The sequence below is a fragment of the Tauraco erythrolophus genome, chromosome 17, assembly GCF_009769465.1.
Source record: "Tauraco erythrolophus isolate bTauEry1 chromosome 17, bTauEry1.pri, whole genome shotgun sequence".
NCBI classification, from domain to species: Eukaryota; Metazoa; Chordata; class Aves; order Musophagiformes; family Musophagidae; genus Tauraco; species Tauraco erythrolophus.
The window spans coordinates 7,914,804-7,986,892 of NC_141481.1; positions in this window are offsets into that span (position 1 = coordinate 7,914,804).

A 72,089-nucleotide genomic window follows, 5' to 3' on the forward strand; every position below is an offset into this window, starting at 1 on the left:
TGAAACCATATCATTGCTTCAAGAACTGTGTTGTTTTCCTCAGGGAATAACAGTAAATTTGTTACAGGTTCTTTCTGGCTTTTTGGTGACACTCTGAATGTCTTCTGTTGATGTATGGTGAACTGGGGAGATAGACTGGAATAAGTGCTCCTAGTGGCACTGTCTATTTGGGTACTTATTCTTGTCAGTCAGGCAAGGACAGTGGACAGAATTGTCTGTTGTTTGGGATAAACCCCTCACCTTCTGCAGACATTCAGCAGATATGAATTGAGATTTTTTTTATTTTTTTTTTTTTCTCCTTCTAGATTCGCTTACTGGCCATTGAGATAGGAGCTGGCCTCCTTTTGTGTGCGGGAGGCAAGAGTCCTTTTGCACGGTATAAATTCCATACTTTTAAAAAACCTTCTTTTTCTATGGGCTCAATAGAAGAAGATTCATTCTGTATAGAACTGACAGGAAAATTGGCTTTAAAATTGTTCAAATTATTTGAGAATGGTGTTTTCATTGCTGGTACTTGGATACCTGTGTAATAGGTCCCTTAGAAAAACCTGAGACAGTGAGACTTATAGACAGGGTAGTGTTAACACTTCTATTGACATTTTTCAGCATGGGCTGAAAATGCTTATGCTTGAAGGAGTTGTTATCATTTTGCATATTTGCTGGCAAATTTTTACCCAGACCTCTTGTCAAGCTCTGTGCATAGGTATACATACAAAAGAACCCTTTTTATCCTTTCTTTGCTGGAACACAATAGTTGCTTTCCATAGTCTATTGTGCATGTGTGATCTGAACCTGATTTATATCAATGGAACATGTCGGGACCTGTAAGTTCTGACAGGGCAAGGTCTAGTCTTATTTCAAGGAAGAAGTGCTAGTTCTTGCACAGATGATAATACATGCACGCACAGGCCCTTTCAGTGTGCGGGAGAGTGTACATAAACAGCTTTTCATGGTTAAAGGGAAATGCTAGCATTTGAAAGATGAGGTCTGTAAATCACATTTTTTTATTGAACTCTTTTTCTATGTCCCACACATCCCTCAGGCCACTGCCTATGAATTATCCCATGCTGTTGGCCTATTGCTATCCCTGGGCTTTCCTCATCTTCACATTTGTATAATTATATGTGTTACCTAAATATACTGTATACCTCAGGAAGAATGTTAATTTTTTATTTTGACTACTATTTCATTTCCTAGTATGCTGCTTGTTTCCTCAGGAGCCATAGAGTAACAACTGGGGCACAATATGTACTTCCAACAGATTAGTAGGGGTATACGTAGCTTTAGTTCCTAAGAAAGCAAACATATTGCTTACCATTTCCAGGCGTAGCCTTTTTTCCACTAAGAACAAATATAATATGTCAAACTAGGAATATTCCTCTCATGCCTAACTAAACAAAACAAATTCATGTATAGTATTCCTTACTCTAAATGCTTCTGGGAGACGTTTGGACAGCCATTCAGGAGAAGTATTGCCAGTTTTGCCAACTTCATAGGTGACAAGAAAGAGAAAGAAAGAAATACAGGAAATGCTGTTAATGAAAGAAAAACTGGTTTTGGCTGAAATGTGTGAGATCAATGAAGAATTTTAAAGATCCACATCTACATTAGTTATTTGAGTTTTTCACTTTGCTTTGAGCTCCAGGAAGATGTGTTCCCCCTCCCATCCTGCCTCTGCTTTTCCAGCAGCACAGAGTTATTCTGGAAGGGGAATATTTATTATCAAAATTAGGATACAAATGCCAAACTTTTCCATTCTGATGTAGTAATCTGTGGGCCAGACTCACAAGAAAGACATATGGTATTTCCTACTGAACCCTGGGTATGGGTAAGCTCTCTACTCTTCCTTCCCAAGAATTTTGGATTCTTTCTGTGTAAAACAGATTGTGCGGTGATACCGATGGAATGACGAAATCAGCAGATTGATGTGACTTGCCCACAGCCCATGAAGAGGTCTGCTGTAGAGCAGGGAATTGCTTTGGGTATTGTGAGCTCCAATATTTGTTGGCCTTTTCTGGGGATCTTGCTTTTTTTACTCCCCTCTCTCTCTTTTCTTGTTGTTCTTTTTTGGCCAATTTTCTTTGGTGATTTGGCAGCATCCTAGATGCCTTTTGATAGACATCTGAGAAATGAATTAAAAAAAAAAACAACAATGGAAAAAGCAGTCAACTATTTGAGTGACAATAAGAAAAGGTGTGGGGGAAAAAATAAAAACCACAAAAAACCTCAAACCTCTCCTATAATAAAAACATCACTATTCATGAGCCATTACTGAACTCTTCTTTCTAATGTCTGATTTTTTTTTTTTAATAGCTTCTTTGAGGAAGAAAGAAAATAGGATCAGAGCTGCAATGCAAAATGACAAGTGTATAGTTTGTTATTGGTTCCAGCTAATAAATGTGAATATTGCTGTGAGCTTGTCTCAAACTGGTGGGCATCACAACTGAAATTCCATTCAAGCTAAATGAGGGAGCAGTTAAAAACATCTTTGTTTAGTGAGGGCTGAAACAATAGAGGCCACTGCCAAAAGCATAAAATTGTAAAGCACAGCAAAGACGTTAGTCTGGTTGGACTGAGGCATTTTCTGGGAATAACAGAGCAAATTGAGAGATTGGGGTGCTGGAGGTGAGAAGCATGTTTTGAGAGAAGGAAGCAGGACCAGAAAAGCTGAGGAGGTGGACAGAACAAGCATTGCCATGATTGGGAAAATATACCTTGGAGAAATAAGACAGGAGACATTCTTCTTGCAAGAAAATGGGGTGTTATTCCTTCCTTATTTAAAAGGAAAAGAAAAAAAGAACAAACCCCAAAGAAAACAGGATTGCCTGAATAAAGGGTCGTGTCTCCAGCGTCTGTTTCTCTTTGGGATGTGGATGACAGCTGAAATTTGACTCAATGCTCAGGAGAAAAGAAAGATAACGAGGTGTATCTTTTGGACTGGATTCTCAGGTAATACAAGTGAGCACAGCTCTGTGCTCTTGACCCTTTGTAAGGACAAGATGTGCAGAAGCAAGTGGGAAAGGTGAACAAGGTCTCTTCTCTGTTTAGGGCAAATTAGATGTCATTTGAAACAGGATGGTTTCCAATTTTGACATATTTTACTGCCAAAAAAATGATGCTAGGATGAAAATAGAACTACTGGAAAGAACTAACATTCATCCCTCATCTGACCAAACTGCAGAAAACAGGATAATTATAGGTGTGTGGGGGATGAGGAACTTTCTGAACTTTGCCATTTTCCCTCTGAACAGTAAGCCCACTGAGACTCATCCAAACTCTGGAAATAAACAGTGGGAGTCCATTGCTGTGGTGAGGTTAGGGGTGTAAAAGGCATTTCTCTGGCTTGTTTTCAACTTTTAGGTGAGGAGATAATAATTTTGAACAGAGTGTCAGGTCCCCAGCTCACGTCCATATACTGTGTGTATGATGAGGCCCAGTGCTGTGGTTAGGATGTTTAGTTTATCAGAAGACAAGTAGTATTAGGAGTGAGCACCCTGGTGTATGCTTAGAAACTTTTTTTGTGGTTTTGAATATATGTGCAGGGGAAATATTTTGAAATATTTCAACTGAATACGTTCTCTAACTTTCGTGAGGCTGACTAGGAGGAAACCCTGCTGACTTCCTCAGCAGTGCGGGCTGGAAAAGCCTGGTTATTGAGCCTGAACTTCTTACCCTCTCAGCAGCAGGAGATGGGGCTGTGTGGGGACTGTCTATTGTAAATAGTTCCCAGTGTTTCCATTTACCACCGTCCCTCTAGGCTGCAGTCGCTGTTTATTCAAAATATGTGCCAAATACCAAGGAAAACAGCTTTGTTTCAGCTGTGACATCACACCCGTGGTTTTGCACACTACCTGGATGTTTCCTTATACGCATCTGGCATCCACATAGGAAGGGTGATGAGGCACCTGAGCATCTCTTGGATGTATCCCCTTCCTACCGTTAAAGGTTCGAAGAGACTATTCTGATCACTTCCTCTGGCTCAGATCAGTGACATCTTACAGGGTGCGCTTGCAGTGGGAGTGAACGTAGGAGGAAGTATGGAGATACTGCTTTGAAAATTTAAGAAGTCAGCTCCTGCCGGTCCGCCCTGCAATTCTGACTGAGAAGTAGAGGTCAAGCAAGGTCTCATCCTGTTGTTGGACATGTTTATGGGCATTTGGTGGACAAACTCCATTGTCTTCTTGCTCTAAGGCACTCCTGTTCATGTGCTAGTGAAAGCACAGATGTTACAGACACTTTTATATCTGTTCACAAGAAAGGTACTGTAAACATGGTGCCATCAAAAATATCTGTTCTGTAATGTCAGGTTCAGAGCTAATCATATCTCACCTCTAGGAAGAGGTTGATTTTCCTCATCTTTTCTTTTTTTTAGCCTCAAAAGAGCAACTGTTCTGCTTCTGCAAGGCAGAATGTTTGGTGAGGCTTTATGTATAATAAACATGGCACATTGATTATCAATGGATGGTGCCACCACAGTAAATTCCACTCAGACATGGTGAATTAAACAATGGGAAGTTACCTAGTTGGTGACTTGCTAACAGATTCTAGTTAGTCAGTTGCTATTTCACTCTGTTTTAGTGACTGTAATTCCAGACCCACAGAAACTGCACTCTACCATTGTCATCCCACATTCTGTAGTTATTTTGCACATTTTACGGTGTCAACGTTATTTCCTGTTCTACTGCATAACAGCTAATTTGACTTAGATAAATTAGCTGAAATTAAAACAGTGTGACTGTGGCCTTAATTGCTTTATTTTTATTTTAAAAAGGCAAAAATAAAAAAGTTCTAAAACCATGAAGCGTATCTGCAGGATATGAAATTAGCTCCAGACTGCAGAGAGGCCCTTGGAGAAGGTGCTGTGCAAGTTACCCATCGCTTTTGTCACTTCTCACTCAGTCTGCACCATATGGGAACGTTGGGCAGAGATTTGTGTAGAAGTAAACATCATCTTTCTGCAGCAGTTCACCCATGGAGCAACGTTTGACAGGCAACAATACTTAGTTTGCCTGTAGAGTTGTATTTCAATCTGAAAACGTTCCTACCTATTTAGCCTTTACCAATCTCGATTTGCTTTGCTGAATATTTGATTTTTGTGGAAGGGGGAGATGAAGTGAGCTCCACGTGGAGTTGCCTTCACACGCTGGAGTGGGTTATAATGCAGCTACTATGTCAGAATACCTACCTGGTCAACTTTTGTTAGCTTCCAGTCTGCTTACAGCGTGATTTGTGGTACGGCTGAAATACAGCCATGTCGCCAGTTCTTTCAAACATCCTAGATTTCTTGAAAGCTTTGGCACTCCTCAGAGGTATAGTAAAGTCTGGAAGATAGGTATATTTGGTAAATAATTGCTCTGTGTTTGAAGGTTTATCTATAAGAGTAAAATGCATCTTATCGTAAGGGAATGCGCAGTCACAAGTGGTTGCCTCGCCTTAGCATGACAAGTCACTGCTTACAGGCTGACGTGATTGAAGTCCTTGCTGGTTGAAAGTGAGAAGCGTTAGCTGACATCAGCAGGATACCAGATTCGGATAAGTGAGATAGAAGGAGTGACCTTCTGTTCTGGAATCTGGTTTGGTCCAGAGACTTGATGGTTTTTATTTAATTTTTTAAAGGTAGCACAGGTATAATAGAGGTATGACTAAAGGTTTCCTGGAGAATAAAGGTATAAGCATCCTTTTACTGAGAGGAGAAACACTTTTTCCAGAGCATGAGATGTTAACTGCTGTTTGCTATTTAGATATCTGCATTTATTTGTACCTACATCTTCCTACTGCGTGTACAGTTTGAAAGATGCTAAGCTACTCTTCAGCCGCAAATTCTGTTGTAGCATTTCTTTGGTAACTAACCTACTTGCAGTATGTGTTATTCCACTGGTCACAAGGCATGAAGGGTGAGGCTAAAGGATTACAGGAAGGCCCTCCTGATACTAATGTCTGTAAACCACAGGCAGTAGCTTCCACCTTACATGGGAAAAAATTGCTTGCATATAGCATGTGGCTGATGTTGGGATAATAAGGAACTGCTGGGGCAGATACAGTAGTAAAAGTTTGTTAAACCAGTATTTCTGCCAAAAAAATTACATAAAATATTTTACCCTGATTTATGATAAGGTAGCAAACATTCAGGGCATTTGTAACTTAGTAAAACACCCTGATTTATCTTCACTTGCTTTTTGGCCAGTTCTTAGATAGTCCTGCTGAGTCTATAGTGCACAAACTCTTCTAAGAAATGCTCAACACTTTTTTCATGTTATCCACACTTTGTGTCTGAAGTGTTCCCTTCATCCCATTAAATCACCTCCTACGTGCCGACATTCTTCTCGATCTTCTGACCTTTTTGGGCAAATTAAAAACACTCATATGCATCTCTCTAGCCACTTTTTTCTGTTAAGAAATTTGAGCGCTGATCTAACACTTTTCAGCTTTAAAGCTCTTCAGAAGTGAGGGGCCTGATCCAAAGTCCATTGAAATAAATGACTAGTCTTTCTGTTAGCTTCACACGGATTTAAAGCCTAAATCGTGCTCCTATTCTGGTTGGTTTACCCCCATCTGCTCTCTGAAGACCTACCATCTTTTGCACCTATTGGAGTTTTAGACTCTGGGTCATAACTCTCCTGTTGTGCCCCCGTTTGGCAGTGGCATAATGAGACCATTTCTGACAGAAGCTTTCTGAGAGATGCTCAAAATTGGGGTATAAATATAGTCTCACAAACCCTTTGTAACTAACAGATGTCTTTATGTGAGCCTCTGGCCTGTCATTCACAGTAATTTCTTCAGATGAGATGGCAGCGAGGTCTCTATTTTGGTAACAAAACAAGCCCTCCTTTGAGTTTCCAGGCAGTTCCACAGTTCTTCCCCTAAGCCCCTCTCACTGTTAGAGAACTCCTCCTTTTCTCCTGTCAACAAACTGAATGGGTAATTCCTCATCTTTAAGGACTATAAGAGGCTTTATCCTTGTAAAACTATTTCAGTGGTCCTGAGACCCTTTGCTGTTCACAGCTTGGTCAGTGACTCTCTCTGTGCAAGGATGTAGGTAGAGACTGTTCGTTAACGGCTCTGCTTTGGCTTTAGTAGTGCCTCTACTTTGGCATCCTTTTATAGCTCCTGGTTTTCCTGCTTTTGCAACATGGCTTCTTTCTTTCTGGCACATTTTGCTTTCTCTGTGCTAGCAAAATGCTTTTCCCCTGTTCGTGTTTTCTCCTTCTTGTCTGTTGCATGCTTTTTGTTTCTACGTTTTGTCAACTTTCCTGTCTGTTTATTTGTTCATTCATTTATTTATTTATTCATTTCCAGTATTTGTTTTTCTTTTCTCCCTACAGGATACTGTGCTTCTGTGGAGGCAATGGAACATTGTCAGCTGACAACGTGTAGGCAGGTGGTCAGTAGGGATTACTGATACCAAAAATAGTCCTCCTTCAGTCTGTTAACAATGTGCCGTTGCTGTTTTCATTGTTACTTTTTCTGCAAGTCAGCCGGAGCCATTTAAGATCTCTGTGTGACAGTCAGTTTGTGTGACTTGCAGGTCTGAGAGCTCCTTGGGCATGAGGGGTTGTGATTCACCTTGTTACTGCTGGTGTTTCTGAGCACCATGGAGCCCACATTCAGCAGTGCTTTTATGTGCCTGTGTAACCTTCTGTTCCTACCAGTGGTAGGCTCTTCATTACATTCAATTATCTGTCTTTTCATTAGGTTGGAGCTTGCATTAAATTATCTCTCAGTTCTACTTACTCCTGCACTTGACTTTCTGGACCCTATTCAATTCACATTTTCATTTCTTCTTGAATAGCACGACCACTTAGATCTGGTACAATGAATGTTTGTAAACCATCCTCATCTTACCATTGCAATTAGATAATGCTGCAGCTGAATTACCTCTAATTCTCTGGGTTTTATATAAGAAAAATAGATTCTGCCAAGGCAGCCAGATTGCCTCTTGCTTGTTTGCTTTCCTCACGAGTATTTTGGCACTGTCTTCCATTTCCCTTTTTTGAACTGATGTTAAGTCCAGATTTATTATAAACAAGATGCAGGTTTTATTTATCAACCAAAGGGATTAACCATTAGAGCATGCTGCTGTGGCAGGTGATGGGAATCCTCCTCCTAGAAAATAAACATGAATCAGGGGGTTTAATAGTGGCTTCTCTGGGTGAAATCCAGTGGTGTTTGTTTTAGAAAATGTCAGTCCAAGTGGTGTGATTGTTCCTCCTGAATCACTGGTATGCTAGAGGCACTGAGACACATGCTCTTTTTATTCAGTGTCCAGCAGAACAGCTGATGTGAGATCTGGGGCTCATAACTTTCAGAGATGTGTATCGAGAGACTCTGAGCTGTGTGGATTTCCTTAACACACAGTTTAATGATCTCCATCTTCCACATGGTATGTAACAAAATGTTTTAGGGAAAAATACTTCAAGGAAATTACAAAGCTGTGAAAATCATATATTAAAGACTTCTGTGCTTTTCTTTGAACATCATCTCAAATCCTTTCCCAAAGTGCTAGCACTAGAATTATTTATATGTGCTGTATATGCTCAGCATCTATTTAAGCAGACACAACACTATGTTCCAAATCTACATTTCATGACTGAAACCAGCACCACTCCATAAAGATGTGATAACACATCAAAAGAAATAATGAGATACCATGGCACGAGTGCATTTTTCTCAAGCTGTATCAAAAGATCAGTATTTCACTTAAAGGATTTATTTTCAGCAACTTTTACTTGTTTGTTAAACAGTGAATATTCTATGGGTGGTGAAGGTGTTTGGAAATAGTTTAATATGGTACCTTGGTTGTAATTCATGTTTCTTGCAGCTGCCAGCAGTTTAAGACTTGTGAGCAGAGAGCTGGGTATTATACATCAGTCCTTTGGGGGCCAAGGTTGTCAGGGAGAGAATCTACATTAAAACAGTGAAGATGACAGCTACTGATGTAATTATTGCATACTAAGTGATGGTAGGCAATGGAGATCTTTTATAGCCTTTAGCTTTTCATTGTAATGATTAATCTCAAAAACTATACATCTCTCTCTTCAACCACGTCTCTCCTTGATGCTCTAGGAAAGAAATAGGATTTTTCTAAAGGCAATTTTGTCCCAAGAAACAACACAGACCATTTCCTTTTGGACTTCATTGCTGGCGAAAAATTTTCACCCTGGTAATCTCTGCAGCAAATGGAAGATTTTATAACAGAAATGTGAAAGCAATTAGTTTTCTGATTAAATTCACCTTGGCACTGAGGAACAGGTGAGTATTTTCAGTTTCCATGTGCATTCAGATGAAACGGATCCGGTAGAACAATGGAAAAGGCCTTAGTGTAGAAAGTAATAAAAAGGTGATTGTCTTCGAGTACTGTCTCCTTTGGGGAAGCAAGCACATCTGTCCAGCACTTACGTCATTGTAATCACAGGGCTCTGCGTGTGCACACGTGTGTGTGTGTGTGTGCATTACGTGTGATTAATTTGGTTTTGCTTACTCTGAGTTGATAACCAGCACTGCATTTACAGGCGTCTCACAATGGATACCGTTGCCCCGTTAGAGCTGTAAGGCATTGGTCATGTGGCATACAGCTTTCTGCAGACTTGAGCAAGAATCACCTGTGTTATTCTGGAAGTTAAATAGGACTAGAGTGAATACTGTGGGTTAGATCGTACCTTGAATAACAGGACGTGTCACCCGCACCATGAGCGGTAGCTCTGTGTGCTCAAAGATGTCCCTTACGAGCAATTTTTGGCTCTCTTGTCTCCAGGAGAAGGGGCAGGATGATGAATGTCCTGTCACAGACCCAAACGTGAATGTGTCCCTCCATGTCTAGTGCAAGGATATGTATAAGCCAGGCTCTACCTTCCCCCTGCCCCTGTCAACCTCTCCTCCTCAGCTGCTGACCCGTGGAAAGGATACGAAGGAGGAATTTCAAGCTCTTGCCTCCTGTGCAGGTCTGTTATCCATGTTAAAAATCTAGTCTTAACATGTGGTACCTTGAAGATGGAAAACTGTAAGAAGTTCTAAATGGTTTGACCCTATAACAGAGGTAATTGCTGGTAAGATGGTGCTTCATCTTGGCAACATCATCATGTTAGAGTGAATGATGACAGGATATGGCAATGCCTGAGTGAGGAGCACTTAGTTAAACTTCAGCCCTTTTTCCTTCAGTGTTTTATTATATTGAATTTGCTTTTCTCAGACGTTAGATTTGTGCTTGCATTCCCTTGTATGAAAACATAGTTTTGTCCAAATAAGAGTTTCTTGTTTCTACTTGCAGGGAGATAATTAGCTGTTGGTTCACCAAACTAGAAGAGGATATTGCTCTTGTGTACTGAAATGGAGAGAGATTCTAATTTTTAGAACAATAATTTAATTTGCATGGCTTCAGTAGTTCAAACAGCCCAGGTGTTTGTTGTTAGGTCATAGCCTGAAGAAAAGGCAGCCATTTCTTGTTCGGTGTTTTAAATTTAAGGCTTCTGTACGCCTCTGAACTTTACTTGACTCAATCTGAAGTGTACTGTTGAAGAGCGTGATGCTATCAGGCCTAAAGGGAGTGAAAGTTGGATGGTGGTCTGAATCACAGAATAAGGCTTGTATCCTGAAACTTGAATGTTTACAAACCATGTTTGTCTAATGAAAATGGACCAACTTCCTGCAAACTTTGCCCTACTCCTATTGCAGGGTTTGTCTTTGAAAGGGTGTAACCATAGGCTGTTCTTAGATCTACATCTACTGTCTCCAATGGTTTGATAATATTCAGACAAAATTTTCTGTGCTTCAGGCTTGTTTCTACTCTGAGCCAAACTGAGGAAAAAGGACAGGTATTTTCTGTTTTGATGACTCTTCTGATTACTCCTGTTATTTTGTATCATTTTTGACCATTTATCAACATAGTGGCATGCTTGACTGAGGAATGAAAAAGGTATCTCATCCTGTCACATATTTCTTACTTTGGTGAAGACAGCCCTTCGCTTTAATCCTGGCGGTACCTGGAGCATACTGCTTCCTGAGAAGTCATCTTATCTATCATTTGAGATGTGGTTTTGTACGATTATACGTGAAACAACCCCACAAAATGCATCATCTGACCTGTTTTGATGTGATGTGACATAAGTCATAAAAATCGCTGCTTTTTCACTGCTGGTACAGTCGTTTTGAGGGCGCGTTACCTGCGCTGCGCGTGAAGCAGCAGTTTAGCCTGTTTGCTGACAATACACATTACTTTTCGGATTTTAAGTATCTCTAGTTTCCACTCTACTTTAGGAAATCTGAAGGATTCTTGGGGATATATTTGCAGTATGATTTCTAGGCGTTTGTTGCACACTTATTTCTGTCAATGGAAGTTGTGTTGTCAGCACATTCATCTCGTGCAAGATGAGCTGGTATTCACTAGACAATGTTATTTGTTCAAACTCCTTAAAAATCATAAGGCAGGTAAGCAAAAAGGGGGAAAAAAAGAAACTCCAAACCCTCACCACTTCTTTTTCAAATTGAATTCTACTTATATACAGTTTTAACTCTTTTTGCATTCGGCAATCAGAACAAGGTTTAACAAAGCTTTGTAAGGAGAAAAGAGCAAAACATCCCAAGGTATCTGCTTATGCTGTAAGCTTTCCAATGCAAATTAAAACTCCCTAAACACTCTCATTTATGAGACATTGATACAGGTTTACAATGACAATAGCAGTTTCTGACCTAAAGCAGAATTATTGAAATGCCCGCTAATTCAGCATTGCTTATTCTAAAAGTCATCCTGTTCTTTCACAACTTGAACTATAAATTATGTGAGGCAGGGACTCACATTGGTGCTTTTGCAGTGCCTAAAATAATAGGATCCTGACCTGTAACCTCTTATGTGACACTGCAATAAAGATAAAAAAATAATATACTTAAAAGGAAAATACAAATACTCATTGCAAGCACTTCACCCTCATGTTACCAGCAATATCCACCTTTAAGGCCTTACAGCTGTATAAATATATTTGGCACAATGATGTGCAAGTGTATATCAAGTAATTACCATAGTTCAAACCATACATAACTAAGTTTCACCGAAATTTAGACACAAGCTCATCCATCAGCTCAGGGTCCTGCGAAAGTGGATCCAAGTGTTTTCAAATATATTTGGGCTTCAACCAGTCTTGGCTGAGTTATGACTTTGTAGCAAAACTGCAAACACAGATGAGCTTTGGGGAGGCTTTGGTTTCACTGTGAACCTTTTACTCAAGCCTGAAATCTGATGAAATGAAGCTTAGTAGGGAGATTTTTTTTCCTTCTAAAGCTTCTGATGAAAGTTATTTACTTGATCTCTTCACAAAATCCCCATAGGTTCTACACTGTAATGTTCCTTTATTATTGCTCATCTCTCACCTGTAACACAACCACAGAGGCTGCAGATTGCCTGGGGACTCCCGGAGTCAGGCGTGATGCCCCAGGCATTGCTACATGTCCTGTGTGTTAAAGTCAGATGGTGGAGGGCAAAGACAAAAGAAGAAAAGCAAGTGTAGTGTTCTCTGTGGACAGCAATTTTTGCAAGATACTTCAGGGGAATTTGTAAGCGAGAAAGAAGCCCGTGTCTTTATGTTTTAGCGGTTTAATTATGTCTGTGTTAATAAAGAATTTATAAGGGGAACTTGGTATGATTGTTACAGTTTAAATATCTCCTCATGGATTGTGTTAGTGCAGCGCAATGGATGGCTGTAAAACCTGGGCAGAAAATGTCAAGTACAGATCAGAAGCAGCTCACTGGAGCAAGGTTGTTTTGTTGGCAGCAGTCGGTTACGTGACATAAGCAGGGGCTTGGAATTGTGTCGAGGGTGTACGTGTGAATGTGTGGAGACAATATGTCTACTTCAACAGCACTATTTTGATAGATGCTGCAAAGTGTATATTAAAAAAAATGTGCTTTTCACAAATGACATTCTTCTAAGCAGTGAACTCTGTGCAGCTAGGATTTATTCTGGCCTCATCTCCATTTCTGTAGCCAGTCAGGCAGTGAGGTGCTAGGTACTCCGTATCCCAGAACTCACATACCTGTTTCCCTTGATCTGTACAGGCAGCTGCTGGAAAAGATGAAACCCTTCTTCCTTTTAATTGCAAAACTGTACAATGCCGGTTCTTGTTCTGTAGTGCATTGCTGGATATGTTTCTTTTAATAATGTCTTCATCAGAAATAGCATGCGTATCGCATAACGGGATGCTTCTTTTGAACTTGGCTTTGACTGAAGAGCAGTGTCTTACAAAATTCAACATGAATGTCTGGAATTTGTATCAGAAGTGACCCTAGGCAATAGTCTTTGAAATACCCCGGCTTTGAAATTTATAATAATGTGACCTCCTTTTGAGGTCAGTCCATCCCTCCTTAGCTTTGTTGACATCAAGAAGGTGAACAAAGGTGCTGTATGCAGGGAATGAATACAGATTTAATGAACAGGAGAAAAGCAGATGACACTTACACTGTGAGCTGCTTTTGAACAAAGTCCTTGGAAACCATATGCAAATAAAGGAACTATTTTGTTGAATGGACTTCTTTGTGTCAGCTGCAAAAGTGGACAAAGCTGATGTTTTTGTCTTCAAGAGGAAATTCTTCGAAACAGTGATCCTATTCCTAGGGGAGGTTACAGTAATCTGAGGTAGTAGCCTAGGAGGTCACAATAATTTGCAATATGAAAATCAGTAGGGCTTTATTGGTGTAAACACTATTTTACAATAAACTTAGGCCTTAGCAACTGATTGCTATGGTGCTCTCGAGTTGTGCTCTGTGGTTGTCTCCATTAATACTTTGATCTTTGGCTGTGTGCATGAAAAGCATTTTAAGTGACCACCAACCCAAAGCGTTATTGAACAAAACAACCTGTTATATTTTATATCCTTGCCCATGCAGTAGCATTTGGTTTCCTATGAAGTTTCTTTTTATGCAAATTTCCCCACATACTTTTTTTTTTACTAGAGAAACCATATGAAAATAACCATAGTTTGTACTTGATAAATTATTAATCTGGTAGCAGTTGCTTGCTAAACAATTCTCTCTCATATTGAAAGTGCTGTTCTGCAGTATAGTGGAGAGTTGTTTTGAGCTTTGTTTAGAGACAGAGAAGTTGATAACAAATTCAAAGTTAATGCACATGACAATACCTATGTGGTAGCAATTTAAGTGCTACCTCCACCCACTGACTCATTTCTGTTTACCGTTTTTGGTGGCTGTTGAAATTAGGGGGGACATACCATGATTTCTGCATCCTTGATTCCTGTCTGTGATCTTTGACTCTTCAAGCCTTACTAAAGAGTTTGTACTTCTCACAGCTGCTAGGAACAACCAACTGACATTCATTTGTCTTTGGAAGACCTTTATTTTAAAGTGGGTTTTGGAGACCTCTGAAGCTGTAAAGCGAAAGCCAACCCAACTGTTAATACCACTGGACTGAAGTTAGCCCTACAGATAACCAGTAGGAGTTCAGTACGAGGCTATAGTCATCTGTTTTGCATAAGGTCATTTTAATTACTTCAGCAACATTAATCCTAAATTAACAAGGCTTATGTATGGCAAATGATTTATCTGTATTAAAGAGGGCATACATTTTCACCCGGCAAAATTAGGATGTTTGAAAGTGATAGGCTGTCAATAGAAAGGATAGAGAAAGAAAAGATATTATTATACATTTCCTTCCAATGGACATTTGAAAGTCATCCTTCCTACTACAGATATATAATGTGTTACAGTATTTTCTTGTAAGCTGAAGTTTCTTTCTTGGCTCTTAGTGCTTTTTTCATGCCGTTAGTCTCAACAACTTCTGTACCCTAGGCTCAGTTAAATATGGTTATGAGATACATGCAGACCAGAAAGAGAGCATATCCTGAAAGGGGAGATTGTTCTCTCTGCTCCCTTCCTGGCATGGGTGCTGAGTGCTGGCAGGTAAGGACAGCACTGAACAGTGGATTTCAGAAGCAAGTTCCCATTCTTGTATTTTGGGGAGGAGTGTATGGATTCCTGGAGTTGGTTACCCGACCAGTCTGGCTATAGAGAACTGAAAGTGTTTTGACTAATTTAATAGGATCTTAAGTACAGAATTAGGTTATAATGGTTGCATGGGTGAAGGATTAGAGCTCAAAGCAGAGGTTCTAATGGAGACTTAACGCGTCACTCGGAGGAGATTTTGGCCTCTCTCACCTAGTAAAAGGTAGGCCTGCAAGAGTTGTGATTTGTCTCTCTAATACAGCACAGGCATGAACACTAGAGGAGACAACCTTGTTGGCGTAAGAGTGATGGGTGAGAGTTGTCCATGAGTGCATTTGGGTATGTAATTAGAAGAGCTTTTCTCAGACCATTGGAGCAGTAGGCTTCTGCAACAGCCTTCCAGGAGAAATCGTCAGGGTGAAAATCAAAGCTTTTAAGTTCTGTTAAAGCTGACAAAAGTTAAGAGCAGCTTCCTGTAGTAAAGGTGAGCTTACACATATGCTTTAATAAGTTATTAAAACACTTCTTAGCCAGAGTATTAGAAATGCAAGGCATCACCTGTAAATTGTTGTCGTGGTCATTACTTATTCCTATCGTATCCACGTGAGGTCAGCACCTTACTGGCTAGATATGCTGACATTGCAAAGAGCACTTCTGCTTCAGGTTTTGTTAATTAGACAAGACAGACCAAAGCTCACAAGGAAAACAGCAGCAAAGAGAAACAAAGTAGTGAAGTGACTTGCCCAAGGTCACCCGGCATTCCTCATTTCTGTTTCTGTCTCCCAGTGCACACGTGTTCTCTTCCTGGAATAAAATGGGTGAATTCTGCAAGGCATGTCTCGTTTATTATGAGTAGTCCGATGAGAATTCTTATCTTGCAGGTTCAGGAGCTGCTGGTATGCTGCTACTTCAGTGAGAGGAACATTTTCCTTAACACATAACAGAAGCTATAAAATAAAAGGTGAAGTGAAAAATGGTTAAGATACTGTAACTGGTACAATTAAAATCCAGCACTGAATAAGAACACGAAGCAGCGAATTTGCTGAACAATGAGGAACTTCCCCTCTTGTGCATTTGAACTTGCATGCAAAAATAAAGTTTGTCCTATATATCAAATAATTAACACAGACTGTAAAAGGAAAGAGTAGTTAAGGTAATGTCTCTAATTTTTGGTTAGAAAAAACACAGCATACATTGTCCATGCTCCACCATAAAGAAATTGGCTCATCTTTTCTCTTCTTCCCATTGTTAGCTTCCTAAACTGACGAGACATCCTCTTTCTTCTCAGCTCTGGACCCTCCCACGCATGAAGAAAACCCTATAGTCTTTCAAAAAAAAAAGATCTTATTTTTAATTAGCTCTAATGACATAAATCCTCTTAATAGTCAGTTTTGCTCAAAATAGCACCTAAATACAGTTTGAACTCACAGATCTTGAATATCTAGATATTAAGATACTTAACAATTTTTGTTTCTCTGATGTAAATGCAAAAAAAGGACATGCCTTGGCTGTGGAGGACTGATGTGGACTCCATTGCCAATATTACATGTAAAGCACAATTCAGTGGAAGGATAAAATAACACTTAATTTTTCTTGTAAAGAAAGATTTCTGTTTATTTCTTCTAAGTCAATGTTTTGTTCAGATACCACTATCAAGATACTTTTTTTTCATTATTGTTTTTAATTTTTTTTAATAATAGTTTCTTTGCCTGGAGTATTTAATAAACAGATAAGTAGAAATAAAGCATCATGTTCTCTGAGATGTGAAGAGGACTCTTCATCTTAAAAAAATACATTCTCTGTCCTGTTTCAACTGCTATCACTCTTCTGGTCTAGAGATGTTTCCCACATAGGTCAGCAAAAATTCATGACCTCTTTTCCAGTGCTTGGAGCAGCTGCACCGCCTCACAATCTTTTAAGACTTTTTAAAATTAATTTCACTTGTAAAACCTTGGACAAGCTTTGAATGAGGAAACATCAGGAGTATGGCAAGACCCGAACTGATGAAATTCAGTTTATGACAGGGATGCAGTTTCGAACAATCAGGGCTAAAAGAATAAGCCTTTCTTGCTTTGTTACGAGAGCAACCCTTCCAGGTTTTGAAGGGGGTGACTCTCTTTTTCTGCAAATCTGATGTCAGGGGACAACATTCAATGTGGGCTGAGATTGTGGCTTGGGAGGCCTCTGAGATGCACCCAAATGTAACAGTTTACCACTGAGAAAGTGTTCTGCTTCCTGGTCCTTCAACTTTCCAATTTCTCACTGTAACAAATTGTTGGAGTTTAACTCTGGATTTCTCATATTGCCACAGGTGTGTTTTTTTTTTTCTTGGGAAGGTTGTTGATAACTCTTGAAGTAGGACAGTTTGAATTACAGGTTTGATCTAGTAACTTCCTTATTAATCTGTCTTAGAAGAGTAATTAACTTAATGATTTGCAGTGATTTATTGGTGAAATTCTACTAAAAAAGTGATCTATACAAGGTCCTATGAGCTGCAAGGTGAAGTGAGTAGCATGTTGTACTATCTGCTGAAAGGATGGTCTCAGCTGTTTCTTCCGTGAAGTGGGAAAGTAAAGCCAATTTACTCTGTTTATATGCTTTTGGTGATAATTCACTAGTGTATGTTGTTATCTTCAAACATGTTGGTAAAAAGTATTCAAATGCATTCTCTAGATGGGAAATTCTTTACAAGCTGTGCAAGGGGAGGAGAGGAATCTTAAGCTTTACTCCCACACACCAAGAATTTTCTACCTCAGTTGCTGAAATGAGGTGTAGCGTCTGCTGGATACTGCAGGTGTACAAAATGTCTTTGTGTGGTTTTCTGTGCCCACAAACATGCTTCTCTTCTGTGGAGGTGCCGTACCTCTAAGCTCTGCCAAACTCCCAAGCTTGCCCAGGGTAAAATTAAATGTTGATGTTACTTTCCCAAATAACATTACAGCAAATGTTCTTCCGTTTTTCATTCAGTGCCCATTTGTGTTACCAGGGACAGTATTTCAAAAATTCCTTGGCTTGGGTAATGTTTTAATGTTGGCTTGATACTTACTGTGATGCGTAGAAGAATTGATCAGCAAATAGAAAAAAGTACCTGACTTTCTCCTTTCATTGCATCATGAGCATTTGCTCCAGGTTTCACTTGGAGGGAAAAGTAGTGCGTGTGAGCCAAATAGCGGTTAAATTTTTTGGTGGCTATGAGTTTGAGAGAGTACTGTGATCCTTTGGTCTGTGCTTGCTGTGACATTGGGCCTTAAACTAGAAAACCTGTGAGCAAAGCCCTGCTAAATTAAAAAAGAGGCTGTTCTTTTATGAATAAGCCACTGTGTGCCTGGCTGAAGTTAACTGTTATCTTTGTGCAGGGGATGGACTCTCAGCAGTTTGCTTATTGTGCACGAGTTCCTCTTGATTTAACAAGAAGAATCAATTAGAAAGGCAGCCACAAGTATCACTGTATGTCATATTAATTTAAACACTGTTTTCTGCAGTTGAAAACTTTATATTCATCAGTAACTTGTTAGATTTATTCCCCTCCCCCCATCCTTCCACTCTCTGATGCACAAAATTATTAAACTTAATTGGGTTTCTCTGGACACTACTCATTTCTCAAAATTTGTTGCAATTATACAATGCCCATAGCTCATTTATTTTTTGTTTCCTGGTGATTAAAACTTAAGACACTGAAAAATGTTATATGTGTTTTCCTTTTCATCACTAATCCTTTTCTCTCCCCTACATTCAAGACACACATTCCGTAGTCATGAATCATTAAAGTAGCAAAATTCACAGGTAGACTCAATTTGTAGGAAAACTAGAATGCAGGTCAGAAATCTTGAAACATTTTTAATGAGATATTCTGGTTTTGTTTCAGAGTATGTTTTTCTTAACAGTGAAAGCATTCCCGTAGGTCTTATCTCAAATTAAAGTAAAAATTAGGTTACTCAGAGAATGGAACCACCACTGTGTTGTGCAGTGATATCCCAGTGAGTGGCTGCCTCTGCCTGCTGTGATATTAGAGGTCTCCATGGGGTTTACCCCCATGAAAGGAGATCCAAGTGGGACATTTTGCCTAGTTCAGGGTGCAGAGAGGAATTTTTTTTTTTTTTTCAAGCGTCACTAAGCCTCCATGTATTGTGACTAGTCACACAGACTTATTCTAAAATGTATTTAGGCACCTATACGGGACTGAGAAGAGACCAGGTAAGTTAATGAAAGCAAGCATACCCATCAAGGGCGCCTCAGCTCAGCAATTCTGCTGCTGAGCTGCTGCTTTTTCAAGGCTGGGCAGTATTCCATGGAAACACCATCACATGCTTAGCCTGTTTTTGTCTTCTTTCTAAGCTGCCTGCTATTAGTGACTTCTTTTTGAGTTGCAATTATTTAGCAAAAACGTTATGTGAGCAACACTTAGTGATATGGTTACACCCAAGCAAGGTAAAGGGAGGGGAAAGGAGGTGGTAAAAAGGTGGAAAGCCTTTGGGTTTCATGAGCTGGCACTGGTCCTGATCACCTTCAGGTTTTCTGTGGAGAGCTGGTTCTGCTTGTCTCCACCCAGGAGGTGGAGGCTGTGCTTCTCGTTGCTATGTTGCCTGTAGCTGCTGGCTCAGTATCCCAGTGATTGTGTTGCTTTCTAGGACAAGGAGCACTTCTCAGGACTATTCCCACTAAGTGGCGACATGTTGACTTGGAGTCCTTGTCCTGCAGCATGTAAACATCCCAACTCATTCAGCTCTGCCTCCAGCCTTGTCTCTGCTGATCTTCCCAGGCACGATTGATCCCATCTGCTCACTCTGCTGTGAGTGCTTTCCTGACAGGTGGTTGCCCCTGGATGGGCCTTCCCTGAGTGCTGTCTGTCACCTTTCCCCCACACTGACTTGGGGAACTGAGCCAGGTGGGCACTTGGTGTGATCCAGAGTAGCTGTTCTGACATTTTTATGTCAGGAGGTGTTTGGAGGATTGTTGAGGATCCCGTTCTGCATAGGCAATGTGCGTTCCATGCTGAAATGCTGCTTTGTCATGTTGGTAGGTGAGTGATGGAAGTGAAGATGGAATAATTAATACCATTACAACAACTAGGGGTATTTTTAGTATTAGCTAAAGTAGGAGCTAAGTAGAAGGCACAAATATTTCTTCACGCATAAAAACTCCTTAGATAATGCAGCAGAACAAAGCGTGTGACAGGGCAGTGGTATCTTTTCAGGGCAATGCAGAGTATTTTAATTTGATGTACACTCGCGTCATGTAGAGTCTTTCGCAGTTGAAACAGCGGCAAAGCTATTCAAAGCAAATATATGCAGTGGCTGAACTTCCTTTAGCACTTTGTGAATGGAGTTCAAGTACTGAGAGGTTGGCCTACTTCCAGAAAGCAGGGCTTCTGTTTCCACTGCTGGCAGAACAATGTTTGGGAAATAAACTCGCATCTGAAATGTAAACACATCCTCTAGTTCACCAGACTTCTGAAATCAGCTAAAGTGGGTTAAAACAATTAAGTACCGTGAGGTGGAAGTATGGTACTTGAAGATACTGTAGAGAAGTGATTTGAAATGTTCGTCTCGCTGGAGCTGAGAAGCTTCTTTGTAGACAGAGATGGGCCCATGGTGTGTTGTCTTTCTGATTCGACTTGAGGAGCCCACAAAATTCAGTCCACAAAATTACCAGTTTTTCTTGCTCTCGGTGTTAACAGAGTGAAGTAAGTTAGTATGCAGACATTTATCTCTGGACAAATTCACTACCTTCTTTCTCTTCTTGTCTCCATGGTAAAAGATGGGTGAAAGCCGAGGCAAATAGCAGCCATCTATTTGTAAGTTGCTTTAGGGACCTTGTTTATAAGGAATTGTTATGGGCCTTTTAGTCCAAATCTTGCTCACATGGCAACCAGTGGAAAACACTCCTTTTGACCTGAATGGAAAATGAGTCAGGTTTCTCATATTTTTATAAGTTCTATAAAATGTTGGCTTTCCTCTCAGATACTTCTTTGAGTGAGTGACAAAAATAATAAAAAAGTGTTTCATTTCGGTCATGCCTTCCAGCTGAAGTCCTCTAAGTGCTTTAGAACCTGTGTGGATTTAGCTTCGCAGCATCCCTTTAATTCTGGTAAGACTCAATTTCAGCATTATAGATGGGGAGGTGAGAGAAGCTACTTGACATTCTCAGACCAATCTGTATGAGCACCAGTTTCCTCTTCCGGCACTGTTCCCGCAGTGCTATTTCTCTCCTTAGCTATAATGGGCCTCTACTGGCAAACTGGATTTTCTCCTCTAGTATGAGCTCTTGAAACAGCTGAATAAAGCATCTCAAAATCGTAATGAGGCCTGAGCTGCCCAGACTTCAGCACTCTATGACCTTTAGGTGCTGTCATGGAGTTCTGCAAAGAAAGGTGGTCTGTTCACCAGTTTGCAGCAGAAAATAAAACAGGTGGATTTTGGCAATTATTGGACATGCTACACTCTCCCCAGATTCTAGGTAGCACCCCACTGCACAGACTTGTTCCATTTCTCATCTGTCTGGAAACTTCCTGCTAATATTAAAGATCACTGCTGTTTAAAACATGAAACAATATCCTTTCCTAAATGAAAATCAGGCCTCCCATATCTAACACCTCTTCGATTTATAGGCTTAAACTCCCCACTTTTCTCTTTTATTTGCCTGACAGGTGTCTGTCAGCTCAGATTTTGATTATCACAGCCTGCTGACAGCCAAGGAGAAATCCAGCTGCATTTTCTATTAGAGTTGGCTGAAAAACTTCAGTTGAAGTCGTCCACACCTGGGACTCCATTCGCTCAGAGATGGAGTTTCCAAACACTGGGTTTTCATCCAGTGTCAAAATACCAAATATGCTTTGCAAAGTGACATCGTCTTTTCCCGATGTGTAGCTGAAGCAAGCTAAAAATGAGGTGGCCAGTTTGAGAGCAGAGGAGCTGAGATGACAGGGCAGAAAACAATAACCATCCAAGAGGACCAGTTTAATTAAAAGGTGGATGACATATGGAATGCACGATTATGGGCACTGTAGCATTTAGTTTCGTGAAAGTAACTAGAATCAAATAACACATAATTAATTACAGCTTCTAAAACACCTCTGGAATTTACACTGACCTTTTGTTTTGCTTTCTAAAGCTGATGTGTAACTTGTTCATCAGTTATTTATTGTAATTTAGCCTGTGTACTCCATAATCACAGGATTCTTGTAAAAAAGCATTTTGGATGCACTTCATCAAGGCATTCTACCTGTGCTCAGGTCATGCAGAAATCAATGACCTTTATGCACCTGCTCAGCATTAAACATACAGGAGAGGGTGGTGTTTCAGAGAGGATGGGAAACCATTTTCATGTTCTGAGAAAAATGTTGGCATCCTGAAGTAAATTTTGTCTGTACACAAGAGAAAAAAAAACAACCCTGGAGGTTTTGGTTTTGTTGTTCTGAAACTGGAAAAAGTAATGAAGCAATTGCTTCTGGTCAACTGAATGTTTTGTTTCCATTCCAAGATCTTATTGTGAAGTCTTGAGTTGTTCTTTTTTTGCTACAATTAACAATTTTCTAAATAAAAGTTCTTTTTGAAGTAAAGAAACACCAGCTTTCAAGTATGTCAGAATTACTGCTGTCACATATGGAGCCTCTGGCAGCATGAGCAGTTTTGAGCTGCAGTTTCTTCAGCTGGAAATTGGCACATCTGTATGCAGCAAACGCTAAGGGTTAAGTAGAAGGGAATTTTGGCTTGGCTCATGCTTCTGGAGTAAAAAAAATCTGTAAAAAGTTTAAGTCTTCCAGCACAGGTCTGTAAAGTCTTAAAATCAAATTGATTTCCATGCAGGGAGAACTGTCTTTTGCATTGAGGAAATGACCACATGCATCATAGCACAGGAGGGAGTGGGAGGATAACAGGAAAATTTAATTTCCCTGTGAACCTGATCCCGCTGTGACACGGTAAGGGTGCCCTGTCCCTTGTTCTGCTGAACAATGAGAACTCACGCAGATTACAGGAGCAAAACATCTGGTAAAGTGAATGGTGTAATTATCTGTGCAAACGTGAGACAAAATTTTAAAAAAGAAAAGGAGGAGATATTGATTCCGTGCTGTGTATCTATGGTTTGCAGTGGTGTTGGTCTGTGAGAGTAAACACAACGGTGATGGCCTGTGGCTGCTCTGTTTTGTTGTCACTGTTGAGGCAAAGTGGGAAGGCAGAGAGGTGGAGTTATATTTATTTTCTTTCTGTTGAAAAGAGCTTCCTCCTTCAGAAAAGACCCCAAAACTAGATTAAAAGAACATCCTGGAAGTGATTCAGTGAAGCAACTTGTGAGATCATCTTCCACATGCTCTCTCACGGGTGTGTTGCCATTACAGTTAAATTCAATCCCGGAGGAAGTTGTCTCCTTGCAGCAGTGTGTGTTAACAACAGATTGCTCTGGGTTAGTAATGAAAACGCTTCCAGCACAACTGTGTTTGGGAAAAGCTGTTTCAACAGTGCTGCAGAAAACCTCCATCAAGTCTCAAGAGTCTCCTATGGCTGATGTACGCAGGTGCTATACATGGAATGTAATTGTAAGTTCGGTCTTTGGTGTGTCCTCAAGGAAATGAGATTACAGTCGTGTTTGGCGTGTGTATGTGGGAGACTAACTAACGCCTTGCCTTGTAACTTTGGAACCTAGGGATTGATTTCAGCCACATTTGATGGAGCGGTGGACATCTCCAAGGTATTTAAGTTTGTATATGCTTCATGAAAATAGATGCCAATGGAAGGGTGAAAACTTAGAAGTATCTTCTGTATGCTTTGCAGGTTATTAAACATGCATAAAAATCCCCAGGCGAAAGCGTGGCCTATACAAACTCCAGCCACATGTGTCTTTGCACTTGATTTGTTAGAAGAAAGAAAAAGAGCAGCTGTCATGCAAGTATCGTATTCTGTAGAGCTGGATGAAAAATAGAGAGAATGTTGGAAAACATAAAAAAAAATATTTGGCATTTTTTCCTTGAAATTCAAAATAGTGATGGGAAATTGCAAACTTCAGCCAGTTGTAGTTATTTAAGCAATTAATGCAACTTGCTCAGCCAAATTAAATCAAATCCTTTTTCCCTTATGAGTCCATTTTTTGACTCTTTACATTCATTGTTGAAGTTGATCTCATGCCATGATATGAATAAGATGGACATATCACCTATTCAGGGCTGACCCCTACCTGACTCTTTGCTCCGACTGTTGATTTCTCCTGGTATTTTATTTCTGTATCAGGTGATGAGATAGCAATCTGATTAGGAGGTGATGAGAAACTGAAATACATTGATGTACAATAAGTTCAAAAAAAGCTAATTGAGAAATAAAAGCAAAACACAGAAGCCAGCTCTTCTCAACATTGACATGTATCTTCTAAAATACAGAAAATCTTTCAAATCCCTCCAAATCTTGTTAGCTAACAGAGGTCAGATTAGTCACTTTAGATGTAAGGTGAACCCATGTAAGTTTTTTTCTGTTGTACTTTGAGATTGTTAAAGGACGTGTTCGTTAGTGAAATGCAGGTGATTTATTGTTCTTGTACTTTTATAGCTAGATGAATTCTTTCTAAATACAGTGTGTTTTTCTGAAGGAATTATCTTTAAAAATAGCAATACTTATTTAGTCTACCTCTAAATAGCTTTTAGAAAGATACAGAACTTCAACCAGCCCGATATCTGTTGGAGGGAAAACACAGCAGGGCACAAGCAATCCCAGAGGTTCCTGGGGTGCATTGGTGATAACTTCCTTCTCCATGTGATATAGAGGAGCCAACAAGGAGAGGTGCGATGCTGGACATTGTTCTCACCGAAAGGAAGGGCTGGTGGGGAATGTAAAGCTCAAGGGCAGCCTTGGCTGCAGTGACCATGAGATGGCAGAGTTCAAGATAATTAGGGCAGTGAGGAGGGAGCACAGTCAGGAGAGCAGACTTTGGCCTCTTCAGGGATCAGCTTGGTAGAGTGCCATGGGATAAAGGCCTGGAGGGAAGAGAGGCCCAACAAAGCTGGTTAATATTCAAGGATCACCTTCTGCAAGCTCAGGAGTGATGCATCCCAACAAAGAAAAAGTCAGGCAAAAATAGCAGGAGGCCTGCATGGATGAACAAGGAGTTCCTCGACAAACTCAAACACAAAAAGGAAGCCTACAGAGGGTGGAAACCAGGACTGGTAGCCTGAGAGGAATACAGGGAAGTTTACCGAGCAACCAGTGATCAGGTTATGAAAGCTAAAGCCCTTATAGAATTAAGTCTGGCTGGAGATGTCAAGGGCAACAAGAAAAGCTTCTATAGATACATTGGTGATAAAAGGAAGACTAGGGAAAATGTGGGCCAGGAAAATGGGAGACCTGGTTATCTGAGATATGAAAAAGGCTGAGGTACTCAATTACTTGTTTGCCTCAGGCGTCACTGGCAAGTGCTCTAGCAACATCACCCAAGTCACAGAAGGCAAAAGCAGGGACTGGGAGAATGAAGAACCACACACTGTAGGAGAAGATCAAGTTTGAAACCATCTAAGGAACCTGAAGGTGCACAAGTCCATGAGACCTGGTGAAATGCATGTGCAGGTTCTGAGGGAACTGGCAGAGCAAGTTGCTAAGACACTACCCATCATATTTGAGAATATATTTCAGAAGTTGTGGCAGTCTGGTGAAGGTCCCACTGACTGGAAAAGGGGAAACATAACTCACATTTTTAAAAAGAGAAAAGAGAAAGACCCAGGGTATCACAGGTCGGTCTCACCTCTGTACCCTGATAATGGAGCAGATACTCCTGGAGACTATGCTAAGGCACATGGAAAATAAGGGGGTGATTGGTGGCAGCCTACAAGAAAGCTGGAGAGGGACTTTTTACAAGGGCGTGTGGTGATAGAACAGGGAGCAATGGCTTTAAACTGAAAGAGGGGAGATTTAGATTGGATATAAGGAAGAAATTATTCCCTGTGAGGGTGGTGAGGCACAGGAACAGGTTGCCCAGAGAAGTTGTAGATGCCCCATCCCTGGAAGTGTTCAAGGCCAGGTTGGATGAGGCTTTGAGAAAGCTGGTGTAGTGGAAGGTGTCCCTGCCCATGGCAGGGGGGTTGGAACTAGATGATCGGTAAGGTCCTTTCCAACCCAAACCGTTCTATGAAATAGCTGAATTTGAACGTAACTTCTTCTGGTTTGATGGTCAGTTCTAGTTTAAAAAAATATCAAACTGAAACATTTTCTCTTTTGTCAACTGCTTGGGTTTTTTTTGGATGTGCAGTGCTATTGCCAAGAAATAAAGCACAAAACCTAACCCTGAAACTTTGGGAAATGCTTAGAAAAACAAATCAGTTGTACTCCCTGCCACACTAGCAAATGAATTGCTGAGAAATTTGTGAGAAAGCAGAGGCCCCACTGAAGAAAGTCATGACACTGGAAAGCAAATGCCTGCCAGTGCTATATGAGGATGTGTCTGAAGGAATATGACAGTGTCCATGAACTGAGGGCAGTGCCCCATGTCAGTGAGAACCTGCTTAGCTTTTTTTTTAGCAGTGAGGTACACAGTGAATCTTCTAAGTAGCGAGATGATCCTGGTTAGCTTTGCAGGAGTAGTATATTTTCCTGTCCTTAATTGTTTAAAGGAAGCTCTGTAATGGGTCTTTGGAATTGTGTGACCCACTAATCAATCCATCCACTTCTGCATAATGCGTGTGGCATCGATGTTATTCCATTTCAAGATCACTTAGGAAAACCTTGCCAGTCTGCTCATTGCTCTTCTGCAGGGCAAACACAAACACACAGCTTGCGATGCCATTTGCCTTCTGCGCTTATTTAGAGCCAGCTGTAAATGTTCCCAACAATTAGCATTTAAAGAAGAATAAAGTCTGTAGATTCCTACCTTTGAGGGAGATCGCTCAAGTTGCCTGACTTTTGGGCCTGTGAGAAGTTCCCTTCACGCTGCCAAGGAACATGAGACCCTCACTGTGAGATCCTAAAGATGAGTACTCAGTGAGCCGGCACTGCTGTCCTCCTGGAGTTCTTCACCTGAAACCTTTTCTTCATCATATGTCTGAAGAACAAACCTTTCAGACAACTGAGCAGGACTTACACTTGCCTTTTAAATCCCATTTGCTGCCACACTGTAAGCTTAAGGCAAGGGCTACCTATACTTACTGCCCATAACAGCCTAGCAGAGCTCAACCCTCTTCTTTTATACTTATGGAAGCTCCTTCAAACGAGACTGTTCCTGCTGAGGTAGAAAAGGGTGTTCTTCATCTTCTAGATGAAGAAGAGTAGCAGGAAAGGAAGAAGCACAAAGGAGAATGTGCTTCTGTAGCTTCATAATTAGAAAGCATTTGGGGGGGCAAAAGAAATCCTATGGTGTAGTCTCCAAACTGTTCATCTGATGATTGCCCGGTGGGATCTGCATGACGGGTGCCCAGGTGCTCTGTTCTGCTTACATGGAGGCTGACCTCCATCTGGGCAGCCCTGAAGTAAGAACAGCTGTAGGCTTTCAGGAGCAGCTTGGCTGAGTTTTACACTACAGATTTGGATAAGAGTACCTATAGTCTAGATAAATTCATATACATGTCTCATCTTTTCTTAGCTGTGGCTGAGTAACTGCTGACCAGTGCCTTGGGCTCTTGTGCACTCTGATGAAATCCTTGCCTCAAACACTCGTGTGAGCCTTTTTCAGTTGTGGCAATTTTGTCTGACATTTTTGGAGGATAACATCCCTTTTGATGCCATATAGACTTAAAAGCCACCAACATAGCATGACCCTTGCATTTTATTTGCATTTCCATAGGCATTTGTTCTGTCTCCTGTGAATTGGGCCTTTTCCTGCAAGGTTTTGGTTGAAGCTGTGCAGAAACAAGCACGGTGGGCCAAACCAGTTTCCTGGGGTTCAGTCTTGCATAGCGCTGATCTTTCTGGCCTGGCTGCACTAGACATACATAAGAATTTGTTAACGAGTTAGGATCGAGAATGTGCTGAACAGGTTTTGCTAGTCTGAGGTCAGTGTGTAGCACTTTGCAGGATCGCACCTTTAATTAAGAAAAAAAATATAACCATCAGGCCATGCAGTAAGCTCGTTAAATATAATGCACTCGCATTTCATCTCTATTTACATAGAAATGCTTTTGAAATACCTTTAAGCCTCTGCCGAACTCCCATTATTTTAGGAATTGCTATAGGATTTTCCGTTTTACATTCACGGTATTTTTATGGACAATAATGCAATTTGTGGTTATGCAAGCTAAAAAAGGTCTATCACATGTCGTATTTGAGAATATAAGCTGCTTACCCCAGAGGACAGGAAATAATTTTTCCTCTTTACGCATCTATCATTACGCTATTCCATAGGTGCTTTATGAGGATCGTTTGGGTATGTTTTCCCCTTTACTGGAGCACTGTGAGCTGGTTAATGCCAGAGGCGGGACAGCACAATTGACAGTCTCATGATCTAGTCCAGAGTCTTTTCTTTTCTTTTAAATACTGTTTGCGGTTTTGACCTCATACTGGAGACTTTGACATAAACTAGATCTTGCAATATGTACCTCCTTAGAATATGTGCTACTGATTTTTTATTTTTATTTTTTTTAAAAAGACCTCACAGTAGTACATGAAAGCACCACGAGGCTGAGTTAGAAATTTGGCTACTGGGTGCTTACAGGATATAATTGTTTTTAAAGTGGTTTTTGAAGTGACTACGTGGTTCCTGCAGGCCCCTGAGAACAGCAGAGAATATCTTCTTTGTAAAATGTGCAGGAAAACTTGTGAAGGGAGAATCAACTTTGACAGAGTATTGTGACCCTCTTGTCAATGAACTGTTTCAAACACAGTACTAGAGAGCCGTAGATGTGGGGAATTAAGGAAAACTCACTACCTGGCAATTTTCTCTGCCGTTTTTTTAAAGATATTTTCCCCCTGCTTCTGTTTTCAAGGGAAGAGCACTTGGAGATTTTCTTCCAGAATATTATACCTTTTATTTTTTTTTTCTTCACCTGTTTTGATAGTGAGGATACATTGCCCTATACCTCTGAGCCCTGTTGCCTGATTAAATGATCAATGTTCACCACAACAGGGTTAGCAAAAGCAAAGGGGAAGGAAGGAGGGAGGCTTCAGGAGCAGAAGAAAACCTGCGTGTGATACTAGGTTTGGTAATGCTTCCTTTAGTTGTTTACTGGTGGTCTGAGATGCATGTTCTTTGTGTTGGAACCATTGCTGTATACATGTAGGAAAATGTGAAAAGTGTGTAAATGCTTGCACATACATATGTCGTTAGGGATTGATAGGCTTTGAGTTTCACAGGGGGAAGGAGAACACACAGTTTGTTGTTACAAAAACTGCTTCTCCCTGGCTTTTGCTTCATCATTTTTGCTGAGTTTATTTTCTTTCTGTGTTTCAGTTGGCTTCATCATCTTCTTGCTGGGCTCTGGTCTGTGGGAACAGACTGTTTCCTTTTCACTTTCACCTTGTCCTTGGACTTGGTATTTTTTATTTTTTAAAAAGTATTGTCAGGAGTGGCAGTGTTGTCAGCAACCAGTGTACTTTATAGATCCCATTCATGAGAAAATGAACATTTCCATCATCTTGGATAAGGATGTGTGGCGGCTGAATATGTGTTTCTAAAATATGTGTCAGCACATGTGTGGGCTTGGTAGCAGTTTGGTGGCTAATAGGAGGGAGAATTACCTTCAAAAGCCGTTTATTTGCAATGTCTGTGGGGAACGGGTAGCTGTCTTCCTCTTCTGGTGTCCAATGAGTTGCTTAGGGTAAGCACGGTATTATTCCAATCTTGTGCTCATCATCTGACCTGTGAACACCATGCTTCCAGAGCTCTGCAGCTAATTGTACCTCTAGAATGAGGAGGAAGCTTTGCTTTGAAAACGGTTTGCTTTGGAAGATGTGCACAGAATCTTGGACATGATGTGGTCTGGACATTCTTTACAGGTGGAGAAGTAAGGACAAAATGAGAAACAGATGTAACTCTAAAACTGGAGTCTCCAGTCTCCAAAATGGATATGAACTGAAACTTTCTGAAGCTAAAAAGAAATTTGGAATTACCTGCTCACTTTTGCTTCTAGCTAGACTTGTCCTTATGAATACAGGGAAGGAATTTTTAAAGCAATACTCATCTGACTCAAATTAATTTTACAGGGATTTCCAATGTTGTTTGCTGTTTAAAGAGGTTTGGATCAAGTCTTTATTGTTTTGATTTCTTACCTCAATTACAATGAACTAGACCGAGGCTTTATGTTTTGCTATTTTGCTTTCTTCCCCCTTCTTTCCTTCCGCAAGTGTTATGCTTATGTTCTGGTTCTTCAGTCAACCGCAGCCTCTTGGCTGTTTCCATAGTACACACTTTTTAGAAATACTTAGCAATTGTGTACCAAACACAGATGAAAGGAGAATAAAGGTACTGTACTGATGGGCCCAATGTTAAAACTAAAATGCCATTTAGAATCAGGATTTTTAAATTTATTTTCATTTCTCATTTTTTAACATATGTAATGATCATGAAAACCTCAAATTAATAGAAATGGGTATCTGGCAGGGTAGGCTAAGTCCATTCCACATTGACTTATTCCCTGCCCTGTACCTTTCTTGTGCCTTATGTAGACTGCCTTGAAATATCTCAGGTACTGGGCCTTTCATCTCATCCTCTGAGAGGACAAAAAGCAGTGCAAGGGATCACACTACATAAAGGTTTTCTTGCACTTAGTGAAATATTTCCTTATCTTCTCCTTTTGCCTTCTTTATTGGTTGTTGTGACATTGTACACTGACAGTGGTATCTAGCAGACTTCCCTGTTGAAGATTTGAACAAACGCTGAAACAAGCAAGATAGTCCTTGTCCCAAAAACTTGGAGTCTAAAGACACTTTACTCTGTGCCTCAGAAGTATTCCCTTTTGGCTTTGTACTGATGCTTTTTCATGCCGTGATCAACGTACTACCCATAATGATACCCTTAGAGTGCCTGGTTACAGGTATTTGCTCCTGAGAGGGGGCTAGTAAAGGACAACTGTAGCAGGAGTTTATTTAGGAAACTGAATCATCAGGTAAGTCCTCATGATATCAGAGTCTGTCACTATTTGCAGTGGAAAGTCATAGTGGTAATAATAGTATTTTTTCAGCTTTAAGTGAGGGTTCCCTCTGTAGGAAAAGATGATGCAACTTTTCTACTTTAAGAAGTCCCAGTATAACTTGGTTTTTAAATAATTAGGTAATAATGACCTTAATTACTAATATTTCAAGATGGAACATTTTCTAACCTCTGTTACTTTCCAAAAGCTCCAGGAAATTTTGTAGGTACTGAGAGGACGATATGGAAAACATTAATTACAGTAGTATCTTAATTAGATGTCTTCTACCTTTAGTCTATTTCTGTTTCTGTTTACTTATTTTTGTACTGTGTAAAGGAAGGAGAAGATTGCTTCTGTCCATGACAGTCCTGCCAGAGACTGGGCTGTAAATAGTCACTTCTAGGAGTATATGATTATTCAACATCATGTGGCCCAGCAGAAAGGGAGGTATTTTAATGTGTACTTTTAATTTAATATTATCTAGACTGGGGAGTTTTCTTAGGTGAAATCCTGGTCCTCACTAAAGAAAGAGTGGAGTTTTGTCATTGACTTTGTAAGGACTGAGTCTTAACCCATCATATCTAGTGGTAACGATAGATAAGTGAGTGGTAACGACAGATAAGTGAACATTAGCTTTTTAAGAAAAATGCCCTGCAGTGCTGCTTCTGCAATGCACAACACACGCAAATATATTGTAGATTTAATGATTTGTTCAATGAATGTAAAAGGTGGTTGCATAAAGGAGATTTATTTTTAAGTGATTATTACCAGCTGTCACTAGGTTTCACTGTGCTGCAGTAAAAGTGTGCTTCAGATTCTCAGCAGTTCAGTCATAGGAAAAAAAAAAAAAAGGACTAGTTTCTTATGATGGCATTGCCTGGCTCTACCCTTAGAATTGCCTCTCCAGATGGTGGGTATGTGATGTTGGGAAGACACAAAGCATGGATGAAGCTCAGCTAAAAGCTTTCTAAGTGCAGACTGCAAAACTATTCAGGGAGAAAGAGTTGACCTGGATTTTAGAAAGTGGGTATATTCCATATCTAACTTCTACAGTCCCCAAATCATCTTCCGTCTTGCAAAAATATGGAGATGTGTATTTGCCCATGGCTGTTGCTACTTTCCTCTTTGTGCTCTTTCCTAAAGACTATTGGAGAGAAAAAAAGATGACATTGAAGGATTAAACAGGTGGAAGAGTTTTTCTTCTTCTATTCACTCCTTTAGTCTTTGAGGGGAATCCCATCATATTGAAAAATGGATGTCTGCCAAATGTGGACAGTTATAGAGACAAGCAAAACGGCTTGGGATTTGTTGATGATGTGATTTTGGTCATCCCAAGGCTACACACTAGTCAGCACTGTAATCAGGGAGTAAATATATTATGTTGTAACCAAATTTGCAGCAGTTTGTCAGAGAAGGTAATGGAGCCCCTTTCTAGCTAAGAGGTCATAGCACTTACTTATCCAGGCCTTAGATTTTAACCTGTTTCTTTTGTCTGTCAGCCTTGAATGTATGTCTCTGCTCTCCTGGCTGCAAAGGCTATCCACCAATCTTGGAGAGATAGTTTGTGCTCTCCCTGATTGAATGTTTCTGTATTCCGTACGATGTTGGGTCATCTCTGGCAGGAGGAACAGACAGTTTCCTCCCAGAATACCCTAAACTTAAAGCTCACTGCTTACCATGTGGAAGAGTTCGAAGATTCATTGAGTCACTCTGATTCGATGTAGTTCAGGTATGTTCAGGCTCTGGGAGAGTACTCATTACCAAACCTATTTCCTTGCTGATGTAATTAATTTATGTATATGTGCAAGAGGAGAGCACAGAAAGTAAATTGACTGTAAATATGTATCTTCCTAAATCCAGAGAAAGTCTGGGTCAAGAGTGGATCTCTGTCTAAAGTCTTATATATGTCCAGATGCCTCTGCATGCTCGTCTTTCATGTATGATGGGCTTGTTGGCAAAACATGGATTTTCAGTGTCTTAAAACTGCCCTACCCTAGGCTGTGAGAGCTTTGGGATATAGAAACCATACGTAAAATTCAACTGTAGCCTCTTACAAGAAAAACAAAATGACTTCCGTGCCTTTGAGTGCAGAATCAATGAGTAACAAGCTAATTATTGACACAGGTTCCTGCTCTCAGGAGTTCCTTTTCTCTTAACGTGTCCTGAATGAATTTGTGGCTTTGCTGGCCTCCGTTAGCCTATGGCATCATTATGCTCCATGAGTGACAGGTGCTACAACTCTTCTGTGCCTGTTTTCCCTGTCAACTCTTAAAGCATTTTACAACTCAGAAACATTGTGATTTTCAGCTGAGGGGCTTCTACAGCATTTGGAAGGAAATCTGTACAATTCCCTGGAGGGTGTTTTTGCCTGGAAGGACCTGCCTGAATACTTCTGTGCAAAGCTAGGTAGCTGATAGCCTGATGAACACGGGATTATCCTTCAGCCTTTGCAGTTGGTATGGGCTTTTTGGCAGAAGCCTTGTTATCCATTGACACACAAGGGAATTCTTTCCTCAGCCTTGTTGTTGGTTTTAACGATAACTAGCTAACTTGCAAGTGTAAGGTGTTTAGAAGGTTTGAAAGACCATCTTGCTTTGGATGTCTATGTTTCTCATTTTAGTATGAGAAAGAACAAGATGCACCTCTCTTTCTTCTTTTTGTTTTGTTGCATCACTTAAATTTTTAATATTTTTTTTTTCCTTCCTCGTTTTGCTGAGTCTTTTCTCACAGAGATAAACAGTTTTGGGTAGAAGCTAACAACAGGGACCTCAGCTTCTGTTTCAGTCTGAACTACTCCATTAGTCCCCTTCAGACCTGCCTTCCTCCTGTTTTCCATGAAAATGTAAAACAAAAAGGAGAAGGAAAGGAAGAAGAGCACCATCAGAAGTGACACAGTGGTGCACTCTTTCTTCAAATCTCCTTTCTTCCTTCCTCTGATATGGAATCTGAAATATCTTTAATATGACAAGAAGAAAAATGAAAAGAAAAAGTTAATAATTTGGGGTTTTTCCATCTCAGTATTGACCATCCTTGTAGCTATGACTAATCTCAGCCTGTTCTCACCATACTCTTGCAGCCTATGATATTAGAGCATTGGTGACAGCCTCTGAGACTTCCATTCCTGTGAATGCCTAGTCGTGTAGTGAGTTTTTAAATTTTATCTCAGATATTTGTAGGTAGACAGGACTGACTTTTTTGTTTGTATGAGCCTTTGTGAGCACAGAGTGGTTCTGTTTGGAAGTTCCTTAATTTTTATTGCCTAGAAAGTGAAAGAAGAAGAGGAAGATGAAGGACTGTATTGTGTTACTCCTAGTCATAGAAACCTTTTTGGTCTAAGTTACAGTACAAGTATAGTATTGGTAGTGTTGTTATTCTCCTATGGTCTATTTAGACTTCAGCTGTCTGAAGTATGTAGTAATTAAGCATAACAAATTTTTAACAGATGTTAAAAGCTTGTTACTATCAAAAGATGCTGTAGTGGTCCTATCCTACAAAACAGCTCCATTTATGAGACTTCATTATTTTTTAAATGCTTTAACAAAGCTGTACTCAAGAATGGAAGGAAAAGGTAAAGAGACATGAAAATCAGGATGGTTCATTTGTATGGAATCCTGATTTTCCTTCTTCAGATATCTCTCATCGCGTTTGTGTGCATATTTTGTTTTCTGTGGTGAGCTTCGAGGAACACAGTTCCAAACATTGTGCCTTTCATGTGGAAAATCACGGCTACGCTACAAAGAGGGGTCATTAAAAAGTTCAGAAAAGTTGGAAGAGAATCTTGATCCCCCACAATATGCCTCTGCATATATTTGGTCAAATTCTCAGTCAGACTAGCACTATTCCATTCAACATAAGCCCTTTTTCACCGGCTGAAAGATGGATGTCCTGCTTAACATGGCACATACAGACTTATGCTAACATCTGATTGAAAAAGGGCGTGAGAAAAAGTTACAGGAGAAGGGAAGAGATGCAGTAAGAAGAGAGACATGTTAAATCAGTATCTATCATCTCTTTAACGAAGAGTCCTGGTCAGTGTGGAATTGAAGATATTTTTATCTTAGCAAGAATGACAGTAGGTCAAGGGAAGTGTTAACCTTGAAGTCTGTTGTCTAGGTCGGCTGGACAATGATCAATGCTTCAAGAGTGTCTTAAAGAAGTATTTCCAAATAGACTTTGGGAGAATGTTTTTATGTTCCTTCTTATCTATTTGTATTCTGTCCAGGAACACAAATGTTTGGATAGTTCCCAAATAGGCCACTGGAACTCTTGGATACTCTCTGAGAGGCAAAAAGGATCAGATCCTCAGCTGGGGTAGATCACTGCAACTTCACTGTAGCAAGAGTCTCAATCCTGTCGGTTGAAATACTTTGAAGCTGATGATGTAACAAGTATTAGATTAGGTAGGAGGTTATGCCAGTCAGCAATGCTAACTGCTTACAATTTCTGCTGGAGAATGTTGTATGTATGTCTGCTGTGGTGGTTTCCTGCTGTCAAAGTCTGAGTTTCCTCAGACTTCGCCATCATGAAATTACTTTTGAAAGTAGTCAGCATTACCTGCCATGGTGTAATATATAATCCTGAAAATTACAGAGAGAGACACCAGCAAAATTGAGTCATATCTTGTTTTCTTTGTTGCATTGCATAGCTCCAGAACAGTGGTAGTCAGGAAGTACCAGTGAATTAAGCTGTGGAGTAAGATGGGCGATTGTGAATTAGCCAAGTGTCTGGTCACTTGAACGTTCTTTCTAATTCTCCCTTGTCTCTGTTTAGACTTTCTCTTTGTAATCAGCATCACATGTTCGTCAAGGTTAAGTAAATATTTTTGAATGAAGCTGGCTGAATAACGAGGAATATAGGAAAAAGACATGAAAATTCCACATCAGCTCAGGAAAACAAGAAGTCTACTATCTTGTCTCTGATAGTGCCAGGGACCAGATGCTACCGAGAAGATGGACGATACTATGATAACCTGTACAGGGAGGTTTTCTAGCCCATGTCAGTTAATATTTGGCACTGAAGCTTGAATGCTTATGCTCTTGTAATTTTTTGGATGATACTTACTGTCATTTTTTGTTGTCACGCAGAAAGCTATAGGCTTAATACTAACTTGTATTCTCTTTGCTTTTAGACTTCCTGTTGATATTCCTTCTTTCTCTGTCTCTCTCTCAGACACTACACTCTTCTTGGTTGATGGAATTACTATTTTGATATTTTCTTCCCAATCACCAGCTGCATGTCAAATAAGATGTTTCTATTCTATACACTAATGCACTGCCGTCATTTAACCAGTGATATTCCTGGGTTGGAAAGTGCACAGAAGTTAGTGACCGTGCAGATAAAAAGTGAAGAGAAAGGCTATGAATTGGATGGATTTGTCTGCATTCTTACTTAATAATTATAATGAAGAAAAGAAAAGGCAAGCCTTTCCTACATGATACAAAGATACTCATTTTAGAAAAGTGATGAATTAAATAGTTGTGTTGAACATACTTCTAGTTTTCTACAGTCGCAGTTGCACCAAAGTATTGTCTTTAAAATAGAGCTAGTAAGGCATCCCTTCTTAGAAGCAATGCATTTGTGCAGTGTAGGAACTGAAGAAAACAAATTAATAACAAATAAAGGCTAAGTGTAAATATCATGTTTTTATGTGATGTCTGAGAAAAATTTGTGTAGCAGACAGTGATTCCTCACAATTCTGCCAAATGGGCCTCCGATGGCTTTTGTAAAAAGCCATTTTTGTTTGCAAACAAAGCCATTTGTCCAGCAGGTCAGTGTACAGATGTGGGGACTTCACATTGGAACTTGTATGGTAGAAAATCTGTTGATCAGGTAATGGGCTTGACCGAGCAGTGTTCTAGCAGAGGCACAGCTGGGCTTGGTGGAGCTAGAAGTAAGCGTAAAGATATTCTGCTTCAAATTTTATAGACTTGACTGCAAGGGCCAAATAAACCCGCCATCAGGCAAAAAAAACCCCCAACCCAGAAGAATTACTGTTACCCTATTGATATTCCAATACTGCGTTATATTTTTTATACCTTTATTCAAGAAGTAGTTAGGCAGCTGTCTCAATATACACAGCAGGGGAAAATGCTGAGCTGCAGTTTTTACTATTTGTCACAATATTTGGGTTGTAGCTCAAAAGCTTTTCTATTGTACTGGAAAATTCCCTCTTTTGTAAGAGAGCACAAATTGCAAAAGCAACTTGTTAGGAATATACTTTGCTTATCTTCTACATGAACAGTGTTATTCTTCCAGATATAAGCTGGAAAAGGTCTCTCATTTTGAGACATACATTTAGGATTGGGACAGAGACAGTTTTCTGACAGCTCTATGAAATTAATCCTTTTTTATGACAAAGTGTTTTGCTGCTTGCTGTATGTAACAGTCAGTTTCTTTCATTGCCACTTACGTCCTTTGCAGCGAAAGAAATTTGCCTCTATATGACAGTACACTTAGAGTGTCACTGGCTTTCATATCGTCTATTAAAAAAGATAATTGTGAGGAGCAGATCAGACCTCAAGGAGGCTTTCTGAACCGAACCCATTTCAAGGGAGGAAGCCAGAGCTGTCAAAACTTTGACTTTCTAATTCCTAAAGAGACGTTAATTCGCTTGGCTGCATGATCTACTGGGAGCAGAAATGAAACTCCACTTGCACGACCTCTGGTGTCAATCATTATGGGAGGCATCTGCATTTATATTGTCAATGCACAAACTTTCTTTACTTCCTGAAGCATGAAATCACCTTTCAGATGAAGAAAGAAATATAACCCTCCGTTCTCGAGAGATGTAGCAGATCTGTCTAAGGCTTCAGTTACACAGAGAAATGTTTAAACATTTTATTCTGACTTCAGTATCAAGCAATCTCTTGGAAGTTGTCTGCTTTGCAAGTGAAAGTTACACTATTGTTTTTAGAGAGATCTATTGCTACTTCACATTATTTTAGGGCTTCTAATTCTCCATCCCCAAGCCAAAGGGAGATTTATCACAGGCTTTGGCACTGTCAGCAGAACTCGACCCATAGTGTCCCACATTAAGTTCTCTTTCAGGCCTGCGTTCCTGTGGCGTAGGAAAAAATGAGGAAGTACATGTTTTAATGAAATTTTACAAACCAGAAGAGAAGGGTTAGTTGGTAAGGTGCAGCAGCAGGATGCCTGCTAATGCGTTTGATATACAGTCCTTTAACATCACTGAATTCCTGTGTTTCTTTGGGCTATTTTTGGGTGTTTTGTGCTAGAACTTTATGATCCGTGCTGACATCCATTTTGTTGGTGGAATCACACAGACAGTTCTGTGGAATCCCATTGAATTAATTCACAATGAAGTCAGCAAAATGAGACATACTCATACATTTAATAACAATGTTTGGGCCAGAGATCATCAATTGCTTACTAGCAAACAATGGCTTGTTTCTTGCAGGTTTTGCTAATGCTAATGACAAAGTTCTTGTCTGTCACCTGAGTGAGTCAGAGACTTCCTATTTATCTTCAGTTTATGTGCAGCTCAGAAGTTCTGACCCTAAAGAAAACAATATGCTTTTGATAAACTTCTGAAAAGGTTAGCTTTTTTTTCAAAGTTAATGAGATCACAAAACAGACATGTTAACTTACTCATTTTTTGAAGTACAGCATACTTTTCTTCATTCTAAGTATGACAAATTGAAGCACAAAGTTTGTCTGTTTTGGTACAGCCTATACTAACTACTTCTATGTGATTGTGACTGCCACAGCCTTTTTTTTTATAAAAAATAAACAACCTGGGATGTGTTTCAGTATTCTTTTATTACCTGAGTCACATGGTAAAAAGACTTAGTATCAAATGAGGTAAAATAACCCTCAGGGTTCTGTGGAATGGAGCCAGCAAATTTGCTCCAGTGCACGCAGTTCATGCTCTAGCTTCAGTAAAAGGAATGATAACAGAAAACTTAGGAAGACCTACACTGAGCAAACTATTTCTGAGCTTTCCTCCTAGAAGGGCAGCTATGCCAAAGAACAAGATGGGGCTGAGCTGTTTTGAATCACACAGCTCTCCTGAGTCCATTCAATATAGCTGCCACCTGTATCTGTGACAGAGCTTTCAGAGCCTGCATTGAATATGAAGAAATAGATAAGCTTTAAAAACAGAACTTGTGATTTCAAAACGTGGAAATTTCTGTCAGACCTCATAGTTAAGCCTGCTGTGCCTGCTGTTAAATGTGGTTATGGTAGGAGAAATTAGAGTTAAAACTTGCTAGAACCTAGAAGAGGGACATGGATATAATTAGATGTTGAAGCCTTAAAGAAAATTTGTTCTTTATTCTTCAAACCAAAACTTCTTGTCTTGATCTGCCTTCCTTTTTCTGATATTCAGTAGAATAAGAATATAGGTAAGCATAATCCTTTGTTTGCAAAGATAGCATGACAAAATACAAGACAAAAAAGAGTCTAGACTGCAGGATTAACTCCTCCCCCCCCGAATATGATGCCTTTGCATGCTGGTTTTGTAAAGGGGTTTTTCACCATGTTGCATTGCGGTTACTCTGTTCAAGGATCCGTTTCCTGCCAGATGTAAGATATCCTGCATCTCACATGGCACATGTTTTGGCAGCTCTTGCCATATTTCTGTATTGTTAGCACAACTTCTGTTGTCTTCTTGGCATAATGAAGATTCTAGCACTCTACTCAACTGTCCTTAGATGTTTCTGGGTGTATATTAGCCTAATATCTGTCAAGTTAAGCATGACTCCATGTTCTACATCTTTTTACAACAGACCTGTTGTTCCTAGTCAGATAGTCTTGGTTATGTGCTTATTAGCACATTAAATAACCTGCTTAAAATATCACCTGAAGCGGTGCAGAAAAATCATCAATACCAACTGTGAATTTAGCCCAGATGCTTTGAACTTGTATCTGATACACCTCATGTCTAATATGTCCCACAGAAAAATTCAGCAAAACATCAAAGTAGCACTTTCCCATGAGCCTTCACATCCTGAAGAGCCGAGGCAATGGAAAGCAGCCAAGGAAGTTCACACTGCAAAGTCGTAACTCACTTTTCATTGAGTGATGAGTCTGTCATCTCTTGCTACTCACAGTTTTAAGAACGAGGAATCTTTCAAGCAGACCCCAGGAGTACAAGCTAGTGACCCTGTTAATCTCTTCTGTACTTCAGTGTCATCTGTCCTTTTTTTTTTTTTTTTTTTTCCCCTCTTTTATGGCTGCTTTTTTTTTTTCTCCCCCAAAAAACCATCTGTACCTCCCGGCCAGCAGGAAATCAAAAGAGCAAAAAGTAACTTGTCTTCTCAGTAAGTAGGGCACCTTTCATCGTGTGAAACAAAGTAGCCTTCTTTTAAGCTAGAGCCCAAACTGGAAACTTGAACACATCATGAAGAACCTTTATCCCCAGAAAAGTCTGTGAACAGCCTTATTGCACCTCATGTTTACCACGCCTAACTGTTTGTGCTGAGTCTTGTTCTAGTGGAGACGGCTGCTATATTAGACAGGAGGAATGAAGATGCACCTTCTGGGTTAGAAAACCCTATAAATATGCATGGGTAAATTAATACGGGACCATAGCATACAGTTATAAGCCTCCTCTTCTCTGTGCACACTGGGAAATGTGGATCTGGCCTTTAAAAATTCCTCTGCTGATCACTGCTGAGATCTCTTGGTAGAAGTGGTGAAAAACTGTGCAAGCCATTTTTAAGTGGCTTTGAGCAGTCCCAGATCCATCTCCGCTGCAATTATCTGTTTTATCATGCAATCTGTTTCATCTAGAAGAGGGAACAAGGGTACCTCTGGATCCACACCATGTTCAGCTCTCTGTGCTTTGTTCTTTTTAAGGCTGGACTATGTCTTGGGAGAGCAACACTGCTCTGTAGTGGTTCCAGCGTACTTACTGCACCGAAGATCAATGCCCTGTGAATACAAGCTCTGTGTATGTGTGATGCACATGCATGCCTCTATCAGCATGTTTATATAAACAGAGTCCAAGCAGTAACAAAGTCTCAAATGTCTTCAGTAACACTATGATTTTCTGATGTAGAACAAGTATATAGTCTAATTTTCTAGACTATATTCAAAAGAGAAAGCAAACAAGAGCCAGCTTTTAAAATTAGTAATTTCTAAAAGCTGTATTTTCTGTAATAATCTCCCATATCGGTATAGGATACAGATTGGTGATCTTCCAGTGCAGTCAATGTCAACTTGACCACTTGTGCCTATATTATCTTTTCAGGCTGGAGAACCTGCTGATTAAAGACTCAGACTAAGTACAAATTTCTCACTCAGACCTTTTGAGTTCAGGTCTTGGTTTAGCCAGTGACTGCTTTGTGACATGACTAAATGGTTATTCTAGCACAGGCTGATTTAAAAATGCTGCAGCTGAAGTAGAGAACTTTGAGACTCTTGGAGGTACGTATATCTGTAAAGGAGAGTAGGAAACTGAATGGAAAGCAGATGTTAATATGAAGTTTTTTGTGAATAAAGAAAATGTTTGCCTAGGTAAGTAATGAAAAGAAACTTGTCTGGAAGAGCATGGTGGGTGCTCATGAGCTTAGTATCAGTCAGAAGAGCAAGGACGCTAGCCTGATTCTTTGCATCCATTTTTATGAAGACATTTGCTTATACAGAAAGCTCTAAATGCAATGCAAAAGGTGTGTATTATGCAGGATTATGTAGTTCTTGAAACTATATTCATGACCAGAAGTTAAAACAAAACTTCGACATCATCAGTAAAAGCAGAAGCAAAATTTCTCACTCAGGTAAAAAAAGTGTGCAATTTTCCTTCCTTTCTAAATGAAAATGGAAAATAATTTGATAGTTTTGGGGTTTTTTGTTTGATTGGTTGTTTTTTTACCCTTCAGTACCTTTATCTCTTGCTATCCTTTATGTAGATATCAACAAGGTCCTTTACTTTTGCTGTTGCATTACTTAGAAATCATAGGGATTGAGAACATCAGAAAAACACATGCGTGATTGAGGAACCTGCAATCGTGCTTCTTGTCAGAATTTCATGTTGATTTTCTGTGTTTGATAGTTTTCATAATGCTATGTAGAAGGTTCTTGAAATTAGAAGGAAAACCAGAACTGGGCAAGGACTGAAGACACACTTCTTAGTGTTTATTATTCGGACTTGTTCTAGATACTGGATGTGAATAAGGGAAATCAAAGACCCTGTAGACAGTCTCCTGTAGCCCCAGAGGCTTAAAGATCTTTTTATGAAGATCACAATTCTGAATGTTAAAGCACGTATGGAAAAAAAATCCCCAGAGAGAGAGAGAATGCTTAGTTGTAGCTTTTTTAATTAGCAGCCTATATTGTGTGTTTATAATAAAGTCTTACTGACAAAGCTGGAAACATTTCTTAAGTTCCAGATGGCTGCTTTTTTTTATGACTTGCTGTAGGGTACAGTCTTTGGTTTTATATATTTCGATAATCCATCCTGATTATTCAACTAATACTCATTGTTCTCCCTATGCCGCAACAATACCCTTTGAGAGACTGCAACATATGGCTTGGCGAGGAAAATTTCAAGGTTAAGAAAATCTTCTTTAGCTATGTCTCTCATTTCTTTCTTTCCTTTTATCTTAAGGCTAGAACCTGTAAATTTGATAATATCACTTTAAATGTTTCCTACTGACAAGATTCTCATTCTAAGCAGCGTATTTCAATGGATGGGAAAAGGTCTTAAAATATTCCTTCATCTTCAGAAGGCTCTTTTAAAGGCACCCAGTTATGTGCGATCAAGTTCTAATCTGAAACAAGCTAATAACAATAACAACAACAAAACACATGAAAGAATTCGATGGAAAGAAAGTGCAAAGGTCAAAGGTGCACTTATTTTTTGTGGATGACAGAGGAGATGGGAGCAGAGAATCCAAAGCCTCTTTACTGCTGAGTGAAATTGCCACGTCAGGAGGTGAATTGGCAGGATGCAGTACACTGTAGTTGCAACACCTTCAGAATCAGAATATCATTATCACTAAATAAATATCCATTTAGAATGAGGAAATAAGGAGCTTTAAAGAAAGGAGAACATTGACTTGTCTGGGCAGTTGGCATTTTGATTTTATTCCTTCTCTCTTTCTCCAGGTGAAAATGTATCTAAATACCTGGAGCTCAGTTTTTGTCCACAGATGTGCTTTAAGAATACTGCATCGTCTTACAGTTACAAAGCAAGCAACGCTGGGCTGCACTCTCCGTGGAAACATGCTGTGCCTTACAGTGTCTCTTAAAAGTTATCTTGAAACAAACTGTGGTTTGAAAAGAAAAAATTCCTCTGGCTACCTGTGAACCTCCATCATGTCTTTCTCTTTTCTGGGTATGCCCTGCTGTAAATAAAACTCCAGTAAAATTATTTCATATTAACTGCAAGTTGCTTCAGGGTTTTCTTGGAGAAAGGGAAATGTATGAATCATGGCGTCAGAAAGCACCCACAGCACCCTCTGTCTTCCCAGAAAATAACCAAGATGAAGTGGGCCAAAGCTGTGTCTTAGAAAGCAGGAATGTATTTCAATGATAGCTCTTAATGCAATCTTCAATTTTATATTCTTAAAACAGTGTCTTGTATTGAGTCAACATGAGACCTCTGGGCTGTGCAGTAGCATCTGCTGGTCTGCTATTCTGGGCAGTAAGGTTGGTTCTGGCGTTCTCTGACAGCTTCAAGGGGCTACTTTTTTTGTTTGTTTGAAATAAATGGTATTTTGTGAAATGTTTGAAAATTATCATTGTTGCAAAGAATTCCTCAGCCTAAACCAGCTTTTTTTTTTTGGTCCAAATTCTGAACCAGGACCTAGGTGCAGGTATCCTGTGTCCCATGGGAATTCCCTGATTACTAGACTAGGATTAGTCCAGTGGGCTGAATCAGTTAATATTTTAAAAGTCAGATAATACCAAAAGGGAATCTTTCTGTCCTGGAGAGCAGAATGGCACAGACTTAAGCCTCTGATCTAAGTCAGAATGAACCAAGACAAACATTTTAACTGCAGGTCTTCCTCAGTTCCAGAGAGCATGTCGGCCTGTTAGCTACGTGTAGGGTCCCTCTGTTTATGATAAGTGAAGTTCTGTGTTATTTCTCAAAAGTGTTTGAAAAACAAGCTCTACAATGGAAAAACAACAACAAAAACCTGAAACTCAAAATTCTGAGTTAAAAGGATTTTTTTGTTGGCCCATGCAACTTCTTAAAATCATTTGAGGTGTCAAAAGAGGGTAGTTAAATTTGTCCTAATGTAGAGGTTGAGCTGTGTTCGTAGTTGCATAGATTTTTCTTTAAGTTACATTTAAATAGGTGCCATTATAACAGCAAAATTAATTTTAGGGTATTTACATCTCTTCAGAAATGTCTTAGTACTTTGCTGTATTTAACTAGATTCATAGTAAAACTAGAAAATAATCAATCTACTAATTCTGGTTTACAAAAAATCATACTTGCTTGAGCTTTGTTTGTGTGTCCCAAACTAAGAAGCAGTTTTCCTAACTGCTTCAAAATACAACTGCTTCCTAATACAACTTTCTCTTTCTTCAGTGTCTTATGATGTTAAAACTGTCCCCTAATTAAAAGCAGCGATCACATTCTTAACAAATCGGGAGAAACTGGTGTCACGTGGACAGAGATTTCATTTGTTTGTTTTTTGAAAAATGAGCCAACAAAGAATGTGCAAAATATTTCTTTTTCTTAAGCTCCGCAGTGCTGTTGTCAAATTTGTTGTCAAAACAATCTAAAAATAACGATTATGATTAGCTGATGAAATGGGCCTGTGAGTTATGGGCCATATAAATATTTTGGCATTAAGTTCTGTATTCATACTATGGAATAAACTTGCTGAACTTCTGTACTGGAATGCAAGTAAAAGGGAACATAAGGGATGTTTTATATGGATATTGTTTTTCTTAGGGCAAGTACTTCATTTATATCTTTATTTTTCAGATTTTTTACATGGTTCCTAGATAAATGCAGATCCCACTCCCTCCCAGTGTAAAATACAGCATAAAGAAAAATAGACAACTGTTTAATAAAAATATTTTACTTAACTAGACTCAAGGGGTTGTCTCGACCATGAGAAATCAATAGAGGAATTTACTAGGGAGAGATATAGTCTTTGTTGTATGGGGCTTCACAAAGTTGTTCTGCACTGCTCAGCCACCATTTAATTACATAAACTTTTGCCAGCTGTCTGCACACAAGAGAATTCAGTTACGGAAGACATGAATGACACTGATCATGTTACTGATGTGACTACACTTTGGCCCCAAGAAGCCTGCAAGGTTGAAAATTTGGAAAGCAATTTCCTCCAAGAACAGAGTGATAAGAAATGACAAGGCAAGACAACTTCAATGGTGTAGGCACCATGTATTTATTAAAATAATTTGTGTTGCTCACAAGTGAGCCAACATAAAATGTAAGACTCCTTGAATGTTCAGCACCTGGGAAGATGTTAAATTTTAGTTCCTCATCTCTATTCTTTAGCTAGCTTTGCCCTCAAAGGGCTTGACACTGTAATCGTACCTTTAGATGAGACGGAAAACTCTCCGCCATCCATAATTTTTGATGAGGGAACAAAAGAGTGAATTTGGTCAATCAAGTACTGCTTGGCTCCTGAGATTTTCTTTTCCCCTGCAGTAGCACCAGCTATCAGAAAGCTGAACCCAAATATTCAGACTATGACTAAAATTCTCTTTTCACAGCGACCTTGCTGGTTTTACTCTGCATTTACTTTCCTGTGGGTGAAAGAAGAAATTGTGTGTGTGATTCATAGATGGGGTAGACGGAGAGTGGACTTATCCCAAATGGGTTATTCAGAGACATCTGTGTAGTTCTGACTTCAGGGAAAAACTTTTAAAGGAAGTGTAAATGAGCGTGCAGTTTACTTGATTGATCTATGTGTACAGTTTAATGCTGAGGTTTTTCACTTAGTATTCACTTCACAAATGGGAGATGTAAAATGTTTAAATTAAATGAAGCAGAAATAAAAAAAAATATTGATTCTCCCCTTTCCTTCCATCCTTCTTACTAAAAGTTTTTGGCTCTTTTACATTAGTGGCTGTGCTATTTATTGGCATTTACGCTAATGAAGAGCCCACGATGTTTCCTAAATGTTCCACTACAAGGACCTTGTTAATAGCTTCTATTTATCCAGCAAAAGAAAAGCTCCTACAGTTTCCAAGCCATTGTGCAATAAGCCAAGGACATAGAAGGGGCATGAAACTGGAGTCTCTCTTTAATTGTGCCATTCTTTATTTCAGTGCCACGAAATTCTTGGTTCAGGGAGATAAAACCTGGAACCGTAGGTTAAAATAATCTTGCCCAAGGCTCTGTATTTGTTCCACCCCAGTGATGGAAATAGTGTGGCCCTGTGGTTTGTATCCCAGTGGTTACTCGTAACCTGATTCACGTGGAACTGATATTATAGTTAATATAAAGGCAGGGCACTGATGTTGACAATTACTTTCTTAACTTGCCACTCGTCTTCATTTAAGAAAGTGTAAACCACAAAATTTGTGGCTCATCTTGGAGGTTTTGCTCTAGTTGATCTTAAGCAAGTCCAGTGAGGCTACAGCAGCGATGCCAAGGACATTTTTCATGTATGGTTCATCTGCCAGCTTGTGCTCTAGTAGCTGTTAAACTGAAGAGTAAAGATTCCTTTCCTACTCTAATGTGATACGTAGTCAAAAAGAATAAGATTAATTATTTTACCAATTTTTTAACAATTAATTTTTCTTGACACATTGGATTCTGTAGTCTTCATCTAATCAGCAATTTTAAAATTGTAGTTTAAAGACTGAGAGCCATAGAGATTAAAAAATACAAATACTAATAACTTCCTATGATTAAAAAAATAAATTGAATAGGAAATTAGTTTTATCTCAGTGAAATTGCATAGTACATGAGAAGTTGTAAAAACATACAAATGTAGAGTAGTCAGTGCCAAAGTTTAAAATGTCTTTAGGGGACATTAATATTATTTGCATATATTTTCACTCATTATTATACTGCAGAATGCAGTCTTCTAAACTCCTCCAAATAATTTAAGGGGTTTCGTTGCAATGGCTGTTTTATAAATATTTGTATTTTCTCTTTGGAAACAGAAGTATTTAGAAATTTGAGCACTGCTTGGCTACTGCGTTAATCTCTACTTTCCTAAGAACAGGAACAAATTAATTAAAAGCTCTCTAGATTGATTTTTTTGTTTTCTCTTCTGAACAAAAAAGGTTAAGTACAGAATCTTTTTCGGAGAGTGTGTGGTTCTTGTTGGTGTTTATTTCTGTCAACATTATTAAAGTAACAGGAGAAACCTCTGTGTTTTCAGATTAGTCCTTCATAGAGAGTGAAAAACTCAGATATGCCACTGTGACTTCCACATTCTGCTTTTGGTGAAAACGGGACGTCACTGTAAGGGATGCAAATACAGTAAGAACTCAGAACTTCATTGTTTTAAACTGATCTGAGACAACCTCTGGCTCGTCTATATTAATCTGCAGAAAATTCCAATTCCCTGTGTTTTGAAATTAGATCCGAGCCACAGAGTTCTGTGTAGACAAGCGATGAGTTGGTTTTCCTGCGCTCAGAAAGCACACAACTTTGGGATTGAGGAAAGAGATAACTGTTGCAATTTATTGAAAAAGTTTATTCATAATGTAGAGGTAATTGGAATATCAATCTTTTGCAATGTGTCAGTAATTCTAATAAATCCTACAGTGCACTCAATACAGGAGAAAGGTAGAAAACTGCTACATCATATTGGCACTGCCAGATATCCCCAAAGATTTCAACTACCTTTGCTACATGCTAGAGGCACTAATTTGAAAGTGGAACTGATGCTTCGTGCATTCTGACTCTCACTTTTGCAAAACTATATAAAAAGTTACTGTTTTGCTATGTATCAAACATAACACAGCTCTTCTGAGGCTGTGACGTTTTCTCAAATCTACAGTCAGTAGTTCAAATCATTTAAAATAATATAAGCTGACTATATGAACAGAGAATTCTCTGAAAGTCAGCAGAACCCAAACGAAATGAGATATGTCATGTCCTTGGATGTTTTCCAGTGACTAATAATCTGCTTTTCTTGGGTCAAAAGTCTTGAAGAGCAGAAATACAATGACTTGCAGGGGCGGCCTCTTCATTTTCTTTCTGCAGGAGCTCTTCAACATCAGCTTTGCTGAATTAGTGGTTCTTGAACGTTGCTGAAAGCCTGCTGTTGTAACAAATGGTTAGATCTCAAAAAAAAAAAAAAGCAAAAAAAAAGAGAAGAAATATTAGGACTGACTCAGTTGAATGCTTTTACAGGCTCCTTCAGTATCAGCTTGGTCTCTTATTGGAAGCAAAACTCCATATCCAATGTCGTGTATGAACACATTCCAGACTTGAGCTGTGTTAGGGAATTCACTCTAGAATATTGGCATTTTTTTTCAAAGACTTGATTGCCACCAGTTGTCCAAAATTGGCCTTGTGATCCAAAAAGTGTCTTCCAATCGTATTTCTGTACAAGGGTAATGGAACATTGCCTCTGTAGAGATATTTCCGCACTTGAGCTTTGTTTCAAATGCTGTGTAGAAGCCTCAGTTATGTGCAGTGTAATATTTATAAAATTCCTTGTTAAGACCCAGTGAGACTGTAAGTGTGTTGGAATTAGGATATTTTCCTGATTTGTTTTTCTAAAGTGTTTTCTTTGCGCTTTTGCTCTTTCTCTCTCTTCCACTCCCTCTCTTCAGTTTTGTGTTCACTGTTATTGGCAGCAGTTTGATTACAAAAATAGGTCACAGGGAAATAGTTTTACAACAGCAGTCCCTTAAATTCACTAATTGTACTTGCATAAAGAGTTACTTCCCTGCTTTCTGTGTTTCCAAACATACCTGCTGTGAACTGGAAGGAGCAGCTACACTTCCAAAAGAGGTGTTCTGCAAGAAGACGTGCTGACCAGCCAGGTATGAACAACAGGCTTGAAATAGTGGTGGCTGGTAGTCAGCACTAGGCTAGAAAGGACCTAGCAAAGTGCATCTCTTTCCTTCCTCAGGATGACCTTGAGATTTTTGCTGTTCCAAATGTAGGGAAAGCACAGCAAAAATGCCAGACGTAGTACTAAAGCCAAACAATGGTATGTGGGGAGGTGCAGGTTGTGCTGGGGCTTTATCTTTTGTACAGGCAATATTCTACTGCTTTAAGGAAAATACTTTATTTGCACATCCTGCTAGCAGACTGTAAATGTATTAACTCAAAATGAGCTGAAAGTAAATTTCAGCTGGAAGTAAATGAGCTGACTCCATTTTTGACCAAGTTAAATCTAAATCAATCCAAGATAAGCACTAATTAGGTCAGATCCTGTTCATCTCTTGAAGCCAAATCCCACGTATCTTTTTTATATGCTGACTTTAGAGTAGCTGTTCCTGTTAATTTGGTGAACGGGATTTCATACTCCAGCCATGACGTTTGTTAGCAACTGCAAAACCCCGTGTGAGCAAGGGACCTATTTTCACTAACGAACACCGTGATTGTCTCAAATGATTTCATCAGTAAGCTGATGGACAAGGCTTTGTTAGCAATTCAGTTCGCTTTCCTGTAATCTTACACTGCTTTTCAGATAGCCCTGAACCACAGCTCTCTGAAAGTGACAGATGATTTATTTTTGCTGCAAGCAGCTGCTGAAGTTGCTCATTAACAGTTATTGATACCATAACACTTTTTGCTATAACAGACTTTCTTTTGATTATTAGAACTTTTAGCTTGGGTTCTCAAGAGCTTACTCATAGCAGCTTAGTCAATATTTTGGTGTCTCTAATGTTGGGGTTTTTTTAAAAATAATTTTTCCCATTTTTCTGTATTTACTAAAATGTCTATTGGAATCAAAAGAGTGATTTCCTCATTTTATTCTCCTGGAGAAGAATTTTTCAGAAGTTTCAGTAATTCTTTGCAATACCTAGGAATATGAACTTCTGTGTATGGTGTGTTTCTAGGATACCTGTTTGAAATTCTCGAAGTGCTCTGAAGTTATATATAGTGTCATCAAGCAAACCAGGTGCAAATAACATATGGGGATGAATCCAACATATTGTCATAGCTATAACTGACTTTGAAAACTGGGCTTTATTCTGAATCCTCAGACCTAAACCAAACCAAATTAAGCTAAAACTAAAACATGATATTCAGCACAGCAGGTTTTTCCCACCAAGCACTAAGCTCATCAGTAATAATTTTTGTGTTATTTTTATTTGTGTTTGATCTGCCTTTTGATTAAAAAAAAAGTTGTTAGCATTTTCCTATTCATTTAAATGGGAATAGGATTGGACTAATAGCTAGAGTTTTTTATAATAAGTTTGCATACAACTAATCCAGAGGAGCCATTAGTACTACAAGTTATTCCAATTGTTTGCTTTGCCTTGTTTTTGCAATATTTATGATTAAATATTTTCAACTTTGTGTTAAAGGGTTGTTCTTTATAATTCTTAAAATGCATTTTTATAGCAAGGCATTCCTCTTAGGTTTAAGTCATTGTAAAAAGTTATCTCAGGCAAATTATTATTTCCTCAAGTTTTCTGTAATTTGTGCTACTTCCTGCTATCATATGCACAGCGTATCAGGTGGAATCTTTTCTGTGGCTTTGTGTTTCTTTGAGAGGGAGTAAGTTTTTTGTTTTCTGTTATTTAAAGAAGGGAAAAATAGAGTTATTTGACTCTTTTCTTTACAGTCATAAAACTGCCCGAAGTTTACTTGGCAAAAAAAGGAGCTAAGAAGTGACATGCCAGAAAGGAGCATTTCTTCTGAGATTCACCTAGATTTACCTCCTGACTTAAGAATCAGTCTTTCCCTTTCAAATTTGTCAGTTCAGATTAAAAGCAGGCATCTAAATTTGTATCAGTAAAAAAGAAATATGATTAAATAAATTAGATTCAGCACTTTTATGGTTGGTCAGTTTAGATTCAAAGCACACTCTGTGACTAAAGCAAAATTCAACAAAATACTCCAGCACTAGCTTCAGCAGGTTAGTTAGTGTTCATGTAGTCATCAGCGATTTGAGCAGACAATGTTGCTGTCTTAAAGCTCTTTACTATATTTCCTACTTTTATATTTAATTGTGGATAGATATCTGTGAAAGTTATTCCAAGTTTCTTGCTTCATAGCACATGAGATGATACGAATATGTTTTTTGAGAACGAACATCCATACTACAGTTTGGGAGACTTCTTGACACTGAAGTTTCCAAGGCTACAAAACAGAGATTCATATTCCAAGTTGCAATATGGTGATGATCATATGTCTAGTTATACACACACACACATAATGTGCATCTCTTCCTTGTTGTGAGATTAATGGTCCCATATTTTCATTAACTCTTTGACAGTGAACTCTGTTCTCCTTTGTTTTGTACCTAGTGAGCTACAACTGACTTAATCCAGAAAAGAGCTAATGTGCAAATGTGTTCATGGTAGAGTCTGAAAGTGTGGATGAAGATCGGTAAAGGACTGCCAAAGTTCCCTAATCTTTAGGTTTTTGTTTGAGTGATCTTCATACAATGCGTAATGGATGCAAGGAGGAACATGGAGCAGTATTTTGTTTTCATCACATTGCAGATATCAGAGTTAGGTTTCCGTATGAAGCCTTTCAATGGATTGAACCAGAATTGTTTTAAGGCATATTTCCAACTATTCCAACTGTATCCTAGAGAAAAAAGCTTGGTTTTCAGCCCGCCTAATGATGAGAAGACACAAAGATGGCTTAGAAATACCTTTGTTCATCAGAATTGCAGATTTACTGTGTACTCTGTGACTGGAACTGAAAACTCCGACCTTTAAATTCTATCAGACAACAAACCTCCTTTTATTAAACAGGCATTGGTTCTCCATCAGAGGCTGATGATGGTCTGGGATAAGTAGTTGAAATCCTAATAAGACTGAACGAATTGCTCATTATTGTTCAATATTTGAACAAAAAAAACATGGTTTTTTTTCCACTGAAACATTGAAAGGGTCATTAAGGAACTCAGTGAAACATTGCTACTCTAAGGTCCTACTGGACAATGTTTCCCATTGCTATCCTGCTTTGTTATGGATTATTTTCTTCTCCCCTGAAAGAAAGATTATGTTTCTTTTGAGGAAGGTTTTCTAAATGGAATTAGTCCATTACAAGAGCAGAGGGAAATGTTTTGGTGGTGTTTTTTTTTTTTGTTTTCCTTTTTTTTAAATAGTCTTAGAGAATTCAGTCTAATCCTTAAATCTCTAAAGTTGATAACATGATGTTTTTCCCAATCCACAGCGCTGTCTGCTTAAGTGTTTCTAGAGAATTATACAAATAGGGTTTGAAACAGGCGAATGTTCTCTTCAAGCTTCACGTTATCTAAACGTACATCTTCTTTAGGATTTATCTGGTTTTTAGCAGCAGTAATGCAGAGAGGAAGTCAAACCCCTGTGCATTTCAAGGACTGATGCATCTGTCTGGACTCTGAAAATCACACCTTAAGTAATGGCAGGACAAGGCATGTCAAATGCAACTTTTTAGACAAGACTGGTTGCTTGTTTCATGAAGAACCCCTTTTTCATATTTCCATGCATTCCTGCCACCAGGGAAACCTGCTGATCCTAAGCTATTCTGCAGATGGTTTTACTTACCAGGGACTTGATTTATTTTGTGTGGCAAGCTTGTGACATACGTCTCTGAAATTTTTAGTGTGAATAACTTGCTGGGTGACAAGAAGTAGGTCTATTGCAGAGAGAAGATCAGAACAGAATTGTTCTGCCTCATGGCAGAACTTTTAACTACCTGAGAAAGGTAGTTCTCAGGCTTTTAACTACCTGAGAAAGCAACAATCTTCTCCATTCTGTAAAGCTGTTATAAAAATTCTTGATATCTTTTTGGTTTTTTTTTGTTGTTTTTTTCTACAGCTGTCAAAATGGTACTTAGTAGGCTTATCCAACAGACTGTGAACTGGAGGTGTAGTCACTAAGCTGATCCTGTTTTAATCATTGACCTTAAGTGGAAAGAAGGGAAAAATCAAACAAACATTTTTTTCTGATCTTTGAAAAGCTGCCAAAACTAACGAAGTTGAATTCATTTGGGACAAAGGAGATGCTTTTGTTTTTCTGCTTCTTTCAGCTTAGTCGCATTTTGGATAGCACTCAGCTGTTGCAAGTGGAATACAAAACAACTTGGCATCAAATACCTCTGAAAGCTAGGTCTGTCTCATGTAAGCACAATGCCACCCAGAAAATACTTGCTTGTGTATCTTACATGTGTATGCTTCTTATCTTCTTAGTAAATAGCCCCAATTCACACAGTTGGGTTTTTTTTGGGTTAGAGGAAAAAGTTGGGGAGATAATTCGCCTTTCCTGCGCTTCTTTAGCTTGACCACAAGAGATCAAGCTAAATCAAAGGTTGATCCAAATGCACTTGATTTTTAAAATGACAGAAGTGAGTTCTTAAATATGAATCTCTATTTTTTGGTATCAGACAGACTGCTTACATGAAAACCCCTGGAACCAATCCTTATGCTCAGTGCTCTAAGGGACATACACCTGTTTGCAGTTCAGCAGCCTCAGATACCTGCACATGGCACAGTCTGTCCAATATTCATGTATTCTTCAGGTTCAGAACGCTGGGGATAAACACTAAAGCAAAGCCATTTTTCTTAAAAGGCCATTAAAGCTTTCCAAAGGCCAGAACTGCTCAGTAAGGTTCATGTAGTGAGTGAAGTGGTGCCACGTTGGTGATTAACGTCAATTAAATAGTGTGGGCTGATCTTGTATGATCTAAAGCAGTCTCATCCCATATTGTCTGCCATGGGACTTTGCTGTAACTTTGGTTCTGGCTGTGGGCAGTTGGCCTCCCTAGAGCTAAGATGATAGATTATGAAGGTCATTTCAAAGACTGGGAGGTGAATTGTTCATTATTGGAGAGGTTGTTAACATATTGTTTGTGCATTAGTCAGTGTGGCCCAGAATGGTTTATTCACTGAATTATAACTGAAACAAAACCACAAAATGAGCTGAGCTGGGCCAGCTTTGTTTCGTAGGTGTGTTACTCTGGGTTCTGGCTCTGTGATAGGATAATTTTCCTTCACAGGGCTGTAAGCATTTGCAGAATTAAATAAATAAAACCAATATTAACACTGATAAGTGGAAAGCAAATAAGTCCCTGAAAGTTTGATGGCTGCTAAAATATAGCGAGATGTGCCCTGCAAGTCATCCTGCAGAGAACTTGCACTTTGGCCAGTTATTTATATTATGGAAAGTTCAGAGCAGGAGTGAATAGCCTTTTTAGGGATTCTTAGCAGAGTATAAAACAGAGCTTTGCCACTGCTGTTGTGGATGCTGGGCTGGCTCCAGAAATAGGACAGTCCAGCTCAGGAGAGTCAGCTTTTTTCTGAAGGTGGAGGAAGAGCTCTGGAGACTGCTGCTAGGGGAAGGGTGGTGACAGCTCTTCCCCAGCAGCAGCCGCCTTCAGAATTCTTAAAGGCAGGTCTTCTGTCATTCCCTTAGCAGCCTGTTTCCTAAAGCATTTGCCTGCTCTGTCTTCTCCAAGCATGATCTGCTGAGACCTCTTCCTGCAGCCAGATGGATGCTGTCATCTGGTCAGATACCATATTGTCTAAGAAAGTGTGTTGAAAGTGTTGGTTACCTGGATCAAGCTTCGACTAAAATATCACAGAAGCAATTTCCTTATCTATTCAGAAGTGACTGAATATACTTCCCTCCACCTCAAATGGATTTGGATTTAAATATTAGCTGGAATCTTGTCTCTCCTCTGCCTCCCTTGGGTGATGGATGGCTCTGAATCATACTGGGAGACTATAGGGACTCATAAGTAAGTCAGGACTTTTCTTTTGTTAAACCACGTACTCAGTACTGTGTTAAAGGACAAGATGAATACAGTTTTGAAGTCAGTCACATTCACCCTGAAATGTGAGGGGGTGAGCCAGTATTTGATGCAGGAAACAGTTTTCACTCGTCAAGGACAGAACTCATACACATAAAAGAACAATTTGAAAACATGGTACTTCAGAAATCTGATAAAATGCATATTTTTCAACTGGAATTTGTTATATTATTAAACAAGTGCTTGTAAATTTATTCTGCTATGTAAGTGTTGTAAACAGATGGGGTCATTTTTTTTCTTTCTTCTGACCCCTTTCATTTTTGTTTTTATGTCTTTGTATTGCACATGAAGTCCAGACAGACTATTGTCTGTAAAAGTTTTTTCGAGAATTCACCAAGAGCAAAGATCTTGCAGTTGTATTGAAGCCAACATACTTGGTTTACAGGTATATTTGTTCCTTTCCCTCATATTTTATCATTTATTCATCAAAAACTGCAGCTTGGGGGAAAACAAAAATTATTTCAAAGTGGTTTTGGCTGAGTTGTATGGGGGAAAACAGTTTTAAAAGCTTTAAGACTTTTCTTTAAAAGTAGCACTTCAGTTTTGTGAAACTATGAACACCTTATTGAAACATGGTGAAAAATTCCAGTATTCGTTGAAACGAAGGTCTAAGGCATAATTTTTTCACACAGGTCTGTAGTTGGATTGCGTGCCTCCAATTGCTGATACTGATTATTCTGAATCTTCCTTCTTGACACTCCTCTTTAATTTTCAGCCCAAATATTATACTAGTTTGTTCTTATGCCTATGTTGTCCTCTACTTTAAATAGTTCTTCTGCCACCATAATGCTTACTTCCCTGGGAATATTTGTAGAAGGCAATTACATTATCTCTCAGCCTTCGTTCTGCTAAACTAAACAAGCTAAGTTCATAGCTGTCTCTGGTAAGTTGAGATCTGTGTTCCCATGATCTTTATAGACCATTCCTTCACCAGCTGCAGTTTGTCCTCAGCTATCTCAAAGAAGAATGAACACAACTGTATCTCAGTGTTACCAACAATGCTGCAAAAAATATCTTGTAAATCCTGTTAATATGTCTCTAATTTCTAGAAATTACTTTATTGATTCATACTAGGCCTTAGTTTGACTTTTCTTTGAGGCAGGGATGCCACAACTTAGTGGCTTGTAGCCATTTTGATACCCTTGAGGGCCTTCTCTTCCTCTGTCATGTGGAAAATGTTTTATGGAGCTCCTTCTGTTCTGATGAAAGCAAACATCAATTATTTTCTGACCAGCCCATAAAGTTTTTGGTTAGCAGACTTATTGATTTCTTGAGTTTACTCACTGTTGGGTTCTACTTATAGAATCACAGAATGGTTTGGGTTGGAAGGGACCTCAAAGATCATCTAGTTCCAACCCCCCTGCCATGGGCAGGGAAACCCTCCACTATACCAGGTTGCCCAAAGCCTCATCCAACCTGGCCTTGAACACTTCCAGGGATGGGGCATCCACAACTTCTCTGGGCAACCTGTGCCAGTTCCTCACCACCCTCAGAGTGAAAAATTTCTTCCTTATAATTAATCTAAATCTCCCCTCTTTCAGTTTAAAGCCATTGCCCCTTGTCCTATCACTACATGCCCTTGTAAAAGGTCCCTCTCCAGCTTTCCTGTAGTCCTCCTTTAGGTACTGGAAGACTGCTATGAGATCACCCCAGAGCCTTCTCTTCTCCAGGCTGAACAGCCCCAACTCTCTCAGCCTGTCTTCATAGCATAGGTGCTCCAGCCCTCTGATCATCTTCGTGGCCTCCTCTGGACTAGCTCCAACAGCTCCATGTCCTTCTTGTGTTGGGGACTCCAGAGCTGAACACAGTATTCCAGGTGGGGTCTCATGAGAACAGAGTAGAGGGGCAGAATCACCTCCCTTGACCTGGTGGCCTCACTTCTTTGGATGCAGCCCAGGACACGGTTGGCTTTCTGGGCTGCCAGTGCACATTGCCGGCTCATGGTGAGCTTCTCATCCACTAGCACTCCCAAGTCCTTTTCCTCAGGGCTGCTCTCAATCCATTCTCCGCCCAGCCTGTACTTGTGCTTGGGATTGCCTCAACTTGTGTGCAGGACCTTGCACTTGTCCTTGTTGAACTTCATGAGGTTCTCACAGGCCCACCTCTCCAGCCTGTCAAGGTCCTTCTGGACAGCATCCCTTCCCTCCAGCGTGTCCACAACACCACACAGCTTGGTGTTGCTGGCAAACTTGCTGAGGGTGCACTCAATCCCACTGTCCATGTCACCAACAATGATGTTAAATAGCACTGACCCCAGTACTGACCCCTGAGGAACACCACTCGTCACTGGCCTCCACTTGGACGTGAAGCCGTTGACCGCAACTCTTTGAGTGTGACCATCCAGCCAATTCCTTATCCATCAAGTGGTCCATCTGTCAAATTCATGTCTCTCCAGTTTAGAGACAGGATGTCATGTGGGACAGTGTCAAATGCTTTGGACAAGTCCAGGTAGGACTTCTGGGGAAACTTTGCCAGGCAGAGTCCAATCAGGTATATAAGACTTTCCATCATGAATAATTAATTCAGAAGACCAAGTCTCAAGCAAATAATCACCAGATCCAGGGATTCTAGTCCTCACCTACCTTGGTCTGAGGTAAACCCCCAAACTGTAGCTTAGCTATCCCAGGGCTGTTGGCTCCTATTTGCTAGAATTCTCTGAAGTCCAGTGTTCTAATGAAATAAAACTGCCTATTTCCAAATTACTTTTGAATTTCTCTTGAATAATTATTTCTTTTTTTATTTTTCATTTTCAAATGTTCCCCAGAACAGAATTCTTTCTATAGCAATAGTAAATATTGTTGTGCTTCTGGAGGAGTATGTTGAAAGAGAAAGCCTATCTATATTTATCTTTCAGATTGGATTAAGAACTAGCAATGAATAACAGCCATTTATATGTTTCTTCATGTCTCTGCTATTCTTAGCTGTCAGCATTTTCTTGAAGGATATCTCCATTGTACATTGTAACCTTCAGTTTTTTCTTAGGTAACCACACTTTTAATCTGAAAAACAACAAGTATCTCAGAAGAAAGAACTTTACTCCTTCAACCCTTAACCTTGATAGTCGTACTGGTAGCCGTATCACACTAATTCATCACATACAGCTTTTTATTGTTAGAATTCTTCAGTGAAGGACAATTTGTCAATTATTGTGTTATTGTATGCCAAATACAGTGGCTCAAAGCTGCCTTTTTCAAGCAATGCCTTGTCTTATGTCCAGTAATCCTAAAATATTGGACTTCATTCTCTGGTAGATTGATCCTAATTTTTGTGGTACTACTGGTTTCGCAAACTGGAGTTTCTTCCTAGAAAGACCACAAACAGTTGTCTGTGGTGATTCTCTACTGCTTGCTCTTTCTCTCTCACTATCGTTTTCAATGATTCCCTCAAAAACTGGTTAGATAAGGAAAATCACACTGCATGACGGTTCTCTCCTACAATTTAAAGTTGATATATAGTGAAGTGAAGCCTATTTTAATATTAAATGTATTTATTTCCTATAGTGCATTACTGTCAACTTTCCAGAAATGTTCAAGAGTAAGAGTAAGTGAATTCACTTATAGGAACAGATAGATTTTCATTTTATTGTTTATATTCATGCATTGTTGAATTATTAGCTACCAGTTAAATGTCAGGATACCCTCCACTGCCTCCTTCAAGGAATGATTGGGCATGAATGGTAAACCATAGTGCATGTGACTATAGATTAGAGCATCAATGGAAATGTGATTGACATTCTTCACTGCCTCACTGAGTTGCCTCTTTCTTGGTTTCTTTTCTCCACTTCCCTTCCTCTCTTCTTCCCTCCCTCTACACATCATTGATTACTTTTTTTTTTTCAGTTAGAACCCACAAAATCAAATACACAGCTTTCTCTAGAGCTTTATCTCTGTACTTCATGGCTCATTTATGTTCATGACGAAATAAGTAGAGCTGTCTGCTTTTATGAAGGCTTGAGACTCTTTTTATGGCAAAAAGAGATAAATTGACTGAGTATAATTGAGAGAAGGACGTGATAAATTCAGCTGCTCTGTGTGAGCAGAGAACTTTATTCTCTACTAATATAGACAGTATTTCAATGATTGTGATGTCAATTTGGAAAAGACCTCTGTTTTTTTTTTCAAAGAGTGCTTGCTTTGCATATTCTAAAGTTGGGTTACTTTAAAGATATATAGAACAGAGCCCACAAAGTATCTACACACTTCTGGGAAGTCGGTTGTTCCAACAGGTTTACCAGGGCCAGAGAGACAAAAAAGAGAACAAAAATGTGAAATAAGTTAAAGCTTTTTGAATGCTATCAGTGCTGTACTGACAAGCTTTGAAGAGGGGAGAAACAGAAATCTGTGCAGGATTTTAGGTTGAAATTCATTATATTTTTATTCCATTTGATGGTTAATGACTTTTATGTGTTTTCCAGGAGGTTTTCTATAAACTATTTTAGTGTACATGATGAAGGAGGTGGACAAAACCTTTGCTATACGAAGGCGATGCAATGTGGACTATTTCTCAAATCAGCTATCCTTTTGCTATACCTGTAATCTTACACTTGCTGGGCTCTGCAGCAATAAAATGATTCCATATCTCCCAGTTAAACTTCATGCCAGGTAAGTAAGTGCTTTAGTGTTTCAAATTGACAAACAAGGGGTTATTTTTTCCAAATCAAGGTAGAAAATAGATAGTAGGAAAGGGATGCAATGTTCATAAAGTGCCTCGAAAGCACTGCTTGGCTCTTAATGAGAGCTGTGAAATGTTTACCTCATTGCTATTGCTCTATTACTGTTGAGAGTTCATTGAATACTACAAGAAAATAAGGCACCATCTGTTAGGAATAGACTCTATCAGTCCAGGCTTCCCTACAGTATGTGCTCTTTTCTCTGACACCACACATAGCACTTGCCTGCGCTATAAAAAATAATACAGTGTATGAATTCAACCTGACCTGCTGAGGTCATGGTTTGGGGCTCTTCTGTTCCTTCCTCAGTACATGCACCCACGGACTTTATAGTATACGTGTGCTGGGTCTACCCAGTGGGCTACATTAACTGGACCAAAAACCACACATGGCAGAGAAAGCGGTGTCTTTTATGGAAGTGGTTGATCTTACCTCTCTTTTCTACCAATGGGAAGGCCAAGTATATTAGCATTTACAGCTGTGCCAATCTTTGCATTTGTTCGTTCTGGAAAAAGCAATGGTAAACTCTGTAAGTGAATGATTGAAAACTGTATTAAACATTCAGCAAAAAGTAGAAAAAAAGCTGCTGGGCTACCTGGGACTTCACAGTTCCCAGTGCTCTGAAACACTACATAGATGTAACTCCTGTATGCATCCATGGTGCAATGTTGAGAGGCAGGATATATCAGTTGGACAAGGACAAAGGTCTGTGCTACTATCATGACATCCTGCCGAGCTCTGTATAGCTCTGCCCTTTGCTGTATAATCTTACCATCAGGCTGTAGCTTCTTTGTATATTCCTACTGAGTTTTCCCCTGAAAGAGCCAAGTTCATGCTTTAAATCTGGGATTCTGTGAAGTTATCCTTCTCTTTGGGATTAGCAAAGCTTTGGAAAGGGATATGTTGTGAAGTGCTAAAATGAAACTAGTTTCTTCAGTCTGTGGGAAGCCCAATACAGGAATTCATTTCACTTCCTACCCTTGTGTGTGCTGTGTAAACATGGAATGCTCTCTTATTACATTTCTGCCTCTTTAATTGAAAAGTTCATACTGAATTTACACATGGGAATTATTATTGGAAAGTGATTTCTTTTTTCTTGTGCTCAATAACTACAATTCCCAAGCAATTAACTTTATTTCTACTACACAACCATAGAATCTCTGCTAAAAATTTCACAGGAACATGTTGCAGTTGCAGAAGAAATAAAACCTTTGAAAACCAGGATATTTTCCAATAAGGCTAACCAAACATGTAAACATTAAAAATTGCGTCTTGAATTTGGACAACAGAAAATGTTGGGAAATATTTCATGCGGTGCTTGATCTTTTTCTGAATGCATAGAATTTGATACTTACAAGCAGTGGCCTTGTTTAGAGGAAAGGAAGTACAAGGCTGTGATTGTGTGTGAGTTTTGGAATAAACCTATATATCTGTAGGTTTTGCTCTTTCCTGAAAGTTTGTACAAAATTAATTTATTTTATACATGTTGTCAGTTTATTTTTGTTTGTTTGTTTTCAACTTGAAAAACAGGAGAAATTTTGTTAAATTCTTCTATCCTGTAGAACCTCTTCTGACATTCAGTATGGTCATGCAGCTTAGAGGTTTTCGGAATACCTATTGCCCTCATTCTTATGGCCTGCGACGTTGTTTTATTTATAAACTTGCGCTCAACTGTTTATATTTCAACTTATTTAAATTGCAGCTTTAAAATAAAAGAATTAATATTCTTTTTTTTTTCTTTTTCTATTCCAGTGGCACAAAGGAGACTTTAAACGTGTCTTACTGAGAATTAGATTCTAACTCAGAATAAAATATTCAAATTGTTTTTCAAATTAAGTATATATCAGTTTCACCAAACTCATTGTGACTTAGTGTGCCTCAGCCTAAGAGTATGTCTATATGTTTTACTGGATCATACATTTAGTGCTGATCATAGAAAAATATTTTTGTAGGAGCTGTTTGATGTTGGATGGAATTCATGCTACATACCTCAAGAATTTTCCAAGTCCATGAGACCTGTTGCTTTTCACAGAAAGTTAAAACTCCTGTGTTTCCTTTGTCTTGGAGAAGGAAGTTTATAGTTCCATTTGTTTCAGATTCTTTATGAAAATCCTGTAGGATATCAGTTGTAAGAGAACAGCTGAGTCTCAGCCATGCTTTGGAAAAAGGTAAATGAATCACAGTGGGATTTGGTGAATGTCAGCACAGAGGTAATTGTCAGTGACTGAACCAGGGAAATTTTATGTGAGGAGGGCCAAACTTGTTAAAATTGTGTATAATTTTAATAAGTATACCTCTTTCCAGTAAAATCAGGGCATTTTGCATTTCAGCTGCTAAAAGTGTCATTATTTGGAGCCTAGGAGCCAGGCCTTCAGTGAAAAGAAACCAGTCCAGCACTATGTCATTATTGCAGTTATATCAATATATCAGCAAGGCTTCAGATCCTACAAAACCCAAGGTGCTGTCAGAGGAAGACAGGATCTTCTGTACCCAAATCGCCAGGCTCATTATGTAGTGACCAAAGAAATGCTCCCAACCTGCTATATTATGACCTACCAATATGGACTTCTCTTTTCATCTTCTAATAAATGAACACCTTCCTTACAACCTAATGGGTCGTGCTTGCTGGCAGCAATAGCAAAGGCAGCAAGGAAGAAATGGTAATTCATGGAATTATTTGGAGCAAACTAAAACAGCTTATCTGAATTGCTGCTTTTCTGTTATTGCTGGGAACTTCAGTCTCCAACGCTTGAAATCCTTTAAATCTTTTAACTGTGATGAGTTACCAGCCCATGCATTGAACCTGGGAAAGGCATAAAATCAGACAAGTTGAGTGTCTTCTACTTTGGAAATAACATCTTGCTCTTTGGACCTCCAATGGATTATACCTTTGTAGTCAGGGAACAGAGACACACACAGAGACAGAGGTTTGAAACACTGTTCAGGTCTCTGTGAGCAGAGAGAAAAACATCTTTTATGTTGGAACAGAACTACTGTTCCCAGTAGAAAACATTTAAAGCTTAATTCAGAGTTCACTAAGGTTAATGAAAGGTTTCCATTGATTTTCTGCTCTATTCCTATACAGGATATTGTATTGCAGGATCAAATGCCTTCCAATAGTACACTTAGACAATGCTACTGTCGTCTGCCACGTGTTTTCTTTTTTCATCCTCTCTTTAGGAAGCAAATTATAACTGCATTATGTCATGTTCTCAGAGCAGCATTTTGCATATGTGTTGCTTTGTGTTCCTATTAGCAGGTTGAAGGCGTGTTTTGCAGTTGGAGAAATTTATAAAGATTCTTAGCTTCTGAGAAAGTTCCATTAGAAATCTTTTCCCCAGGAAAGTTCTGCTGGCCTACAGACATTGTAGGGGGATTAGCTGTGCCAGATAAGTTCTGCCCAGACTATTTTCCTAGGAAAGTATCTTTGGATCTTACGGGTTGGGCCACAGAGAGTTTTAAATTAAGGACTCTGGCTGACTTTAGATCACAAGAATCTAAAATTCTGCAAGTGCTGGAAAATAGACTGAAAGCCAAGAGCAGTAAAATAGTATCATAGTTTGAAAATGTGCTTTTTATGGTAGATTTCTGAGGAATGCAGGAAAACTTGCAGTTTTTCTAGATGTTAAATTTGGAAAAAAATATTGAAAATAGTAGACACTGTGCTTTTTCCCTTTATTTTCCCTTTAAAATGTTAGAATTCCAAGTACAGTTCTGTGTGGTTTTTTTCCCCCCCTTGCTCTTTTCTGCAACTAGTTAATATGCAGGATATCTGCACAGTATTTTCTTGGGCTTTTTTACAGAATGTTGTGTGCCTCCTCCTCAGGAATATCAATTTACTTCACCTCAGTCTTGCTATTAAGTGCCAGAGATGGATGGAAAAGTGCCTTGAGAGAAGAACTGAGATGCTGAAATCAGAGTTATGCCTGAATAATCTCCCACTTCTACTTTTGTGTCCACCCTGATTACCTTCCCTCCTGTTTCCTACCTGGTACTTGCATCACCCTTTTGTATCTGCCTTGTCCACAAGTCCCACCTGACATAAGGATTCTGAATTCTCTGACTTCCCTGTGTGGTGCTCAACATAACAGGGTCTCTGCTGAGGCTGCTGGTTGATTATATACCCTGATGGTTACATCTTCTGTCTCAGAGAGGGACATTCTTGGGTTTCTGGGGATGAATGTGTGCTCACTTTCAGATCTTCAATGTGTAACATCAAACCTCTGCACTGAGGATTCCTGCTTAGTTCTTTGAATGCACTTTTCTTTCAAATTTATACTTAAAAACCCCAAACAAACGTCATGATCTAAAAGTTTCTCCCCTACTGCTGTGAAATTTCACGTCAAAGTCTCTGTGTTGAAAGCTTATTTCGTATCGCAGATTCCTCTGTTTGTACCAGTGGTGATGTTAACAACACTCTTCCTTTTTAACTATGGTTTTCCTGAGATTTTGGGACAAATAACTAACCGTGGTGTTTTGTTGGCTTTTTGTTTTTGTTTTTGTTTTTTTTACCCAAGACATTACAGGCTTCCCAACAGTATTTAGTCACAAGGAGCATACTCTGTGTGATTGCTGGTGTTTTGAATAAATTTCGATCCTTTATAAAAGTCAAAGGATGGAATTTGTCTTTGGGTATATGTATGTGTGCACCAAAGGAAGAAAGGAGTGTGTTTAAAAGAAAACTTAATTTAAGTTTGATACAAGGTCTCTTAGGAAACCTTTTATTGATTTCAGTGGATTTGCAAACACCCAGCCCAGTAGGTAATTAACTCAGAAACTTGACCTGATTTTTATGGTATTTGCTTAATGATCATATGAGTTGTTTACTCGCTGTAGTTTCAGAAACACTCTGTGTTGATTTTCGTTCACTGAGTTTCCCTTGCATAGGTCTATCTGATTTTTTGCTTTTCAAAGTTGAAGGGTGAACAAGAAGTTCAGGAATTTCATCGTGAAAGCTGTACAATGTAAAGGAATTGACACCTAGAAAAACAAGCAGAGTTAAACAGGATTTGACAGGTTGTGGAAAAGAGAGAGTGAACAAGATGGGAACAATGAGCAGCAACTAATTATTATTTCACTGGTCACCACAACACATTAAAAACTTCCAAAGGCTGTGAAATTAATTGCATGCAGAACAGCACTCAAGGTGCTTAATATTTTGTCTCTCTGGGACAATTTGCTAGAGACATCTTTTGAACTACAAATACAAAGCAGGAAAGATGGGGCTCTCTCTGGCTGTGTCATTCTTCATTTTAATGAGGAAAAAATGTCACACAGAGCAGTGTGAATTTGAAATATTATAATGTGCTTCAGTTTTATGTCAGAGTAAGTATGTTTGTTAAAAGAGCCCTAATGATTCTAAATTCTAGACCTTGTTGACAAGACATCTGCTTACTTGGCCTGTGGTTTGTGTCTCATCTGTAAGCTCATTATCATATATATTAAAAGAAACCTATTAAAATATTTGCATTTTAAAATGAATGATAAACCCCCCCCCCCATCTTTCAGAAACTTGTTCTTTTTGTCGTGCAAAATGTTCCACTAGAGAGAGAGAAATATTTCAGTTATTTTCAAACCATTTAACATTTGGGTAATTCTTATAATTACTTTTCTCTTTAATTGTTAAAGCTGGAAGGCTTATATAATATTACTTTTAAAATTCATAGTTCAATGTAAATAATCCTTTCTGTACCCACAGATCTCTCAGCTGGATGCTGACTATAACCCTAAGGGTGCTCATTCTTTCTTTTGGTCTTATTTATTATTTTCTTCTCTCCTCATCAGTTTTCTATTATTCTCTTTCCTGCCTCTTCAGCTGTCTAGCTGCACGTGTAATGGGTGAAATGACACTTGAAGCCATGCTGGTTGTTTATTTAAACAAATCATATTGAGATGAAAAGAGCAGATGATTGCAAAGATATAATAAGTCTGATCTAGATGCTCATCAGGCTCTTGAGAGGTCTTACCACTTTAGAAAATCTCCCACCTGGACTTGTGGCTCTGAGATCTTTAGTGTCAGCCCTCCTGGTTTAGCATGGAGTGCGGGAAGTTCTTTTTGTTTTGGCTCTCTGGGTCTGGTTCTTAGTTGTCACCTTGTGAGGACAGGCTTGGTTGAGTTTGGCTGCTCAGCCCTCTCTCAGGTCTAACTTTCCCCGAGAGCAAGTTAGTGGCTTGCCAGTTGCAAGCAGTTCTTTTGGGTCTTCGGTGGTAGGACTGGCAAACCTAAGAAAAACATTCGAATATACCCACCAGCTAAGGGGCTTCCTGCTGTCCAGGCCAGGTCCTGTTTTTTTAGAAAATCTCTGCAAAAAGGATGAGAGGGGTGCTACAGCAATTAGCAGGGAAATACCCAGCTGAGAAGATTCAGCTGCTTTCTAGAACCTACTCAGTACACAAAGGCATCCTCAGAACAGGACGTTTTCCCCAGCAAGCTCAGCTAGTGGACACTAAAGAGGAGATGAAACTGGCTTCATCAGCAAAACAGAAAGGTGGTCTTCTCTGAAGGGGTACAGCAGTTCCTGTCACCCCTGCTGGAAGAGGTGCGTGGCTTGGATGGCATGGGTCTGTAAATGCACCCACTATGACTAGCATCCACTGTCACTGTGCTGATTTTCATTTCAGGAAACAGATTCCCCAGAAAGAAAAGCTGTAGCAAAGATGACATAAATTTACTGTGGAGTACCACAGGTTACTCTGAGAAGAGTATTTCTTGGTGACAAGACTAGCAAAGAACAATTTTGGCAGCTTAGGTTCTCATACCTAACAAAGAGACATCTTTATTGCCTGATACTCGTCTTCCAGACTCCTGTCCTAAAAAAAATATTTTCTGTGGCAGTTTTCTTAAAAAATCCTTAGTGCCTTCTCAGGCATTTAAACCGTTTGGTTGCATGTTGAAAGCAGCTGTATGGGGAAAGGAAAGCTCCTGCTGCTTCTCAAAAGCCATATGTATAACATCACAGCTGGAAATAACATGTTTTATGAACTTGATTTATCCTCTCTGCTGTGTGGTATAAATCCTGCTTCCCCACTGCATGGCCTGCACATGCATTTTTGAGGGCCTCATACTGCCAGATCCTGGACAAGGTGCAGAGGAAGGATGTAATTAAAAGCAAACATTGGTTTGGGGATTGCTAACTCCTACACATCCTCTGCTGCCTAGCAGGGGGAAGCACTAAGTTAAAGGTAGGAATCAGTAAAAATATTTCCTACCCACTGGAATTATTAGGTACTGCAAGTACCTAATACATTATTTCAAAATCACAGTTATAACCCATGCAAAGCAATACGTGATAATGCCTCACAGCACGGTCTGTTTGTCCTGTTTCCTAACAGCTAGTGGAGGACAAACTTCCATGACTTCCATTTTATGTTGTTTTTTCCTCTCAGACAATGCATTTGTTGTCAATTTTAATGGACTGCAAACTTTTTTTTTTTTTTTAATAAGCAGCTGCATAGTCCCTATTCTTAGAATATCTGAGTCCCTCCTACTCTTTAGCTTGTTTTTTGACCCCGGTCCCTGTGTTGGGAAGGTTCACAGATAACTGAGGCAGAGAAAAAATGAGGGATGTGAGCACCTTAAATGGTTGAAATCTGTAGGAGTTAAACATTTGTAACTGAGGGAGCTGCTTACTGTCATGCAGGACCAGAAGTAAGTAAACCCCAGCTGGAGCTGTGGTCCCAGCTCGGGGCCTGGGCTGCCACTTCAGTCTGCCTTGTACTGCTGGTTGGCTTTGGATGTGATATACTTTATTGAGTATTAAAAGCCAGGGAAGTTTTCCTATTTCTCATCTTAGAAAATCTGGTTATTGATGTAAATGATCAAACATCTAGCCCTGTGATGAACGTTAAATATAGAACTACAAAACCTTGACTAGCTTTCTGTCTTAGTTGTGTGCAGTATGTGCCACATGATTATTTTTAGGCAGGTAGCACTTACACGATGATCAGAAGCCCGTTGTGATTGTTACTGTACAAACCCCCAGCGAGATGTCCCTGTCCTGCAATTCAAAATATCTAAGATGTTGAAGAGGTGGGAAGCTTTGTTTGAACAATAGGGGAACTGAAGCACAGTCATTAAATATTTCACCCGGCATCACACAGGCAGTCTGTGGTGGGTCTGGAAAACACTTCTGTCTTCAGACTTGTGCCTGTATCTTAACAGCAAGGCTCCTGCCAGTCCTCTATGCAGACCTAATAGAAATATAGCCCAGTGACAGCTACTGATTAACAAAAAAAGCTGTTATGCTTTATGAAGTGTTGGAGTATTTTATCTTTTTATGTCTGTTGTGGTGTCCTTCCCTCCCAGCATGTGCGAGAAAGGGAGCAAGATCCTCCAGATAGCGGTGTCCTTATTAATGAGAAGTTCAGCCAAGCATGTGCTAGTTTTTCCGTCACTCTCTGCTGTGGTTATCTGCAGAACAGGAATAGAAAACGAATATCTAATCTTTAAAAAGGGCTTTGGAAGATTACTTCGACCTTTACCCTGCCCCAGCTGAGCTCCGCTTAAATCCTAAGATGATCTAAATAACTTTTGTTTCAAAGATGGACGTTAGTGTACCATGCAAAAGCAGCCAGTAGGAACTAGTTGGTGAGAGATTTTCATATAAAAACAAAACTGGAGAGTGTTGCCTTTTAAACTTTCTTTTTTTATTTTCTTAACAAAGAAAAGTGGAACTGTGCATGTTGGAACAAAACAGCCGGAGCAAGTGCAGGTCAGATGAGGAGGACAATTCCTTGAATTTTGACAAGAACTGCTAACTCTTAACTCAGCGTGGGCTAAATTCTTTTCCTATGTCATTGTGACTTCACGAGCTCGCAAAGAATTACTTACATCTTGATTTTCACTGGAACTTTTAGGAGAGTAAATACATTTTCAGTAGTCTGTGGGTATTCCACCTAGATCAGCAACAGTTTTAATTAGTCCTGCTGCTGGAATTAATCGTAGTCTCCTAAGGCACCCTTGTTCCATCAGGAATGTCCTGAAAATATGACCCGAGTTTAGGGTGGAAAAGGATGAGATTCTATGACCTTGTGCTATTGCACATATTGTCCAACACTGCCTTTGAAACATAGAAGTTGCCTAATGGGAAAGAGAAGATGTAAAAGGCCATTTTCCAGAGGCAAGTGCTTTCCTTTGGCATTGTGGGAAGAGAGTGGGAAAAGCTTATACAATTGGAGGGGTTTTTTTCTTTAACCTCAATTTCTACTAAAAAAATAGTTGATTTGATTTATGAATGTATTTATTAGGTTCAAACTCATTATTAATTTACCTGTATGTTTCCCTTCAGTCTGGACTATGCTGTCACACAGAGCAGCTGCACCATCCAGATCATACTCTGCCCTTACAGAGCTGGAAGGACTTCCCTGGTAGGTCAAAAGGAGATTGCAGGGCCTGGGTTACTGCCTGACTTGCACACCCCAGTTGCCAAGTAGTCATGGTGGCCAGAAGGAGAAGCTGCCTTATTATGAACTGAAATAAGATTTAGGGAGCGGGCTGTGCAGCGCTGGCCAATTGTAATATTTCAGGATGCTTCAGTGAGATTTGTCTCAACCAAACACAAACTGCCTCTGGCTGCTCCACTTCATTAGGTATCTGCACACAATCTGGATGATATTCCTAATGGATCAAGGTTGATCGAACTGTAATAGAAACTTGATTTGCTTTCATGTATGTACTTTTAGATTCAAAGCACTGTCTTTCCTCTTCCTCAAACAAAGGCAGAGGATTGAAAACAACTGCTAGTTACCAGGTATACCAAAGAGATTGAGAATCGTGTTAGCAGTTCTCCCGTCACATCGCTGCCCCTGGGTGATGGATACCAGGGAGTGCCTGCCTCCACTCAGAGTCTGAATGCTCCATATCACCACAGGAGTCAAAGGCACTAAATACTTCGCAGGAGGTTTATGGCATCGATCTCTAGGGCAGTACGTGAGTTAGAAAAAGGATCATGTGTGTACCTGTCCTTGCTCTTAATTACCTTGCCATCGAATAAAACAAAGCAACATAAAATGGCTGTAGGAAATATTTAGACTAGCTGGAACATAAGGTTAAAGGTTTCTAATCTGCTTTATGATGGATAGTCCCAGTAGTGCTGGGGGGGAGTGGGGGGAGAGGGAGCATATTTTTTCTCTTTTTGGTTATAATATGGCCAGAAAATTTTCACAGTGCAAACTAACTGCAAACTTGCAGCACCTCTCCATCTGCAGTGCAGCTGCAGTCCCTCTCCCTGATGTTTGCACAACATTGCAGCAGTCTCCTGTTGCTGGAAGAACACAAGTAAGCTTTCCTAGTGAAGCAAGACCACGTATTGTCCCTCTATATGTTTTGCTGATAATAGGTGTATGTTGCAGCTGCTGTTTTCTTTATCATCCGTAAGGTTTAATTATTCACAACCAATTTCACTCTAAAGAGCTCTCTCGTGTACATTTCAAAAATAGGACATATTTAAATGAAAGTGAAATCTTGTTTTTAATTTATACAAGGGTTAGTGCTTCTGCTCCTGAGATGCCTTTGAATTGCTGTGAGAAGGTTACCTTGTGCCTTCTAACATACACCTTTATCTGACAGCTGGTCCCCCTCAAAGCCACTCTTTCCAGCTCAGTAATTTCAGTGTACAAATAACATGCTATGAAAATATGATCTTTTTTAAGAGGTTTTTTTTTTTTGTAAAAAAAATCTTGGGTCTTTCTGTGAAGAAATTTCTGTATCTATAGACAAGAACTTCGGAAGGGAAATAATCTTCCCCATTACACTGAACTTCTCCAGAGCCCTTGTGGATCTTAAAAAATAATTCCAAATTCTAAAATACATTAGAAATAAGTATGCAAAGAACCAAGACTCTGATTTTGAAAATATCTAAGGTCAAGGGGAGAAGGGTCTACTGAGTAATACAAGGCAGCATTTTGTTACTCAGAACTGCTTAAACATTCACAGTGCCAAATGTCAGTCAATTCCTTTCCTCCTCTACTCTTTGCTCCTCTTTTTCCATCAGCAGTGCTGTTTTTAACTAATAACCATCAGAGCCCAGTGATTAAAAAGTCTTTCTTGTGAGCAGTATGAAGACAATACCATCCTTCACCTTACCCCATGAACATCAGCGGTGATCATCCCTATAAAAATATGCACATTTGGTTAAATGCTGTCATTTATTTCAATGCATTTATTGCCATAGAACATCAATGACAGTTTAATTAACATCTTAAATTTTTTATACTGGAAAGTAGAAATATTTATGAAGGAGCTAATCAGAGGCAGAATATTAAAACAAAACAGGTGCTTTTGCAGAAACACAAATAAAATGTCTAACAGTAAACATTAAAAACAATCAATTATTAATCATCGTTCTTTTCATTCCTATTGAATTGCCTTCCAAAGATTTTGTGTCTAACAAAGACTATGGCTTGGCAATATTGTCTTATCCCACCACTTGGTCTTCCTATTTGTATCCTGTAGCACAGCTGGATAGATTATTTGCTTCTTCAGAAAAAGTCTTGGGACCAAACTAAGATGAAGGTTGTAAACTAATGGGGCCAAGTGTCTGAATTCCTTCTGAAGTGCTCCGTTGGAAGCGATGTCTTTGCCGTTTCCTTGGCATGGGCAAATTTTCACTCTTAATGTTAGTATTTCCTCACTGTTAATGACCCAGGAACTTCATTATAAACCCTTTGGTGGCCTGTAAAATGGCATGATATTTTCTAGCTTTGACTTATGTTTCCGTTGTTGGAATAAAGTTGGTCTGTCATATGACATACCTTAGGTTTCTTGCCCAGTCCAGCTGGGAGATGTCTGGGAGACTGGAGTGGGAGGCGAGGCTGCAATGTCATCCGTTGGTGAGGCAGACCCTACCCGGTACTTCAGCACTTCTAAAGTTGCATTTCTCCTTCTCCTCTCCTCTCTTTTCTTTGCGACTGGTGGCGCGTCCTTCAATGATTAGCACTATGTTTATTTTTATGTCAACATCTAGAAGTTTCCAGGCCTTTGACTTACTGCAGTCTGTAGGTTTTCTTCAACTCAGTTCCTTTTTGCTGATATTGTCTTAAAATTTTCCCCCACTGCCTCTTTGAAACACTGGGATTTTTTGCAGCAAGCTATAAATTACATATTATTTATGACTTGCTCACATATATTATGCAAAAATGTTGCTGTTGGCTCCACTGAAAGAATGACTGGGTTGTAACAGGATTCGTGTAACAAAATCTCTGCTATATTTTTGGAGAGAAAAATTGTGTTTAATTTTCTTCCAGGTTTCTGATTATCTCCAGACTGTTGAGAACATAGGCTACCTCTGTACCTAGTATTTGTCATCAGCTGTGCTGAAGTTGTCTGATTCAGGGTAGGTGGGAAGAGAAGTGTGATGTAGCAAGATCATCTGTGTTGCTAAAACTTACAAAGAAGGTTCAGGTGGGGGTTGTTCCCCTTTTGCAGGGAGGGACGAAGAACCAGGAAGAGCTGATCAGGTGTTTGCAATCACCTAGAAAAAGCTCTGATCAGGGTGGAGAGGCACCTGAGTTGCAGTGAGGGAGTTTTTGTTGCTGTAGGTGAATCTGGGTTTTTGGCAAGAGGTATTGGGCTGAGAGAAGATGTCAGTACCTCATCTGACTGAAAAAACCT